This window comes from Mytilus trossulus, chromosome 5 (genome assembly GCF_036588685.1).
Source record: "Mytilus trossulus isolate FHL-02 chromosome 5, PNRI_Mtr1.1.1.hap1, whole genome shotgun sequence".
Taxonomy (NCBI): domain Eukaryota; kingdom Metazoa; phylum Mollusca; class Bivalvia; order Mytilida; family Mytilidae; genus Mytilus; species Mytilus trossulus.
In genome coordinates, this window is record NC_086377.1 from 23,933,831 (window position 1) to 24,005,919 (window position 72,089).

The following is a 72,089-nucleotide window of genomic DNA, read 5'->3' on the forward strand; positions in this document are numbered from 1 at the left end:
TTGTTACTGGTCTTTTGTATTTTGGAGTTTAAGGTGTATAATAAACTTATATAGTCGATTTTTTAAAGTTTTAATGGACTGTAGGCGATCTAAATGAACTGGGACATCCTGTCTAAATTGAGGTTTCACATCATTGTCAGCAACTGTAAAAAGGTTTGACAAAGGACCTCGGCAGTTGGTCGGAACAGACAGCTAGACAGTCAGACAGGGTAATTCATATCCTATAAATTTAAAACTTAGTTTGCAGGGATGAAGTGGGTTTACAAGTTACGAATGACATACACTTGTATTCTGTGCTTTAACCGCCTGTATGATATTGAATCGTTTATTAAATTACCAGTTCTACTTTCATAACGTATTGGTGTAGATTGTCATGATAAGTTCCTTTCACGAAGACTATTTCAACTGATTTGTGTTGAAAATAGTATTTTAGTAACAGTGGTCGAGATTATCGGACAATGGCGAAAGAAAACATTTCAGAAAAAGAAAACTACTATTAGGCTTGAAATTTCCGGAGACCCATATTTTAAAAGTTGTTAAGTTTTTATTTTCATTTTTTTAATTGTTATTGTTATTTTGTGATTATTTAACATCATTAATATGAGATCGAACCAGGATCATTCATCATTTACATCATTCATGGAAAAACTCAAAATTCATTACACCATCTTTTGATTGACTAGATTACTTCAGAGTATTTGATTAAAAATACGAAAAGTTAACAGACGAACGGACAACGAACAATCTAACAAACTGACGATCAGTGATGACGTTGTAATACATGTAGTGTAAACCCGCATTTTAAAAGACACTTGTATTGTAACACTGACGGACTTACCTGATTAATACTTGTTAAAGAAAAGTAGTTGTATGGGTACTACATTGCTATTTTTAAATGACAAAAACTTCAAGCTTTTTTTTTAAATTTTAGGATCTTTCGATGATGACTGATGTATCCATATTTTGACTATTTTATTTATTGTGGTTGTTTATTTAACGCATCAATGTAAATATAACGGCATTTGATGAGACTGTCATTAAAGTGAGAGGATTAGCGCTTTAGAACCAGGTTTAATCCACCATTTTCTACATTTGAAAATGTCTGTACCAAGTCAGGAATATGACAGTTCTTGTCCATTCGTTTTTTATGTGTTTTGTTATTTGATTTGGCCATGTGATTATGGATTTTCCGAATTGATTTTCCTCTAAGTTCTGTATTTTTGTGATTTTACTTTTTTCAATACTATCAGGATATTGTATATAAGCTATCATTGCCTTGTCTGACGTCTTATTCGTTGGTGATGTTAGAATGGTCCTTCTCTTGTCTGTCATTATAAGCAACAATGATACCATTGTGTCTGTGGTCATCCTCAGCAACAATGATAGCATTTGGTCAGTAGTCACCATCAATTTTAGGATCTTTCAATACTATCAAGCCTATCTTGCAATGTCTGACGCCTTTTTCTTTGGCGGTTGTTGGATGATTTGTACCTCGTATGTATGGTACTTGAAAATACTTTAATACGCCTTGGGAAATGTTCATTTAATTTAAGAAGGAGGGGAATTTTTCGGACGAATTATTCGTTTTCTAATGGTCGTTTTCGTAGATGCATATTGTTTAAATTTCCTTCTTATCTTATATTTTCTTGTTTCTACTAATGTTTGTTCTAACTTTGGTGTAAACTTGGTAATTACATAGATGAATCATTTTCACTAGTTATTATAAACGGACCCTTATTGATATTCGACAGAACTGCTTAATTTACAAGCATTCTTGACCAATTGTATTTTTACGACAGGATGCTGTTTTTTGTGATCATCTGAAGTCTTTAGTCTTAATTTCCTCTGTTAGGCCAACAGCTCCTAATTTTTTTCCTTCCTTTCAGTAATTTTACTTGGTCTGACATCCTTCTTTTTCAGTTTCTGGAATGATCCTTCTGTGTATAAGGTCGGTCTGTGCAGCCTCTGGGAGCATTTCGACCCCCTTTTTTACATTTTCTAACACCACTGGCCAGTTGCACCTGTTAGAATGCTGGTTTTTTTCGCGGGTTTAAAATTTCGCGATTTTCATTGAATAAGTTGTACGGAATATTTGGGCAGGTTTTTTTTTTATGAATTCGAAAATTACCCGCTACATGTGTACGGTATGTGGTTCCAGTTTAAGAATTTGTTCAGACAGGGATGATGCAACACTTAGTTGACAGATGAAAGTAAAAAACCCTTAGTGAACTTGTATCTAGATATAGGAAGATGTGGTGTGAGTGCCAATGAGACAACTCTCCATCCAAATAACAATTTAAAAATACCATTATAGGTTAAAGTCAGCCTTCAACACGGAGCCTTGGCTCACACCGAACAAAAAGCTATAAAGGGCCCCAAAATTACTAGTGTAAAACCATTCAAACGGGTAAACCAACGGTATAATCTATATAAACAAAACGAGAAACGGGAAACACGTATATATTATATAAACAAACGACAACTACTGTTCATCAGATTCCTGACTTAAAACAGGTGCAAACATTTGCAGCGGGATTAAACGTTTTAATGGATCCAAACCTTCTCCCTTTTTCTAAAACAACAGCATAACATCACAACATAGAAAAACATACGATAAAATATTAATTGGCAGACTCAACTCAATCAACAAACGTATGATTACACACTTTTTTTGGGGTGCGAGACAACCTATATTAAACTGAAAATTCATATACATTTGTGAACATGCAATTTCTGAACATTTTCAGGGGTTATTTTGAGTTACGGAGTGCAAGTGCAGCACTGCTTTTATAATGACATATATCTTTTTTGTAACTAATATTTGATATTGATATTGAAATTGAACTGATATATCCCATTCAAAACTGAAATAGAATGGACGGATCCAACCCAGTCATACAGTACGTTCTTCAATTTTTTGTTTATCCTCATATTTTAAAACTTAAATGTAATTCTACAGGTTTATAACAATTAAATCAGCGCCAAAGGTTATTTTTTGTAAATACAATATGGTTTATGTATTTGAAAATACAAACACCACCACCGTTACCACACTTGCTAGATGAACAATGTTTTGCATATTTACTTTACATGTAGATCATGCAGCCTGTTCAAAATGATTTTTACCGTAGAAAACTTCGTATGCCTCTTCCAAACTTTATATAACATCATTAGATCACGAACTCATGAAAATGAATGGTTATGATAGATGTTTATGGTAAAAAAATGTTCTTCCTTGGGATTTTCGGAGACTGTCCTTTAATTTAAAGAATTCTTTGTGTTCATTTTACCAAGAGTTGAAGGATTGCGACACGGTCAAAGAAATGTAACACTTCTTACACTTGTGTGGCTCAGACTCATTGAAAAACATCAGTTCGACCAATTGTTAATAAAATGGCTGCTTTTGTGGGAAGCATGTATCCCACTGATTTGAAGGTCTGATTTAAACTCTTGGTCGTCATAAAATAGGAAAATGGTCAAAAATGCCAAATGTATTAGCTAGTATTGATGGTACATTTCATTAATTCCAGGCAAAAAACCTAAAGAAGAACTTTATAGTGTTCATCGCAAATTCCTTTGTTTCCATACACTGGTAACTATTTTTTTTAAAAATGAAGAAAAACAAATATGTAACATAAACAATCGACAACCACTGAATTACAGGCTACTGACTTGGGACAGGCATATACATAAATAATGTTGCGGGGTTAAACATGTTAGCGGGATCCCAACCCTCCCCTAACCTGGGACAGTGGTATAACAGTCAAAATAAGAACGAACTATAAAAATCAGTAGAAAAAGGCTTAACTCATCAGATAGACAAACAATATAAGTGTCTTCTTGTCTGAAGAGTAATTCAGGGGAAGCTACTCCTGATACACAGGAATAACTAAAAGGGACTTTAAATTGAGCTTTTAGAGTTCAGCAGTTGTTATATTTAATTTTGATAACATGTATTTTTTTCTGAGATCAATATTTAAAAGTATTTGCAGACATTTAAAGCATTTTTGTCAATTTCAATATTATTTTTGTAACAATATGAAAAACAGTAATTTCGAAAAACCATGTTTTCAAAAAAATGAATTTAGCAAAATTTTCAAATATACCCCTCCCAATTTTTTGTATTTTGATTAAGCAATGGTTAAACTATTCAAAAATTATTTTAATCATATTGGGAAAATCTGGGTTGAAAATTTTCGAAGCTTTCAAAACAGGGTAAAATTGGATTTTCAATACACATGGAATTTGACCCTTTTTGGAGCTAGGTTCATGACATACATGCTTTTAAATATATTTTTTTAAATATATTTTTTTTAAGTCGTTACCATACTTATTCATAATAGCAAAGAAAAATTTTCTTTTTTATTCTCTTGAAGGATTGCGACACGGTCAAAGAAATGTAACACTTCTTACACTTGTGTAGGCCGTATTCATCTAACTAAAATAGCACATTTTTAGCCTTTTTTCCTTGCCAAAATTGACCAAAAAGAGTTCAAGCCGTTACCATAGCAACCACAATTTTTTTAACGAAACTGGTTGTATTTTTCAGTATATCTCAACTGTTAGATCATTTTTACAAATTTTGAACTAATTCTGTGACATGTCATTTCCACATGATTTTGATGCTTACAGAGAATGACTCTTAATTATTACATGTGTATACGGCCTTTTATTTTACTTCCGTAGATCTAACATGCGGACCTCTACGAAGACACCCAAGTGCAGAGAAAGAATCAAATAACATACCTTCTCTGTTTCTTTGTTAATTATATGTACAACTTGAAGACCAACCATAACGCAGAATCTTTAAAAAAAAAACAGGTTTAATCCACCATTTTCTACACTTGAAAGTGCCTGTACCAAGTCAGGAATATGACAGTTCTTGTCCATTCGTTTTTTATGTGTTCTCCGATTAGATTTTCCTCTGAGTTCAGTATTTTTGTGATTTTACTTTTTTTTAAACAGATGAAATCTGTGGGTGTTACCTGTAGAATTCCGAGGTGTTTTTTTCTGCTTCTCTTATTTGAAAGACAATAAAACATAAAACGACATATTCATTGATTTTTATTATTTTCAAGAATTACAACAAATACAACACATCACATATACATACAGTAATATTAACAATATATATTTATTTATGACAATATATATTGTTGTAAATTCATCTTTTATATTTATTTGAAATGAAGGGAACAAAAATATGTAAGAGAAGTTAATTAAAATTAAATGTTCATGTACCACAGTGGCACTGTGTGGCACATGAGACATTGTTAAGTATCTTATAAAAAAGGAATGGTTAAAAAAAATCCTGTAAGAGTGTCAGTACATAATAAATTGTGCTATTATATACAATAGTATATCATGTAGTTTGTATCTGTAAAAAATAAATAAATTTATTTTTTAAATGCATTCCACACGGTATCAAAGTGCTCCATCTCGTATTTTTGACAGCCTATATTTTTTTTCTAAATTGTACATGTATTTTAGTTTTTCTTTAATGGCACTGAGTGAATGATCTTTTTAAAAACATCTACTGTTGTATATATATTTTTTTTCATGTTTAGAAAAATCAAATTATATGGGTCGCCTTTTCGAACTTTTGATATATATCCAAAAATAAAATTCAACTTATTCAATGGCAGGCTTACCCAACCAGTTAGGAACCAATAATCAATATCTTTAAAATCTCCCAATTCCACAGAATATGTTGAACAGTTTCATCTTCTAATTTACAAAAAGTACAAAAAGTTTTATTTTACATAAAAATTAATTCGTGTCAAGAATTGTATGGTTGATTCTGTACTATAGCCATTGTAGTTAAGTATTGGCAGTGACGGTAAAAGGTAGTTTGAATATATGTTTCCAAATGCGATCTTCGCCTAATATATCATGCCATTTCAGTTCTCCTGTTGAAGTCACATTGTTACTAATGAGTATTTTTTACATATCTTTAGAACCTTTTCTACTTTTAAAAAAGACATAGTTTTAGCTATTAAACCAAGAGTTCCAAATGGTGAAGTTGAAATCATCCCTTCGTAAATTTTACGGACGATATCACGAGTTGTTTTGTTATCACATAAGCAACACGACGGGTGCCACATGTGGAGCAGGATCTTCTTATCCTTCCGGAGCACCTGAGATCACACCTAGTTGGTGGGGTTCGTGTTGTTTATTCTTCAGTTTTCTATGTTGTATCATGTGTAGTATTATTTGTCTGTTTGTCTTTTTCATTTTTAGCCATGGCGTTGTCCGTTTATTTTAGATTTATGAGTTTGACTGTCCATTTGGTGTCTTTCGTCCATCTTTTATTTACTTCATTTAAAGTAAAAACAGCACGCACTTATTTGTGCGTTTGGAAGATAGTTTTTTTGACTTCAGTTAAAATAAAAATAGCACGCACTTATTTGTGCGTTTGGAAGATCAGTTTGTAATGTTGCTAATATATCGAACTCACTTTCACGTAGGACTTTTCTTGACCACCACCTGCATGAGCTCTGTGATTTGTGAATTTTGACAATACAAGTAAGTGTCACCTCTGTTGAGATCAGTCATTAGACAGTTCACAAAACCCAACACCCTTTTTTAATAATTTCTAGTATTTTATAACAGCAAATTTTAATAACACAAAAAATCCGTATGTTCATGCCAGTACCGAAGTACTGGCTACTGGGCTAGTGATACCCTCGGAGACTAATAGTCCACCAGCAGAGGCATCGACCCAGTGGTAGTAATAAAATTAACGGTACCAATTTTCTTGCATCAGATGCGCATTTCGACAATACATGTCTCTTCAGTGATGCTCGCGGCCAAAATATTTGAAATCCAAAGCTTATATAAAAGATGAAGAGCTATAATCCAAAAGGTCCAAAAAGTATAGCCAAATCCATAAAAGGAATCAGAGCTTTGCATGAGGGAGATACATTCCTTTATTTATAATAATTTCTAGTATTTTATAACAGCAAATTTTAATAACACAAAAAATCCGTATGTTCATGCCAGTACCGAAGTACTGGCTACTGGGCTAGTGATACCCTCAGGGACTATTAGTCCACCAGCAGAGGCATCGACCCAGTGGTAGTAATAACATGACCAAAATTGTCAGTTGACCCTATTAGGAGTTATTGCCCTTTATAGTCAATTTTTAACCATTTTTCGTAAATATCCATGATCTTTTACAAAAATCTTCTCCTCTGAAACTACAGGGCCAAATTAATCCAAATTTGGCCACAATCATCATTGATGTATCTAGTTTAAAGTTTGTGGGGTTTTTTAACCGAGCTTACCATCCAAGATGGCCGCCACGGTTAAAAATAGAACATGGAGGTTAAATGCAGTTTTTGGTTATTACTCAAAAACCAAAGCATTTAGAGCAAATCTGACAAGGGATAAAATTGTTTATCTGGTCAAGATATATCTGCCCTGAAATTTTAAGATGAATGGGACAACTCGTTGTTAGGGTGCTGCCCCTAAATTGGTTATTTTAAGGAAATTTTGCTGTTTTGGGTTATTATCTTGAATATTATTATAGATAGAGCAGCAATAATGAACAACTCAAAAATAAGTCAAAATGACCAACATGGTCAATTGACCCCCTAAGAAGTTATTGTCCTTTATCATGTTTATAATCAATGTTTAACAATTTTCATAAACTTTGTAAATTTTTGCTAACATTTTCCACTGAAACTACACGGACAAGTTCATTATAGATATAGATAATTGTAAGCAGCAAGAATGTTCAGTAAAGTAAGATGTACAAACACATCACAATCACCAAAACACAATTTTGTCATGAACTGTCTGCTTCCTTTGCTTAATTCACATATACCAAGGTGAGCGACACAGGCTCTTTAGAGCCTCTAGTTTCATACAGATAAGACCGTTGGTTTTCCCGTTTTAATGGTTTTACACTTATGTCTAGTATTTTTTTGTGTCCTTTATGGCTTGCTGTTTGGTGTGAGCCAAGGCGCCGTATTAAAGACCGAACTTCGACCTATAATGGTTTTTGGAGCCTATGGGGACAAAAAACTATTGCATGTTTGCAGAACGTGCGTCCGTGAAGGAAAAATTCGAGTGATGCGTCTGTGTTACTTACATCCTTCGAAGGATTGTCCGCATCATCAATGATGTTCAACTTCAGTGCTACATTGTGAATCTACTAAAATGATCAATAATAGTATTATTCAAAAGAAATTATATTCCCCTGTAATTACAGGTGTGTTATTGTGTGGTAATTACGAAAATGATGTTGTGAAACCCCCTGCAGTTATGTCAGGTGCGATTGCTGCCCTTGACCATTCAGGTGTGTATGATGAGTTAACGAAATCTTATTCCCCTACAAATATAGGTGTGTTGTGTGATTATTCACAAGATTCACTAGGAATATCCTCTGCATATGAGGCAAATGTTTTGAGTAATATTTATGATGTTTCGTCATGTGAATATATAGGCTAGTCAAGCTCCGTAGGTTTTAATTTGACAGGCGTTGGTTATTGTGACAATGCTTGTAGTGAAAAAAAGGTCCACTGTGTTTACAGGTGTGTCTTTTTATGAAAATGATTCACATTTATTCCAATCTTTATTATGTAGCACTGATTTTGACACTGTTGTCAAAGATAACAATAACATGAATTACAATGTTGTTGATGAAACTAATAATGTACTTTTAGCTTCAAGTATTTGTCCTTGGTTTACGAAAACAGTATACACCTATTGACTGGGTGAGAGGGTAATAGCAAGTTTGTTGTCCCGGAGATACCAACTATTGCTCGAGGCAAAGCTATTACCCGTACAACCAGTCATTAGGTGTTTTATTATACTGAACAAAACAACCCTTAAGTGTTTTTATAAACCGAGTAACTAATTTTTTTAAAGTGTAAATATATCATCTGAAAGAAAAGAAGAATGTTACATAACTTTTATACATGCACATGATGAACTATACTGTTTTTATGATTCGTTTTGAATTTATAAATATTTCATTAATTTCAATCAAGACTAGAAATACTTGTGTTAAACTTTCCGTGCTTTTAATAACCTCTAGCTAAATTATGACAAACGCAAATTTAATTCACTTAAAGTATTTTAATATACGGAGAGCGAACCCATATTATTTTAGAGGTTAGGATTAGAAGTCAGAAAAGTGTTTGTCGCCGACAAAAGTTTTGATATTTCTCGGAAAGGAGTATAACTCAATTGACATGACAGTCCGAATTCCAGAGATTAAATTACAAGAGAGTTGTTACAAGGATTTGAAAAGAAAAAACAATGCACCAAACGTCAGTTACAACAAGTTATTGGCAAGTTGGCTTTAATTTCCGAATGTGTCCGAAGCGGAAGACTTTTTATTTCACGCATGTTACAGACATTACGAAAATACCATTTCAATCATTATCGTGTTCATATTACAGACAAGACAAGACATTCGGTGGTGGTTATTATTTTTACATGACTATAATTGAAAATAAGTATAATTCCCGATGTAGATTGGTCTTCACCAGACGCAATTATTTCATCTGACGCATGTCTCAAGGGTATTGGTGGTGTCAACTTCACGACAATATGTTCTTTCGGATATACTGGAGTCTTTGTGGAACATTCACATATCTGTGCTTGAAATGTATGCGATTTTCATAGCAATTCAATTCTGGACATCAAGTATCTCAAATGAACGGGTACAGCTGTTTTGCGACAATCAATTATGTGTTGAAATTTTAAACAGGGGAACAGGACGTGATCAGGAAATGTGGAATTTGGCACGTCAAATATTGTGCTTGTGTGCGTCAAGTAATGTTCAACTGCGTGTGAGTTATATAGCATCTGTTGAAAATAAGTTATCGAATTTACTATCCCGTTGGAATCTTTCGGAGAAGAACAGATCACAGTTTTTTATAGAATCTAAACTTTACAATTCAGATTTTATTGAGAAAGAAGTGTTTAGTTATATGTTTTATGATATTATAAACATTTAGGTTTTTATACATGATACATTGACATTATTTTTGCGCATATTTAGTGTCAGGTAAGACCAACTTTAATAATTAATATGACGTTGTTGTTTATCTAATTACTGTTGTTTATGACTTCCAGGTCTGAAGTCCAGAAGAACAGTTTTGCAGAAAGAGGTCTAGCTTGCTAAGGGTGCAGCCTTTCTATCTGGTACTTATTCTAATTTTAAAAGTCAACTCAATGCATACCATATTTTTTGTGTTTATTATAAATTTCGACCATTTCCTTGTATTAAGGATATATTGTGTGCTTATGCATGTTTTCTATTCAAGAGTTTAAGCAGTTTTTCATTAGTTAAGAATTATATTTCTGGAATAAAGACCTGGAGTCAACTTTTTGGTTTTACTGTGGAACCTTTTTTATCTACAGAATTCAAATTGACTTTAAGAGGATTGAGTCATAAGAATCAGCATGTGGCTGTGTCAAAATTACCATTGTTACCTACACATTTAATTGATATTGTTAGGTTGTTGAATATTTATGATTATTTAGATGCTTGTGTATGGTGTTTTCTAACGTTTGCTTTTTTGGTATGCTTAGGGCGTCAAACCTGGTCAGCATAAGCTCTACATTTTTTAATTCCCGTGAACAATTGATCAGAGATGATATTGTTGTTAGTGAAAAGGGTATCCTCCTTTTATTGAAATGGTCAAAGACTAGACAAAATCATGATTACACCCATCAGGTTTCTCTGTGTTGCTCAGTTGAGCCATCAATATGTCCTGCACGAGCTTATTAACATCTTGTGTCTATAATACCTGGTGATAAGAATGCACCTGTTTTTGCTTTACCTGTTCATGATAAATTATTGCCTTTATCTAGATCCGTTTTGTTGAACCGTTTAAGAGAGTTAATTGTTCTTGTTGGTTTAGACCCTTCCGTTTATTCTTTTCATTCGCTGAGACACGGAGGGGCTACATTAGCCACCAAGGCTGGCATTCCTGAGATTTTATTGAAACATCACGGAGACTGGAGATCTGATTGTTTTCAGACTTACATTAGACAAGCTAGTGTTGATATGTATCGGGTTATGTCAGCTATGAATTATTTGATTGGTAGTTAGTTTTAGGGTATTTTCGCCGGTGTATTATTATATTCTTGATTTAATGTTGTGGTTTTTTTTTGGTTTTTTTGTGTTTTGTGAATTCGTTTTGAGTTCAGGTGCTTCATATTGACATTTTGTTCATTGTAGCTTATTGATACCATGCTTGGTATAACTATATATGCATAACTATAATAAAGCACTTTTCGCCAAACACTATTAGTTGTCAATTGCGTACAATGGGAGGCAACTCTCATTGTACCTAATTGACAACACCTTGTAAGAGATTGCTCCCCTTTCATACTTCATCCGGGTTTATATTACCATTTGGTTTTAAGCAAAGGGCATGTTCCAGGCCACTTTTATTATGTACTTGTAATTGATATAAAACATTTTTTTTTCTTTTTCTTTTTATTGTTATTTTTATTTAATTACTTTTATTATTACCTACATTGGGGTTCAGGTGCTTCATATTGACATTTTGTTCATTGCAGCTTATTGATACCATGCTTAATATAACTATATATGCATTTCTATAATAAAGCACCTTTCGCCAAACACTATAAGTTGTCATTAGGGAATTCCATGTGCCGGGGTATTTGCTAGCAAATACCATGGTAGATGGGGAATAATACCATGTCTAAAAATGACCCAATGAAATATTTCTATTATAAACAAATTCATGGTCATTCTAAATATACGGTTCCAGATGAAATATTTAGGATAAAAAGCATCATTATTGAATTTAGAGCGAATGACGTAAACATTCCGCGAACCTGCACTTTTAATGACGTCATAAATGAAACTAAACGGAAACGCATTGTCAACCGGTCGTACCCCTAAAACAGGAATCCGCTTGTATTACGCTTCAGTCAAACTGATGAACAAAGTGTAGTTTTCAGCCGAGAACCAGCTTATCACAAACAGGGAGATATATATACGGTCAGTGACTGTACATAAAAAATGATCAGAAATGATTACACGACCAATGAAATTTGACTGCGCAAATAGCACAGCTGCAGTGTATACAAAACATATACATTCAAGTAGAAACTCCATATGATACCTACTTATAATAAACTTTTTGAGGTCGACCATTCGGTGGATTAATATCAGATTATTACATGGCATTTTTCATATCGCATGTATTATCAGCCCTAGGTTCAATATCAACCCAAGAGCCGCATGGCTCAAGGGCTGATATTGAACCGAGGGCTGATAATACATGCGATATGAAAAATGACATGTTATGATCTTTTTATCATATGCTTCAACAATGGAGAAAAATAAGTTTAATATATTGATCCTTTTAAGTAATTTAATCCAGTAGAACTTCTAAAAGTGAAAAGTTTACAGAAAACTGAATAAAAATAATACTTCTCTTATATGGCTAAACAGAGAAGAAAAACAAAAGATTAATGTATTTTAATATAATATCTTGAATTATGCTGAAAAGTTAATTGTTATGTTTCCTGTTATATTAGCCCCAGAAAACATCTGAATAGTCTTGTCTTTGTAGTTTTCATGGACTATTTCAGGTATTTCATTTGGTTTCTTGACATCATTTGACTCGTAGTTAGTAATATCTTTCAAAACAAGGCCTAATTCAGCTTCTTGTGATGCTGATAGCAATTGGTCATCATCATCAGATGGCATGTCATCAATATTATTGTTTTGATCAGTTCCTTTTTTCTGTTCAAGATGTTTTGAGATACCACCACCACCGACATTTGATAAGATATGAGACATTTCTTGTTGCTGATCCAAGGAAGCTCTACAATATTCATTAATTGATTGAACATTTTTGTGGCCGCTAATTTGCATAATTTGAGTAGGAGGGATTTTTTCATGTGCGAGAGCGGTGATGGTTGTTTTCCTAGCACTATGATTTGTTTTACGCCCTTGGACTCCAGCCTCTTCACACATAGTTTTCACAAAGTCAGAAAGTGTGTTTTTTCCCATGGCCTGCTTCCGATACCATACTCCATCTTTGACATCTCGGTTAATCCCTAAATAAAAAGGACCATCAGCTTCCATCATGTCTTCAGGTCTTCTCTTTGCATACTCTAGGTAAGTAGCAACAGGACATCTAGGATTTCCTAAAAATAAAAATAACATTAAGCTTACTTTATTTCAGTATTGAAAATTAAAGGTTTTATACACAATCATGATAATCATACATTTTTGTTATCTAGAATTTTTATTTCACCCCCTTGTTGATTTTTTCTCTCATAACAAAAAACACAAAAACATGATGTCAAATTTGTGTAACTTTTTGTGATTAAGATATTTTTTTATTTTGTTGTTGATTTATTGATCAAATGTGTTTGCATTTTGATAAGGTATTATTACATTATTAACATGATTAATTAGTTGATGTTGAAGGGGATATATGCGAACAAATTTATCAACTTTTTTCAGTAATCGTGATACATAAAATTGGGAATGGAAATGTGCATGTAATTATCAGACAAAATAAACATGATAAAAGTTAAAATGTGAACATACAATGTACCCAGTTTCATGGTTTTTGAATTAAGAAAATCAATAGCGCTATACATATATACCAGTACGTAAAAAAAACATCTTTACCAGTCTGAGTGAAAAAAATTGCAAATGCAAACTCTAATATATAAGCGTGAGTGTGTGAAAGTTACCCCATATTATAAGTACCTTTATCTTCAAACATTTTGGCCTGGAATGGTCTTGAATGAGTAGTGGCACCAGTCCGGGTCTTGGTTTGTCTTTCTGTGTGCTCCAAATACTTTTCACCCGTAGAGGTTGCCTTTCGTTCTATATCGCCCCAACGTAAGGTGGCGTGCTCCTCCCGGGAGCGTAGCCCAAAATGCAGTGAGTTGTTTAGCCACACACTGTGGATGAGTGCACCTGGATTACCTGAAATAAAGTCGTTATAATAAATATAAACATTGCGTTTACTTTATTTCTTTGGATACATATTTATTTTTATATTCATTGAGAAAATTATGTTTGTTTGCACCACTATAGCCTAGTACTTTCATAACTTGATTACCAGTACCATTTTGCTTGTTTATTCATTTTGAAAGTGCAAGGATTATCAATAATATGTTATTTAAAGTATTCACCTCTTCCAAGCTGGCCTTTCTCATACAATAAGTTTATTTCCTCAGTGGAGAATGGATCCGCTCTCTTTTTTTTTGCACCTAGTCCCATGGTCTTAAGTTCCTTCATCTTGGCCGACAGAACCTCTCTGGAATGATTAAATTCTTTATCTCTTATTATACTAATGTTTAACTTATCATTCATATATCTGGAGATACTACTTTGGAAGGCCTTAACTGTTCCTGGTTCATATGGAGTCCCATCTGATTTGGTGACTTTCATGAAGAAACGTGCGAGGAGCTTGTCAAGTTCATACACTGGGATTTCCTCCATTTTTCTATGCATATTATTTGCTGAAAGCCAATTAGTGAAAATATTGTCATCACTTGTAGTCTTCCGCTTAGTATTCTTGTTTTTCATTGCTTCAATGAATTCTGCTGTCTCGTCAACCTCATTTATGTTAGGCACAATATCGTCTGCGCTGTTTTGTTCTGCCATTTTGTAAACATATACCGGAAATCGCCGAGTGCTGACGGAAAGGTATGTGATAACATTGACGGAAAGGCATGTGATAACTTCCGAAGTATGTGATAAATATTTCATATCAGCCCGCTAAGCACCAATTCGAAAAAATATGGAATTACGTAATTTTAATGCTATTATCATACAGTAAAAATCATATGTTATTTGGCCTAAGTATATGATAAACAATTATATCATGCTTACAAGTGGTATTGTACAATTCATATTACGTCAGTTCTTTTAACTCGATAAATTGAATCTAGTATTGTTTTATTGAATGGCCTTAAATTTTGACCCAATAGATGACTTAATGTTATTTCAATATAATCCTTATTGTATCAAGGATCGCCCCGATAGTTAGTGTTGATTGTTTTATTGATTGATTAAATTATTGTCGGTTGTTCAACGTTCAGTGGCAAATAGTCCATGCATGTTCATGACGAGCACCAACTACTAAAGATAGGTCTGGTAATATAAGGATGAAGGTCAGAGAAAATTTAGACTGCCATAGTATATTGGATAAGGAGAGACATTTTGTCTTGCAAACGGCCACCCACAAACCCCTCTACGAGTTGTTGCATGGATTTTTAAACGTGCAGAAATTGTGGTACTCTCTTTACACGAGTCCTTGAATTAAATGTTCTCATTCTGACATGACGTTGCTGCATACTTTGAATTCCCGCAAAACAAACGCCCAACTTTTGCAAGGGTTTTACCGCTGGTCGGAATAGGACCTTTTATGGCCATATATTTCTTACCCTGTCGGTCTCGTAGGGAGATGATATTTAATAGAAGTGATATGGCGTATAAGGTCACGACACAAAATGCATGCACTCGACAAAAACGAAGGTAATACTATATATCTCATTATATATAGGCCTACATAAGAGAGCAAGGGTTCAACTTCCATTAAACGTCCAAGCAGATTTTTAAATTGGTAAGAGCACTGTTCTCAGATGGAGGTTCAACGTGATTCATATATATATTGAAGACCACGATATGTGGGAATATTCACAATTTACAAACAAGTATTAGCAAAGTTATATTTGAAAAGCTGTCATTGTTTGACCTACAATCTCATTATTAGAAGAATGAAACTAATAATCATTATACAAATCCTTTAATGTAGAATCCCAGTAAAACAAGCTAGGAAAGCGTATGTCAAGTATCTTAAATAGATCGGGATAGGTCAAAACCAAGGGTCACTGAAGCGTGACATTTAGTATGAAATAACTATATTTTTTCTGGTATTATCCTACTTCAGAGCAAAACATTTGTAGTTCATTGCTATCTCATATCCAGTGTATAAAAATGAAAATGTACAAATATCTAACAAGGAGGGGCGAAAGATACAAAAGGAACAGTCAAACGCATAGATCGAAAACAAACTGACAACGCCATTGCTAAAAACGAAGAAAAAAAATTTTAAAAAACCACATGTGGTTGGTACCCGTCATGTTGCTCATGTTATTACAAACCCGGTAAAAAGTCTAATTCGGTAGATACGGATGGTCTACGACGTGTCTCATTGTGATGTATAGCTATCTGGTAAAACAGTAGATTCAAAATGAAAACGAACATTGCAAAACTTCCTTTCTTAATACATACGTCGGAGTTAAAAGATTGCTAGCAGTACAAGGTCATATGTGTCTGGTTAAGAGCAAATGATAAAAAAAATGTTTTTACTGCATATGTTCCGGACCATACGGGTATACTATTATGGTACGACTAGCCTTTATCTTTGTTACATACTTTCTGAATCTTGATATATTGGTTGTCTTGTCTTTGCTATTTAGAGTTAATTTTAAGCACCTAAAGGTATCCGACCCATAATAAAGATTTACGGAAAATTTTCCGGAGTTTACCGAGGTGTCAACTTTTTCAACACCTCGGTATTTTCCGCCTAGTAAGCGAAAGTATAGTTATTTTTTTTAAATGACGATTAAAATACCAGAAAGGCTTAATTGAAGTATATTTTCATTAAATATAGAGTAAACGCTAATATTTTTCTATAAATTGTCCAATTTTGACAATCCGGAAACAGAAGTTATGGTAAACAAATATGGACGACTCGGTCGGCTGCCAAGACAGACGAAGGCTTTTTACCAAATAATGTACGCCGATTTAAGTCTCTTCGTCTTATCGTCATGCGTAAATAAGGTGTGCAGTTTGCATGCACCTGGTTGTCAAAAATGTTGTACCGACATAGGAAGATTAGTTGATAGAAGGAATGAAAACACATCACGCACTTGTCTTTTTCATCTGGCGATCTGCTCTGGGAGACTATTTGAATGGATCGTTTACTTTTATGTTTTTAAGTTCTGTATTTATATGTTAAGTGTATATCTGGATGGAATTGAACCCACTTCCTTATGGTCCCTAACAAGGAGAACGTAGTAAACCAAAGGCCAAGCTGATGCCAAGCTTCAGTGTAGAACTTTGAGCAGGTGCCAGGTAATTTGCATTTACAAATCCAAACATTTTAAAACTTGAGTTGGACCACATTGTCATGTTAATTATGTCCCACGACACCAGTTTGCCTGGTAAAACAGCTGTTATATGTCATAGTATTATTTACAAAATAATCATGGTCGGTCAGTTTAAATGCTTGTAATAATTTGGGAACAAACACCCAAGTCAAGGCAAAAAACAAATACAAACATATTGACAACAACTGCAAGAAAGCATTAAACAAAAGTGCTTTCAGATAATTAATGGATTCAAGCAAAGGCTACCCTTCAACATGTTCAAAAGTTGAATTGCCATGGTACACATACAATGTACATGTACATGTTTGATCATCATGTAGCATGAACCATCAATGGCTTTTTAACTTGTCACATTGACACAGACACTAATCAACACTAATTAATTGATACATGTTTATACTAGCATGACTATAGTAAAATATTTATTTTGATAATATCCATCTAAATATCATCTAATAATTTAATCAGCATTTCATGTATTTGATTAAAAAGTCAAACTCTCATGTACATGATGTAGGATACAAAGAAACATAACTTAATATAAGAGCAAACAAACAATTGGCCGTTCCTACATGTATATATATCTCATTATCTAGGAGTTTTTTCTGTTTAATTTCTATGAATGTAAGATGAAGTTGATACTTTACATGTACAAAACAATGTACATGTACTTCCCATTTAAAACTGATATCTATACTTATTTTTTTTTATACAATAACTAAAATTTAAATACAGACTAATCATGCAAATATTCAACGACTGAGCGAATAAGACACAAGTTCACCAAGGTGCATTGTCCCTGAGTAAATTTTCAGCGTTGTAAGGTCACAAGTTGTAAAGCTTTTCAATATTTGAATTCTTTGATTATTTATCTTTTTATTGATACATCATGTACATGTAAATTGTCAAATAGCATATTTACAACAAATATCATTTTATTATAAAATGTACAAATGTATGTGTTTTTTCAATATTTATCATATGTCCAGTTTTCACTTTATTATATTTGGTAAGAAACATTGTATAACAAACTAACAAATATAAAAAAGAAGATGTGGTATGTTTGCCAATGAGACAACTACCCACAAAAAAAACAAAATAACACAAACATTAACAACTACAGGTCACTGTACGGCCTTTAACAATGAGCAAAGCCCATACTGCATAGTCAGCTTGATCATTTGTACATGTACATGTACATTGTACTGCTACATTTATACATTCCTTATCTACATTGTACATGTACATTTGTATGTGCTATCAAAATGAAAAACATCTTTGTAACAGAAATTTATATTTTATTTTTTAGAGAAACCTTCCTTGTTAAAGATGTGACATTAATCCCCCCAAACCTACAAAACACAATTGATTAGGTAAGTTGCAGATTATCTGAGATATTTTTGATTATCATCACAAGAAATGTAGCATACATGTATTACTCTTCTTTCATTTATATGATCATGGAGATACATGTACATATGCATGCACCTTGTAATTTGTACAGTTGTATATATGTATTTCTGCCATCTGTCACTGTTAATTTAAATGTACATTATGGGTATGTAAATAATCAAAACATGATACATGTATCAAGACTAATCATGTGTATTTTCAATACACAGGGTTTTTTTTTGTGTTGAGATTGATAGCAATTTTGTTGTCAATTGTTGTAGTGTCATTGAAAAATGAATGAAATAAATGGTTGTACCTAAAATTATTTGAAACATGTCTGAACTTAACTTTAATTTATTTACATTTGTATATCTATATACATGTACATGATCATGATCAATGTATCAATGATGACAAGGAACTTTATAAATTTCAGAGATGCTAGTTAACCTTGTTAATGAAATAACAGTTGTTTTAGGGCATGGATAATTCTTTTCCGCGGCGTAGATATTAGATTTTCTTTAATTTCTTCTAATTTCCAATAACTTTCACTTAACTGATTTGTTCACACTCTTATAGCATGTATAGATATACGATCAAACAATAACAGTTGGTTCTTATAAGAATATTTGAGCAGTACGTTTCAGCATTAGCAACTGTAATTGTTAATCGTATAAAGAGAAGTAAGAAAACATTAAATAACTAAAAATAATTTAAAAATGTTAAAGAAATTTTTATTTACTAAATACAAATTGAAACACCGAAATAAAGAAAATTAGAGGGTTCTATGCTCCAATCGTTAGTGACAAAAACAGTTAAATTCTTGCTTAATAGTTCACTATAGTATGAGAAATTCGGAGTCGACATATTGTGTTTCGTAAAGATAAGTTAATAATACAAAAATGATCCAATACAATTTTAACTTGTGAATAAAAACCTTTTTATTTCATTTATCACGTAACAAAGGGTACCAAATTATTATCTAAGTCACAATTTCGTTTTTAGACGCTGTTTGATATATGACACCTTGAAAGGTTATGCTACGTGTATACGCAATTATAGTCAAACGTTCATCGTATCAATAACGCGTATGGCCCAAAAACCCATATGGTCTGGAACATATATATTGGTATCTAATCATAAAGTATAGCTATCAATTATGTAATTTTGCTCCAACTTTGATTTTCTGTTTCATTGATAAATTTGCAATATAAGCTACTTCAAATTGTTTCTTGGGGATATGTGATAAATGTTTATTGTTTAAAAAATCCGAAAATTTGAAAGAAAAAAAAAGAAATAGATAAGGTTGAACCAGTTAAGTCCACATAACCATCGAGATCATGCTACTGTCATACAAGTGAGAGGTTAGGTAGTTATACAACCGGGTTTATCCATCTTTTTCTACAAAAATGTCTATACCAAGTCAGGAATATGACAGTTGTTATCCTTTCGTTTGATGTGTTTGGGCTTTGGATTTTGCCATTTGATAGGGACTTTCCGTTTTAAATTTTCATTGGAGTTCAGTATTTTTGTGATTTTTCTTCTTTTATTTTTTAAAGAACTCGAGTTAACTCAGCTGCATTAAAACATTTATAAACTATGGAAACATAACCCACGCAAGGTAATTACATTACGCATTCGTAATTCAGATCTGGAAAGTACTAATAGTTTTACATTAATGGATGTAAAAAGAATACATGTAAAAAAAATGAAATTTTTAAATCTCCTAGCAACAATTGGGTGGTAAAATCGAAAATTCACGGACGTCAAAGAACCAGTACGAAGAAATACTAATACATGTCTTGTAGAAACATAAACTGACGATTTGGATTATATTGGTATTAAAATTGCATATTTTAATTTTTGTTTTATTTTAGAAATGCATATTTATATCCTGAAGATGTGAAGGCATATATACAATACACATATATATATATTACAAAAATGATAAAATCTTAGTATCAAATCATTATACACCATTAATAAAAAAAAAAGTAATAGTATGTATGCAGGTGTTGTGTTCACTCTTCTCAGTACACAATATCATTTAATGAACGCAAAATAGTAAGGTGCATAACAATACATACAGTTAAAAATGATTTATTAAAGATTTGTAAATTTTGATATCTCAAAAAAAAATTCATTGGTCGTGACTGTCTCACTTGATATTTAACAAAAATCATATTCCCCTTCGGAACATCGTACTCCACTGTCATACTTCTTTTATTAGATTTTTTCAAGTTGCAACTAGCTGTATCCTTCTCTGGACAAAGTATATAAATTAAAGTAAGGACAGGTCTAGAGAGCTTCAGAATAATAATTGTATGTAAGCAAAAATGGACAAACGTTGGACGACGATGAAATCGAAGAATTGCTGCAAAACAAAGACTTATTGAACACAAAACAAATAGTGCAGTTACTGTTGAAGTTGAATGTTTCTGATATTTTCTTGAGGAGAGAGGGAGGGAAATTACCAAGTTTGTGGAATATGAGCTGCTTCACTGAGAAGTTGCTCGTTAAACTCATGATAGTTTGTACAAGAAATCTGCAATTAGGTATATTAATAATTGTTTAAATAATATCTTCTTGTTAAAAGACACATTGATATCAACAAGGACAATGAATGCACTAAGAGGAATTTATTATTCAAAGCAGTAAAGGTTAATTTAAAACGCAAAAGCTATGTAAAAGTTGACCATGATCCTGATATGTACTAGGTGGATTTGCAGAAACTTTACGGTGATGATACTCCAGTTTGCGAAGTTTGCTCCATATGTTTTTCAGTCGAAAATTTGGTTCGAGTAACAATGGCCAAAGACACATTTCGTGTAAAACAAAATTGATGATATTGCCCAATTTAACCTCAATTTTACTAGCGGCAGTTCAAACTACCTAGACTACATGCCAGACTCTTAGCAGGATTTACCTACTATCTAACCCAGAATATACATATAATACTTGACACTGTACATTGAACAACCAACAATCAATCTATCTATTTCACTTAAAACGGCATTTCAGTAATAAAGTGTACACATGCCGTTTAAATTTTCTAATAATGCATATAATATTATGCCTCTTGATGTTTAGCATTCATCAACAACCTCAGTTATGTCAGTAATAAGTGTTTCATTTTCTTATATACAGATTTAAGAGAGGAATACACACTGGCAAATCGTTGTCTTGTTTATCAAAAAAATGGGATCAACGAGAGCAAATATTGATTTTCGAACAAGTGCATAGATAAACTCAGCATAGATACCAGGACTAAATTTTATATATACGCCCGTTTCGTCTACAAACGACTCATCAGTGACGCTCGAATCCAAAAAAGTTAAAAAGGCCAAATAAAGTACGAAGTTTCCATTGTCTCTCATTTAAACTATAATTCCAAGGCTTTTGACAAACGAATTCAAAGTAGCTCAATTGAAGTAAACCCCACTATAGCTAATAGACACAAGCGTTCAAAGAAATGTATTTTATTGTACATGATGAAAATTTTGACTAGCATTCATGTCAAATTATGTTGATATGCGAATAAGCGACAAGACATCCGACATAGATCTATAATTAAGCCAAACAGATTAAATAATCACTTAAACTAGCCACACTAAGGTTAACACTACTTTATTAATAAATTCATAAGATTGATGTTAATTAATATTATAATAGTTGTTAGTGGCGGTAGGGTTGTTGAATAACTAATGTTTTCAACAATAAAGTTCAAATGTGCCGCGAATCCAATAACAAACGTAGCTCAATATTATCACGACATAGTGTATTCTTGATATATTAAAAATAACATGCAAGCAAAAATATTTCATAGAACATGATAGAAAAAAATAATTAGCAGTCATACCAAAATTATGTAATCAGCAAATTCAGCAAACAAGCGACCAGCCATTAACAATAAGTATATAGTAAAATGTAAGCTAAACAGGGCATATACCGATTGAAACTAGCCGCCAAATGTACTAAACATAGACTTAACTATACAGATGAAAAGTATTAGGCAATATAACTTCAAATAAACCTGCAAGATGTAGTATCAAGCAAAAACTAAATAATCATTGCAAGCAAGGAAGAAACAACACCAATTTTGAACTCGAACAGTCAACCCGAATAATGTGAAGAATACCTACTGAAACGAGTCTCTAACCTGCAAAATAAAATCAAAATTATTAGGACAAGCCATAGTTAAGTTATCAAGAAAAAATAACAAAACTTGTACTTGAATTTCTACATTTGATTGACATTCAGTGAAAACCAAAAATATATTATAGATAAAAAGATCAGGTATATTTTCCTATTCAATTGCCAATAGATTGAATATAATTCTCATAGGCATATTGTTTCAATTTTTGCAATTCAGGAGTCGAAAAATGCACTATGAAATGATTTATGCAATTATACTCGATTCTAATTAGATCAATTAGTTAAACCTTTCAAAAGAACGTTTAATGTGTGACTACATGGAGGGTGCCATTTTTAATACTCTATGATTGAAGTGTTAAACACAAATAACAGATTTGTACATACGAAACGAATACTATAATAAAGTATAATTGTTACACCTACCAATTGATACAATTGTCTCCCTTCTAATCATCATTTTGGACGATTTTAATGAATAGTGGTGTCCTGTCCATGTAAACCATTCAATTCCATCTGCCAGAGAGATATGAGATCCGGATAAATATTTGCCATTTAAATTAGAATGATGACAGTTGTTATACCACCAGGCGCCAAGGTATACAACTGCACAGTCATTGGGAGAAGGATCATTGTCTCGATCTTTGGTACTGAATGGCATGCCGTTATGGAAGTCTAAACTATCACCTGAAAATAGATCCACAATTTTTGATGTTAGAATAAGTTGTTCAACTATGAATATTTAAATCATGATTCCAATCTGTTTTTTTTTGTGAGGAATTAAACAGAAACTATTGATGAGATTTTATTAATAGAGAGTAGAACATCTTAAATAAAATTGTTTTCACATGTAACTAGCTACCTTTAATGAAGATGTTGGTTATACCATCATACGCCAAGGAATTTAACTCCTCATATAGTATGAACAAGATCATTGCCCCATCTATGGCACTTAATAACATGCCATCACCAACAAATCTTTTTTTTTATGGTTATTCAATCAAGATTATTAAAATTATGGTTCAAATCTAGTTTTATTGTTAAATCAATAAAAGAGAGAGACTAGATTTTGTCAAATAGCAGGTGTGTTTGCATGATCCAATATACATTGTATTCATTTTGTTATCTATGAAGAGTTTATTTACAACCACTGGGTCGATGCCACTGCTGGTTGAGTTTTAATTCCCCGCGGGTATAACCAGCCCAGTAGTCAGCACTTCTGTGTTGACTTGAGCTATCATTGATATGTTCATAATTATAAACGAACTGTTAACAAAACTTTGAATTTTTAAAATACTAAGGCTTTTCTACCTCAGGAATAGATTACCTTAGATGTATTTGACAAAACATTTAGGAATTTTGGTCCTAAATGCTCTTCAACTTCGTACTTTATTTGGCCTTTTTAACATTCTTTGATTCGAGCGTCACTGATGAGTCTTTTGTAGACGAAACGCGTGTCTGGCGTAAATATAAAATTTCAATCCATGTATCTGTGATGAGCTTATGTTCATAGAACACGACTGTGTAGGCCATAGCTTATCATTTGTTTACGAATACGAAGAATCAATTGAATTATATTGCATGGTTAAAATTCTTAAGGAGAATCTACTGAGCAAATAGAAAGACTTAGGTTGTGCAGTTTCCGGCGTCGGCGTCATTAATTTGTTAAATATTGTGATATTTGGTAAGCAGATTTATAAGCATTTGTACATCTCATTTCGATACAGATTATTTGTCCTTACCACCTCGGTCATAATTCATCATGAAAATCTCCGAAAAGTAACTTCTCATGGTCTTAAGTTTAGGAAACCCCAACACATCAAACCATAACTTCAAAATAAGTATGGATTTAATTGAGGACTACCCCAGAGCCTGGGCTTAACAAAAAGAAGTTGAACTGACCATTTGTCAGAATTGGTCAAAACAAAAAAAGTCCGTTTTCCGGAACAAAGGCTGTTAAATGTCTATTATCTCTTCATGATACCGGTATGTATGTTGTTGTTCCTACGAACAAAGCTTCCAATAATATTGTCTTTGTGTGTAAATCACACTACTAAGAGTGTCCTGTAAAAGAATTACGAATAAATGAGCACTCAAGTAATTCCATATACAAAAAGATATCATTTGACAAGGATTAGATTTGGGCGAATCATAAGTCCTTCATGACTTCAATGAACATGGCATTGAACACACAATTCGGAGGACTTTCCTTGTTTTAATGGATACCTGAGCTTCACAGAATTCCTACAAACAACAATACATTGTCAGCTCATCTGCATGTTCGACATGAGAATTGTCCTTTAGATTGACATAAATTCTGTCCGCAGTGAAAGGGGGCGTTCAGAAATACTGTGAAACTGTTTACTCGCGTAGTTGTATTAACCCTATGTGGATTCTAAAAAAAAACCTCCACCACGATCTTTTTTGTAATAAGCCCATCAAAAATTTTGATTTGTCAACCCTGTATACCACCATTTCCCATGTCAAAATGAAAAATCGTCAAAAAAGAAATAATCCACAATGCCTTAAAACATCAAAAATAATTTGGGATACCATACGGCTTATTTTGTAAATAGTGCACAAAACGCTAAAACACAGAGGACCAATTGATCAGTATGCTGGATTTTTTATTGACAACAAATTTGTTTTAATTGGAGGTAGACTTTTTCAAAAAATTGTCGGCATTCCCATGGGAATGAACTGTGCGCCTCTCTTTGCCGATCTCTTCTAATTTTCATATGAATTGGAGTTCCTTCAGACACTTGTCAAAAACAAGAAGATCAAAGAAGCCAGGTCATTTAATTTCACATTCAGATATATTGATGATGTTCTTTTCATTAACAATCCAAACTTTTCTAATTGGGTGCCATTTATATATCCCCCAGAACTAGAAATTAAAGAAACAACAGACACGGCTTCCTCCGCCTCATTTAAAGACTTCCATGTATACCTCGAATTTGACATACACGGTCATCTCAGTACCACAATCTATGACAGACGAGACTATTTTAATTTTGAAATTATCAATTTCCCCCACCTTATTAGCAATATACCAACTTCACCTGCATATAGGATATACATTTCCCAACTTATTCGGTGTCTGAGCAGAAAGTTGATGAACCAGGGGTGTGTCAAAGAATGTCTCGTCCTTTTTCTAAAGAAGGTTCATCGGAAGGTACCAAGACCTAGTTAGTAAATATTCGTATCAACTTCATAATTAATACACGATGGTCTTGAAGTATAGATGGGTACTGATGTTGTTTCTCATCTAAACGTGTTATAGAATTCTATTATTTGTCTTTATGAATATTACTTTTACTGTTTAGTCTACTTTTGGTGATATCCAGATGATGGAAAAAACCTGGTTTAAACCTCTCAGTAGCATGACAGTCGCATTAAATTCCATTAAACAAGACAAACAGTCATATCTGGTAAAAATGTCAAACATTTGGGTACAGCGGTCAAAATTTTGTTATCCTAATCATTATAAAAACAACGAACTATGTCAACAAAGAAAAACAAAATTACATATAGACACTATATAGACAAAGTAAAAAAACCACGACATTAGGGTATTACCAAAACGGTTAAGGTTAAAATAGAGATATTGATATTTGCATATATAGATTGTTTATCACGTGAATAATTCAGTTCTAAGAATCAGAGTTTTTTATCTACACATTTAACAAACCGTTTATCAAAATTCATTCTTAAAATTCATCATATTGTAATCAAACAAAATGTATTCGTATCAGTAACATTGTTACTTATGAGAACTTGAAAGACGGTCATCTTTTGTACAAATAATTAATGAATTATTAAATCAAAACAGAAAAATCGTACCATCTTGTTAAATAGCAATTCTAATGAAAACTTTAAATACGAACCTGCATTGCCGCTGTAACCTTCGACTGACAATTGATAATTAGACAGCTCTTCCAATATTTGGAACGAATCGTATTCTGCGTATCTCATTTCATTCGAAAAGTTTTCCAATTCGATTCTCAAGGTGTAATCATTTTTTGAAGTCAGCATGTGAATGTACTCATTACCTTAAATAAAAAGTATATAAAATCACAGGCGGTAAAGGAGAGACTACAACAAGTTCATAAACTGTACATGCCGTCTGTCGTTGTCTGTAGATAACACCAATAATGCATGGCAACTAGCAGAAAAGAAATCCGTTAATCATTAAAGTGAACCTTCATAATTTAGTTACATATACATAGCTAGTATACGCTTGGACCGTCTGTGTCGGGTCAAGCAAAATGTTACAATTTTCAGGTGAAGCTTTGCATGGAACAATGAAGAAGTGACACGACGGGTGGATGTTTGTCGGAGAAGTTGATAAACCTTATTATCAACTGGTAGCTTGTTAGCTTTGTATAACTTTGAAAAGTCAACCTAAAGGGCATATTAAAGATATATAAATATATAGTCACGTAGGTTCTCTTCCATCCGGCAGTTAAACCTTTGTCAGGGGGACGTTTGGTTGTGCGGAATGTACTAATAAGCAGCCACATCAGGTCAAAATCTGCACGTGAAATCCTACACTTCGAGGAAAGAGAGTGACAAGCTCTTCGCATGTCAAGATGTATTGCAACAACTCATTAAAAAGGGGCGAAAGATATCAGAGGGACATTCAAAAAGTAAAATCTCAAAAATTTTGAACTCCGAGGAAAATACAAAACGCAAAGCCCCTAATCATAAATCGTAAATAAACACCATGGCAAAAAAGAAAAAGACACAGACATACAATAATGAACAAAACACAACAAAGTAAACTACAGACTAAGCAACATGGACTCCACCAAAAACTATGTCTTGTGAGTTACCTATGGCAAGCCAAAATGTATGATTCATCTCACTGTCCCCATTTTCGAGAATTTCCCCTTCTATAACAGGACTTACCTATTTTGTTTATTATTTATTTATGCTCATCCTAACCATGGTGATCTATTTGACACTGCAGGTTAAACAACTAACAATCAATCAATCACCTTTGAAACGGCATTTTAGTCAAATATATATACTAATGACGTTTGCGTGTCTTAAGTAATCTTATGATATTATTCATCGTGATGTAACCCATTAATGCAACAACCACTTCAGCAGTTAAGTCATTACTGGGTAATTTCTTTTATTATATTATACAGAGTTCATATTATATATAACTCAAGAAAGGTATATACATAAGATTTGTTTAAAATAAAAACATTAATTAGGAGGGCAAATGTAGCCTTGAAAACAAGGTCACGTCTTTCCGTTATCTCTTACTTTAAATTTTAAATACCAGGCTTCTCACAAACGAATTAAGAGTTACTAAATTTAATTGCTGCATTATATATTGTAACAGGATATACACATATATTTCGATAAACAGTAAAATAATGTATACAGCAGTCACGCCTTAATATGTTAATTATCAAATAAGTGACAAACAATCAGAATTAATATATAACTAAGCCAATCAGAACACATCAAGTACACATTTGAGCCACACTTAAGTAAGCACTAATTTATTCATCAATACATTAAGACAATAATGTGTTAACATTGTTATACACGGCGGTTGAGCGGGTAATTTCTACAATAAACTTCATATGTGCTGCGAGTTCTGAAACAGAGTAATACATGATTAGATCTTAGCAATGTAAACAGTGGTCTTAGTTTTTGTTATAGTAATCAAACATAAAACAGTATCAGGCTTCTTACAACACGAATTAAAAGTTACTCAATTTTATTGCAACAAATTATATAGAAGCAAAACATACATAAAAATATCTTTCACAGAACAGGATAAAGAATTTAAATAGTAGTCACGCCACCATATATACATTATTTGTAAGTAAGCAAATAAGCGACAAGCAAACAGAAATAAATTAAAAATTAAGGCACACAGATAAAAATAGCTGTCAAGCCAAAGTGTCACCAAATAATGAAAAACTGTCCAGAGCAATGACTTTATACTCCACAGATAAGAATAGTTAACAATATGACTTGTAAATTTTGCAGGCAAGAAGTTATTTCAAGCGCAAAAAAACCTGGCAAAGCAGCAATGAGGCGCAATTTCTACCATGAACGTAAATTCATTTTAACACACAAAAAACAATATCTCATATGATGGGAAATACACAAATGTAGCACCGAACATCGTCAACATTACTCACCAAGGAAAGAGACTCTTACCTGCAAAATAAAATTAAACTACATGTATCAATTGTTGATCAAAATAATAATTAGTACTGAACAAAATACTAAGCAAACGGATTAAAAAAAAACTTGAAATTCAACTATTTCTAATCCTTCAACCCCACCTGAGCATGGTATCTAAAATGAGATGATACAACAATGATCACCCTTCTTTTAAAATATATACTCAACAGCTTTCTACTTCCATACATTGGTGTAATAACCATGTAAACCAACATCCTCATATGCAAATTATCCTCCTTTTGACCTTCCTCATTTAAGAATTTAATTCTACTTTATAAATCGAAGACACATTTAACAAGGCAATGTTAATTTCCATTATTTATCTTTTTAAATGTAAAGGTCGAAGAAGAACACCAGACAATGCACTGACCATAGAAAGAAATAACGATCTAGCAGTAAAAATCAAATTACAATAGGCGACTTAATTTGATCAATAGAAAGAAATGAGTAAACAACTGTATTGTTGACAAATACTCCCCTTGTACTTGTTAAATTAATAAGTGATATTCCGATTGAGTCCACCGGAAAGCACCAGCATACTTAGCATTAAATCACTAATGTATCACTTATGTTCTTGTTTCTGCATAGAAACAATAATAAAAAGGTAACTTATAAAAAAAAATTATAGACATCGTCTAAGAAACTTGTAATTTCGTTTTAAATGAGAATTTTGTCAACTTTTTCTTTTCAGTTGAATCACATTCTAAGTCGCTACCTCATCAAACGCCGACGAAACCTCATCCCTTTCTCTTCTTAATTCTTGTGAAGAGTAAGACGAATTTTAACCGGCTTTTGTATACAGTTACTAAGCTTATTGTTTACTCTTTTATCTACTCGGTAAGGTAATTAACGTTCGTATTTACCCTATAAAATGAAAGATTTTTTCTTGTGCGCTGGAAAATATTCTATCAAATTTCTTGTTGCAGTTACCGGAATACTAGAAATAGGACCAAAACAAAATTTCCCAAACTTTATAGGTCTTAGACCATTTCAAAATACCAATTAAAGTAAAACAAAGAAAAGTAAAGAAAAGTAACATATAAAAATGTCTGCTGTTTTGTTTATCAATTGCAGGAAACTCCAAGGAAAACAAACAGCTTTAGTTTCAAAATTATACTTAGCAGCATCATATATTATTTCTCGATTGCATATCAGCATCTACAGTACAACGTTAAATCCATCACTGTTGACTGGTTATCACATTTCAGTAATATTTTTCTAATTACAAACTGTAGTCCTACATGTATTTAACACAAATCACCACTGCAATTCAAATTGATTTATATACAAGTTCAAATCCATTGAAAAAGAAAGAAATTCAACATGATAAACTCCTCTTTTTCCAGGAAACCAACCATTTGACCGACTAAAGGTAGTATCAGTCTCAAATATTTCATCACGCCGATACCAAGCTCTAACGCCATAATAGAGACCATGATCGTAAAAAGCGATACCACTGGGATAATTATTTTCCCATATACAAAAGGCATTTTTGCTCACAATTATCATATGGTAAACCAAGAAGCAAGGAAAGCAATCTAGAAACACAAGTCACAAAAATAATTTACCTAACAATATCAACACAATAAGTTACACAATATAATTTACATAACAATGAATGTAAATGTTTACTGTAGCAATGTGTTTTCTGTTATTAACTATTAAAATGTAACACATTCTAGATGAGCTAGTGTTTTACCGAAGACTACAACTATCTAACAATCTATCCAACAAATCAAACAGCATCAATTGGAATTGAGTAATTTGATATAGGAAGATGTGGTGTGTGTGCCAATGAGACAACTCTCCATCCAAATAACAATTTAAAAATTAAACCATTATAGGTTAAAGTACGGCCTTCAACACGGAGCCTTGGCTCACACCGAACAACAAGCTATAAAGGGCCCCAAAATTACTAGTGTAAAACCATTCAAACGGGAAAACCAACGGTCTAATCTATATAAACAAAACGAGAAACGAGAAACACGTATATATTACATAAACAAACGACAACTACTGTACATCAGATTCCTGACTTAGGACAGGTGCAAACATTTGCAGCGTGATTAAACGTTTTAATGGGCCCAAATTTGTCCACTTCAAATCCCTTTTAAAACCATTCAAATTTCTATCTTTTAAATGAATAAGATTATTCACTGATGGATAAGTCAAATTATTTGATTAACTCAACTAAAAATCTGTGTCAATACCTGCAGTAATACAGTTTTGAAAAATGAAACTTAAATTATCTAAAATTGTTCGCTCATCACCTTATGTACTCTTTGGAACCGAATTCAAACTGTTCAATTCAAAGTGGACATATAACAATTGAAGAATATACAAAAGGGTCACTTTTAATGAACCATTTACAACTTTATATTCCAAGTTTGTGTTCAAGTATTTCATGATAAAGTCTGTAAAATATCGAGCTCCAACTATCGTTTATGGTTTTTTTTTAATATATGAAATATCAACTGCTGTATACCCAATGCGAAAACAAAATTCCATATAATTAATTAGTTTGCTCAAATATCAAAGATCTAAGCCAAAAAAAGTTTTTTAAATTTGAAAAAAAACCTAATATTCTGCATCCCTGATGTTTTGTATACCAGAGACTGCAATTTCTCTCTGAATATCCACAAAACACTATAAATCAAAATCATTTACATTAAAGTCACAAATCATACATTCCTTGTGTGTATGATAACAGTAATTATTCAAAGCTCATCTAACTAAACATGATATATAAAAAAAAATATTCTAGAAATAGCAGTTCTATTATCATTAGCATATTTACAAGTGTTGATTTTTTAACCATCGGTTAGAAACTTATTTTACCAACACAACTTTTAGTTTAATTTAATTCTACCTTAAGCAATTTATGACAAAAACTATCTATAACCCTTAATTTAATTAACCGAATGCTATTAACAGCTGTTTCTAACTATAGTCGAGACATGTGCGGAATAGAGTTTCACTCTGGATTTTTTAGTTTAACTTTATCGTCCCTAAACATGTGACACAAGGGTTCTATACAAATCTATTTTGCAATATTTAAACTATGTTCATCTTTTGTAATGTTACATTTATTTGTTGCGACTGACATACAAGTGAGAGTTTTAGCTAGCTATAAACCAGGTTTAATCCACCATTTTCTACATAAGAAAATATCTGTACCAAGTCAGGAATTTGACAGTTGTTATCCATTCGTTTGTTGTGTTTGAGCTTTTGATTTTGCCATTTGATTACGGACTTCCGTTTTGATTTTTCTTCGGAGTTCAGTATTTTTTGTGATTTTATTTTTTTCTTTGATACAAGGAAAAAAAACTTTTCTATCGAATATGTGTGGAAACATTTGTCTGAAAAAATAATTATCTGTCCCATTGAACACTCTCTTTTATAATATCCCAACTCTTAAAACAGACGAGTCATCTGACCATCAATTCTAATCTTTGCCAATCAACTTTACCAAGGCTGCATAAAAAATGCAATACACATTATTCATACTCACAAGCATATTTGTGTTTAAAAATAAAAATCTACCCTCTTTTACTCCCTTATTTTTTTTAAGCATTGCCTTAAAATTTCGAAATCTAAAAAACAATATGACTCCTTGCAAGGCGTATAAATTTCGCAACTTTCGTGTTAGTAAACTCATGCTTTAGGTCAATTTTTTACTTGATCATGTGCCCACCCTTTATCCCTGATCTTACTTTCTTTTTCTTATGCCTGCGTTTACTTTTATGTTTCGTGTCACTATTTGACCATCACTCTGACTAACTCAATACTATCAAAGCTTACAATACTAATTGTAGAAGAATCAGAACTTATTAAATGTTCTCCTAAATGTTTAATATATCAAAAAGAAAGTTCATTACCTAAACTGTCTGTTACTGCATCTTTTATCTTTGTCTTTGCCTGTATATTTGCCTTTACCTGTATCTTTGTCTTTACCTGTATCTTTCTTTGCCTTTACCCTGTTTATTTGCCTTTACTTGTATCTTTGCCTTTACCTGTACTTCTAACTTTATCCTCGCTTTCTTCAAATATGTTCTCTCGTTTTTTGTTCTTTGATTTTTCTCTCTGTGTTATTCGCTTTCTCCACATCCGCTTAGTAACACATTTCATCTCAAGCTTCTTCTATTCCGTTACTTATTTTATGTTATTATTTATTCTATGACGAACGGGGTTTTCTTCTCTTAGTCAGCTTCATCTTTTCCTTCTTATATCTCTCAGTTTACCAATACTTAATTATTTCGGTTCCTTGTCAGCGTCAGATTCATCGTCATGACACTTATCAATCGTTCTTTGGAGTTTTCATAAACTGACTTTGACATATAAAATGCTCTCCTCTTCTGTTCACCCGCCGCCCCATGCAGACTTGCACTAACCGCTGATGTAACTCAATTTGATTGTCTATCCTAAATACTTCGTTGATTGAGAATTGTATAGTTGAAATTCTTCTCTTAGCACTTCCAGGATAATTCGTCCGAAGTTCCTAATTCGATTTGACTTGTTTAAAACAATTTTTTCAAAAGATTTTAAATGTGCAGCGAATCCCGAAACAGGGAAATATATTAGAGCCTCCGGTAACGAGGTAGCATTTCATCAAATCAAAATAAATTAAAAAAATAATTCATTTCTTCCGAAACAGTGATCCACGTGATAAAGATCATTTTTTGTTAATATTGACAGTTTTTTATTTTTACTTTCTTAATCAGGTAATATACAAACACGTAATTTAATTAAATGTTGCAATAAACAATAGTTTATCAGAAGTATATATAGTATAAAGTATATAGTATATATGACCCATATATATGTATATAGTATATATGAACCATATATATGTATATAGTATATATACGAGTCTAAATTGAAAACTAAGTTCAAACCTATGACTGCGTTGGATAAAAACCGCATTTTTTATACGTGTGCATGTCAAACAAATTTCGTTGTAGAAGGGTCTAAAAACAGTATATATATATATATGGGTCATATAATTTTAGGTGACATGCACAAACATGACAATGTCAACAATATTTCATATGAGAGAATCAATTGTCGGGTTTATGACAGTAATGCATGAATACCAATATAAATAAACTCATCATAGATAACCAGGATTTAAATTTTGTATTTACGCCAGTCTACAAAAGACTCATCAGTGACGCTTGATTCCCAAAAAGTAAAAAGAAGGGGCCAAATAAAGTACGAAGTTGAAGAGCATTGAAGACCAAAATTCCTAAAGTTTTGCCAAATACAGCTAAGGTTATCTATTCCTAAGGTAGACACACAACAGACAGCAACTAACGACCACCTATCACTTAATGGCATATTGTCATGAAATGAATATAATTCCCCTATGACATAAGGTACCAAGTACTTATTTATATACGAACATACTTCATTTTTAAAAGTTAGATACATTTGTCAAATTTCGTATTATAATTTCATTATACCTAACCAAAACTCATCTGCTAAGTCGCCAAAACCCATTTTGTACGTTTGCCATGTCTCGTAAAAATTTGTTTGTCCATTCACACGCCTTTGAATAACCTGTAAAATAAACATTTTTTTTAGTATTATATCTTGACTTTGAAAAAAACCAATGAATAATCAGTCCATGAATAATAATAAAATTAGTCCTGGACTCTGGTCCCCATTCTTCGACTTTTAACCGAGGTCTAGAATTTCTTTTCAAATTTTAGCTATTACCTTTCCTTTGCTAGAAGTATTCACATACAGACGAAAAATGTGAGAAACATAACTAAGATTTTTATTATAATACCCTTATAGCATTGAATAATGGAAACGAGTTTTTGTATTAACGGACATTATCGACCAATCAAATGTATTGTTCCAATTCAATCATATAAGAAAAGGCTTAATTGTTTTATAAACATTTAACAAAAATCATTATTTGTTAGTTTTATTCAATAGAACCAAATGAATTGTGATATTTATAGATTATTACATGGCATTTTCCATATGGCCCTGGTATTAGCCCTAGATTCCCATATCAAGCCAGAGGGCTTTAGCCCGAGGGCTTGATATGGGTCTTGGGCTGATACCAAGGACCATATGGAAAATGACATGTCATAATCTATTTATCACAGATTTTCAAGCAGGAGAAATCAATGCAAATAGCTTATATCAAATCATGTTTGATATTTCATCAAAAATAAAAATAAATATTTAACAAACAAAAAAAATAAATGTATCACTGTGAGTTAAAAAAAAAATTTAAGTATCACATTAGGTTTTGTGTAAAGTGTAACAATAAATATATTAATTCTAAGAATTGAAAATATTAAACGACTTTAAAGTGTTGCATTACAAATTTTTAAAAAAATGCTTAGGAAGAATCCTATATCGCTACTTATTACAGTGTGGCGTCATATATTTTCTAAATTCTTCATCATGACGTCAAAATTTCACGGGAACTTTTGTGATTTTCACTGTTCATGATTTCTACTTTTCAACATCTACAGCACATTTGTAACTTTCTAAATTTCTTTTCATTGTGTTCAACTTGTTTACAAATAGCCTTTGATTGACAGGTAACCGGAAGTTAAACTCGGGGGCTTGATATGGATTTCGAGGGCTGATAACCAACATTGACTTCCGGCTATTATTGGCCATGCAAAAACGTACATATCAGTACAAAATATGTGATAATACATTTTAAAGATCATATCGTTTCCGGTTTCACTAACATACATAGTGTTAAAAATCCGATACTGAATCATTTCTGTCAATTTTATGTCAAATTTGATTGCTAATCAATAGGCAGAGTTGGCTATTTACATCACTGGGTCGATGCCACTGCTGGTGAACGTTTCGTCCCCGAGGGTATCACCAGCCCAGTAGTCAGCACTTCGGTGTTAACATGAATATCAATTATATGTACATGTATATGGTGTGTTTTTTTTATAAATTAACTGTTTTCAAGTATGAATTATTGAAATACTAAGGATTTTCTTATCTCAGGCATAGATTACCTTAGTCGTATTTGGCAAAACCTTTTGGAATTGTGGGTCCTCAATGCTCTTCAACTTTATACTTGTTTGCCTTTCTAAAATTTTTGATCGGAGCGTCATTGATGAGTCTTATGTAGACAAAAAACGAATCTGGCGTATCAAATTATAAGCCTGGTACCTTTGATAACTATTTGGCTAATCCAGAAAATCGCCTCGGATGCATGAAATCTATAACGTGTTGTTTTTATTTTATTTTTTTTATTTAACTATAATGCACATGATGTACTAGTAGTCATTTCTTTGGATTTATACTTTTTCGAATATATTTTTTAATTTTATGATTAATTTTGCATTTGCTTGATGAATACCAGCAAAACAATTATAACAACGTTTCGTCTATTGAGGTTTCCTAAATACCTGTTTCGTGCAGTTATGAGCCTCCTCATGGGTTTTAGGTTTATATGACTACTTGGTCGTTTTTATATTGATTATTCGATTACCAGACCAAATATTCCATGATTATTTGATAATATAGGACTGCATTTTTAATTATTTGATTATTCTGTGTAAACAAAAATAATGATTATGTGAGTATGTTTGCAAACAATTTAGACAGAGAGAGCGAGATTTTGTATTTTCACCGTTAAATGAGACTATGTAATAGTGTGGGCACTTTAATTGCTTTACTGGACAATTAAGCGTTTATGCAGCAGGCGATTATAATAAAATATGCCTAAAATGAAAAAAACGGAACATTATAAAACTCTTTACCTGAGCAAATATTAATAAACATTTGGTGTTGTACCCCTTTAAATTGCATTTAACAATAAAGTTATATGTAACTTTCTATAGAGAAAGTGTATTTTTTTCCAATATGAAACCCCATAATAATACAAATAATGACGGGAGAAAATGTATATGTAGTACAATCAGTTTGATTGGATGTAAAATATCAAACTTACAGTCCAGTATTGATTATCTGATCCAAGTTCACAATACACATAGAAGTCATTTCCGGTACTTGGATATATCGTGTATATACCATTTCCACCAGAGGCATCTTCGCAGTCTGTTGGTAGAACTGTATTATTTCCGCCAGGAACAGTTCCACCGACAGTGGGTAGAACTGGATCATTTCCGTCAGGGACAGCTGGATTGTAATGAAAAAAAGATGAATTAATCATCATAAATTAGTCTAAACATTTACTTAATTTTATCATCGGTACAAGGACATCATACGTAAATATAAATCAACATGCAGACATCTAGTATGTTCAGGTATTTCACATCCAATCTTTTATGGTAATAATCTTTACAAAGCACAAAAATGTCAACTTCACCTCAAACGCTTACCAAACCTTTAAACAGACTTATTCGGAATGGATATACAAATATCAAGGATTGTATATTTTGGTATAAATATTGATTCACTTATAGGGTCTTTGCATCGGAGATAAACACATTTATTCTGAAACCAGTTGTTGGCATGATACGGGTTATGTTCTTCTCATATATTCTATGATGGTATGATACTAAACCCCTCGCGGGGGGATTGTACTTGATTTTCATATGAAGAAGACATAATCTTTCAATCAGTTTAATTGAGGTCTGGAGCTGGCATATCAGTAACTGCTAGTAGACCTTTGTTGGTTAATGCATCATTGTCATTTTGCTTAGTTTCTTTTGTTAACTATTCTGACATTGGACTCGGATTTCTTTTTAACTGAGTTTTACTGTGCGTATTGCTATGGGTTTCTTTATTCTACATGGGCTAAAGGTATAAGGAGAGGGTTGAGATCTCACAAAAAAAGTTTAACCCCGCCGCATGTTTGCGTCTGTCCCAAGTCAGGAGCCTCTTGCCTTTGTTAGTCTTGTTTGTATTTTAATTTAAGTTTATTTATATGTTTTGGGGTTTGGTGTGACGTACATTTTCACTGAACTAGCACACAATTTTATTTAGGGACCAGCTGATGACCACCTCCCTGTGCGGAATTTTCACGCTGCGTTCAAGACCCATTGGTTGCCTTCGGCTGTTATCTGCTCTTTTGTCGGGTTGTTACGGTGCTCACATCACTTATTGATATATATATATATATCACCTAATTCGTACTCACACGACGAATGTATCAAGCGGAGCAGAATCTGCTAACTATTCTAGAGCACATGAGAGCTGCCAGCTATATTTTATTTTGTGGGATAAGAGTTGATAAATTGTTAAGCAACCAATAGTCAATCGACCAATCAATTTATCACTTAAAAGGTCAAATCACAAAAATACTGAACTCCGAGCAAAATTAAAAACGGAAAGTCCCTTATAAGATTGTAAAATCAAAAGCTCAAACACATCAAATGAATAGACAACAACTGTCATAGTCCAGACTTGGTACAGGCATTTTCTTATCTTATCCACATGACAAAAATGAAAGACAAGAATACAAAAATTATCATAGAACAATAACACAATGACGAGATGCAGAAGTAGAGCGCCACGTCAAATGGATACCACCAAAACAGATTAAACCGTAAAAGTAATATTCATTAAGGGCATCCGATACAGTTTCAAGGGCGCTAACTACTAGCGCGACGTGAAAGCGTTCGAATTTCTGCAAAACGTCACTTTCGGCGGGACGTCTTAACGTCACGTACGCTGTTCCTGACAACCCCTATGATTTAAAACAGAATCTTCGAAATTTCCTCCCCAAAACAAAATGTAAACAAACAGTAGCCACTATAAAAACTAATTCAGTATATGTTTGCCTTTGTGTTCTTATAGCTCTTGGTCATATGCTTAGTAATATCAAGTATATTTGAGGATTAAAACAACAAAACTATGTAAAAAAACGGATGTCCAACGTTACATTTTTTAACAACTGTTTTATCTCTTATGTATAGTGATCATGTTTCTCATTCTCTGATCTTCCCGAAACTTGACAGAAGCAACGAAGTGTGTCAGTTCTTGGTTAAATTGAAGCCGTTATTTTGTCGAATTTCATTTGACTCGGTGGCTGCAAATTAAGCTTGAATAAGAAAAATGTCCAATGACGTTTTTGGTTGAATTAACGGCTGAAACGTGGTTTTATAAGTAGACATAGCTAAAAAGGTATATTTATGTGAATGATTATAACATCTACTGAAAGAACAACCATTTGCCTCATTGTTCGTGAGTTCAAAAAATGAAGATTCTATAAAACCATCTCTACACAGTCGTTTTTCAAGCGGTAGCCATTTTGTCCAAGTTGATATTTCATTTGTCCAAGCGAATAATGCGGGTTTTTCACCTGATATATCAATAAGTAATTTATAATTTACCAAAACAAAGTTTAGATACACGAAAAGAACATAAAGTCTAGATTCTTATTTTATTAACTGCATGTTTGGTTCTTCTAGGAATAAAATGCTGCGAAACATAACAAAACGGTGACCATTTTGTCCAAACGTCGAAAAACGTCGTAAAATCCAAATAAACGTTTTTTTTCGATGTTACATGTGCAAAATGTGCTCCTTTTTATAGTCCTGATACTTAAAACGAATCGCGTGGTGAAATTTAAAAAAAATGCTGGTTGTCGAAAAAAAACCATGTTGGTGCGTGTTGTGCATGAAACGGAGGTAACTGAAAGACTTATCTGAAACAGCGACAAAAACAGTTTCATTTAATTAATGCAACCTCGTATTATATGGACAATTCGGGGGAAGATAAGTACATTTTAAAAGAAAGCAACTTCAAATGACAGAGAAAATAATTATCAAGATCGGGTTATAGTAATTTTATGAAATGGTTGTATTTCGACACGTTATGTGTCTAGCAAATTTTTAATAAAATTCAATTCAAATTAATCAAGGGTAAATATATTTTTATTTACTTGCAGAGTGTCGGATATATTTGTATTAGGGTTGAACCAAGATATGAAAAATTTACAATGACAGATGATATGCACCATACAATTTTAGAAGCCTGCGATTAAAGTTTTGTTATAATTCAGTTATTAAAAAAACGGATACTTCTGTCCCATTTTTCTTTCCTTCAAGTTCATTTCTTACGACAATTCAACATTTTAAGGTGAATTAAGGGTAATAATTATTTAATCGATTTCCACAACTTGGCTAAATAAATTCATGGTAAATAGCACAGGCACTTGTCTCAGAATTTTTTTTTCCTATATACCTTATTATAACACAAGGTACTTAACTTGCATTTTAGAAAAATGTTAGGTGGTGACGAAGTTCCGTTATATGCCGCTGTATAGGCTGTCAACCCCACTAAAGCTTGTTATATCGTAAATCTAAATTGATTTATCTATACAATGGTGTATAACATGCCTACATTTGTTGTCGGAATCATCCGTAGCAATCCTCCCAAAGTATGTCAAAAAATCGTTTTAAAAAAACTTGTTAGTTTTCGTATGAATAGAACTTATCATACAGTTAGTAAAATTGTATGATATACCGTGAAAAAATCTAACAAGTGTTGTTTGTGGTATGTCTAATAAGTTACAAATTTTCCCATGACGTCAATGTCTTTCACACTCTCTCTTGACTTTACGTATGAAATGAAACAAGATCAGATAACTCCGAGAATCATTTAGGTTTTCCCATAGAATTGACCAATCGGAAACCGAGATATACAAGGAGCATGACGCGATTATTGCCAATTCTTCAGCGGTTTGCAAAATTATAACGATTGACATACTTTGGTAGGATTGCTACGGATGATTCCGACAATAAATGTAAGCATGTTATACACCATTGTAAAGATAAATCAATTTAGATTTACGATAAAACAAGCTTTAGTGGGATTAACAGCCTATAAGGCGGCATATAACGGAACTTTGTCACCACCCAACATTTTTCTAAAATGCAAGTTAAGTACCTTGTGTTATAATAAGGTATATAGGGGGAAAAAAATCTGAGACAAGTGCCTGTGGTAAATAGACATCGCAAAATCAATAGAGATGGATTTGGAATCAACCACCTACATACTTTGACAAAAAGCAAATGAAACTTGCTAATTGAATAAATGTACATCAAAAATTTCAGAAAACCCTCTTTGACGTCATGTTGGTGTAACGTCGTGTTGTAGGAACATCGTGCGCAACGTTCTTCCGTGCGATTAATCATAATAAAAAAGAAACGCTTGAACGGTATTTAATATGAACGATCAGTTGTAGATTACACGGAATGATATAATAAAAAAAGTTTTTCTAGTAAATATCTAAAACGAACCGTTGCTTGTAGAAATTAAATAAAGATGAGATAGCATGTGATAAAAGATTTCAATTGTATTGCCTCTTATATGGAACAATTAAATCATATAAAAACATACTAAATATTCAAATAAACTCATCATAGATACCAGGATTAAAATTTTATATTTACACCAGACGCGCGTTTCGTCTACAAAAGACTCATCAGTGACGCTCAAATCATAAAATATTTAAAAGGCCAAAAAGCGTTCAAAGATGAAGAGCATTGAGGACCAAAAAATCCTAAAAGTTTTGCCAAAAACAGCTAACTAAAAGGTAATCTATTCCTGGGGTAGAAAAGCCTTATCTTTTTTCAAATTTTTGTGTAATTTTTAAATAACATCTATGATGAATTTATCTTTATATAGGTTTACAAATATACCTACCATACATATGTCTTATCATGACCATTGATCCTACATACGGGACCTTTTGTGAACTACTCGAACCCGAAGTATCCAGATAGCATTCCCTGGTATTACTGATATAGGAAACAGCACAACAGTCAGATGTGGTCAAACAAACTGAGCCACATGCTTGTGCAGATCTCACTTCATTTAACAGAATGGAATCATTGGTTGTTATTTTGTAATCGGTGAAAAATATAAAAGTTTCCTGTTTGAAATCTATGGCTTCTATTGGTTGAACAACTACACCTATTGAAAATATTATAAAGTAATGTTTGATTAGTTCGTCGTTGAAAATCATATCAAAAACACTTTGAGCAGCAGTAAAAAACAAATATGAGAACATCCGTATTTTTTTTCTCTTTATCATTCGAATTATAACAACTAGTTCATTGAAAACTTTAATACATCGTTAAAAAAAAAGCCAATACAAATCATGACGTGTGAAGCTGTAAATATCAATTTTAGAATAAAGGTATTAACAAGCCTTTTCGTGTTTATACAGCTAATCAACTGCATTATGTGAATATTTGCCAACTACTTTAAATTAACAACAATCTGTATTAATTGATAATGATGCCCTTTTTGTCAAGTGCTATGAATAATATGAATACCTGTGAGAAATTGAAAGATAAATACTGATTTAAATGTTACCATCAAATCGATGTCGAATTAATTATGATGTCACAATATTTATCAAAAATGTTAAAGAAGAATAACAATAATAGTTTCACGATCTATACTTTTTCCTTTGATCTATGCGGGGGTTTAATACTGCGATTTTATGAGGTTTTATTACACCCCACGCAACAAAGTTGTGAAGGTTATAATGATTTTGACCGTCTGACCGTCCGTCAGACTCACTCCTGTTCTTGTGATAACAAATCCTCTGTAACCACAGAACACAATATCATGACACTTTGTAAATAATTATGGCATTCTATGTAGAAATTAGAATTTAGGGATTTTTTTCTAGGAGCTACGCCTCTTAGAACTTATTTACCTCAATACAATAATGCAACATTTTGTTATCGACAGAATATTATTTCTTGGGGTGGTTTATTTATTTCCCCAGTGAAAATGTGAATGCACTCACTAAGCTTCATTAGTTTAACATAATTCTTTTTCTATTATTGCACATTCATTTGCCTCTTGTTTGTTTGCTTTCCATAGAAAAATATAAGAAATGAAGGAACTAAATCAATTAAATCAACTTCATACTTTATTCGGTCTATTCAACCTTTTTGGATTCGAGCTTCACTGATGAGTCTTTTGAAGACGAAACGTGAGTCTGGCGTTTTAATTGCCCTATAGTATTCTTGTATTTGTCTTTCTTAATATTACTGTTACTGTTTTGTTTGGGTTTTTTCTGGTATCCATTTGACAAGGCTCTGTACTTATACATCCCGTTTTGTGTTATTATTTATGATAGTTTGAGTATTCTTCAATTTCATTTTAGCTAATATGCATTGCCTATAAGCCTTTTCGTGTTTCTGTGTTACATTTGACGTGGTTTCTCGTTCTTGTGCCATGAAAACGTTTGTATTCTTGTCTTTAATTTTTACTAACATGATTTGTCTAATTGACGTGGCTCTGTACTTATTCATCCCATCATTGTGTTACTTAAATATTGGTTTATTTTTTTAAGTGTATACGATAATAACACAATGTTGACTGCTGTGTCCCTTTTTATGACCAAAAACATTAAGTTTGGGGTAGGTTAACAATACTCTGTTTCACAAGTGACTTTAGCCAATCTGAAAGGCGATATATCAAAATAACGAAATTAACAACTTTCATGCGTATCTGGGAAAAAAATTAGGAATTGTGATGACTAGGTTTATAGTGAAAGAGTGAAATCTTAAGTAAAAAATGCCATAACCCTTATATAAATCACTGGACATGTACATCGTACATGCATTTTCAACTTAACTTGAGGATCTAACTATCGTTAAACTTAAAACTGTATTAAACAAACCATTTATATACGTACACGAAGGAAGTTTGTTGTGGTCAATAAATATGTCCATAGTAACTGGTCTTTTGAATTTTGGAGTTTAAGGTGTCTAATATAATTAAATAGTAGATGTTTTTTTAAGGTCAAAGGGAGATCTAAATGAACTGGAACATCCTATCTAAATTCAGGTTTCACATCATTGTCAGAAACAGTAAATAAAAATTGACAAAGGACCCCAGCATTTGGTCGGAACAGACAGCTAGACAAGCAGACAGGATAATTCCTATCCTATTAATTTAAAACTTCGTTTGCAGGGAAGAAGTGGGTTTACAAGTTACGAATGACATACACTTGTATTCTGTGTTTCAAACGCCTGTATGATATTTAATCGTTTATTAAATTACCAGTTCTACTTTGATAACGTATCGGTGTCCATGATCTGATCATAACAAGTTCCTTCCACAAAGACTATTTCAACTGATTTGTGTTGAAAGTAGTATTTTAGTAACAGTGGTCGAGATTATCGGACAATGGCGAAGAAAACATTTCAGCAAAAAAAAACTACTATTAGGCTTGAAATTTCCGGAGACCCATATTTTAAAAGTTGTTAGTTTTTATTTTCATTTTTTTTTATTGTTATTGTTATTTTGTGATTATTTAACATCATTAATATGAGATCGAACCAGGATCATTCAACATTTACATAATTCATGGGAAAACTCAAGAAGCATTCCACCATCGTTTAATTTTGATTGACTAGATTACTTCAGAGTATTTGATTAAAAATACGAAAAGTTAACAGACTAACGGACAACGACCGAACTAACATACGACTGACGATCAGTGATGACGCTCGGTACGTACATGTAGTGTAAACACGCACACATTTTAAAAGACACTTGTATTGCAGCACTGATGGACTAACTTGATTAATACTTGTTAAAGAAAAGCAGTTGTATGAGCACTATATTGCTGTTTTTAATGACAAAAACTTCTCCCTTCAGCGATCAAGCTTTTTTTTTAATTTTCGGATCTTTCATTACTATCAGGATATTGTATATAAGCCTCCCTTGCCTGGTCTGCCGTCTTATTCGTTGGTAGTGTTCGCATGATCCTCCTCTTCTCCTTCATAATAGGCAACACTGATACCATATGGCCTATGGTCATTCTCAGCAACAATGATACCCTTTGGCCCGTGGTCATCCTCAGCAACAATGATATCATTTGGCCTATGGTCATCTTCAGCAACAATGATACCATTTGGCCTGTGGTCATCCTCAGCAACACTGATAGCATTCGGTTAGTAGTCACCCTCAGTTTTCGGATCTTGCAATACTATCAAGCCTATCTTGCCATGTCTGACGTCTTTTCATAAGCCGGTTGTTGGATGATTTTTTCCTCTTTGTCTTCGTCATGATCAACAACGAAAATACCATTTGGTCTGTGGTCTTCCTTAATGTGTTGTACAGCACCTTTCTGTGGTTCATCAGCATCGACATCGGCCTGTGTTTCTAAATCGTGGTTTTGTTACATTTTGATCATTGCGAAGATTGACTTTTCCAAACAAAAAACAAATTGTATGTATAGTACTTGAAAATACTTCAATACGCCTTGGGAAACGTTCATTTAATTTAAGAAGGTGGGTAAGAGGAATTATTTTTCGGACGAATTATTCGTTTTCTTATGGTCATTTCCGTAAATGCATATTGTTTAAATTTTCTTCTTATCTTATATTTTCTAATTTCTACTAATGTTTGTTCTAACTTTGGTGTAAACTTGGTAAATACATAGATAAATCATTTTCACTAGTTATAGATTAATTATTATAAACGGACCTGTATTGATATTCGACAGAACTGCTTAATTTACAAACCTTCTTGAATAATTGTATTTTTTCGACAGGTTGGTATTTTTTTTTTTTGTGATTATCTAAAGTCTTTAATCTTAATTTCATCTGTTAGGCCAACAGCACCTAATTTTTTCACAAGTTTCTTCTTTTGTCAGTAATTTCACTTGATCTGACATCCTTCTTTCTCAGTTTCTGAAATGCTCCTTTTTTGTATAAGGTCGGCCTGTGTAGCCTCTGGGAGCATGTCGACCCCCTTTTTAGCATCTTCTAACACCACTGGTCAGTTGCACCTGTTTGAATGCGGGTTTTTTTGTTCGCGAGTGTCAAATTTCGCGATTTTCATTAAATAAGTTTAACGGAATATTTTGGAAGTTTTTATTTTGATGAATTAAAAACTTTTATCGATACATTTAGCTCTTTTTAATTGGCGGAATTTATTTTGGCTATTTTTTTCTATCCGCGAAAATAAATTACCCGCTATACTGTATATGATTGCAGTATAAGAATTTGTTCAGACAGGGAAATTCAACATGACTTTTCACTGCCATCTTTACACACTTGGTTGATAGATGAGAGTGAGAAGCCCGTGGTATAATTGTATCTGTATACTAATTTTTGGGGTGCGAGACAACCTATATTAAACTGAAAATTCATATACATTTGTGAACATGCAATTTGTGAACATTTTCAGGGGTTATTTTGAGTTTGGGAGTGCAAGTGTAACACTACTTTTATAATGACATATATCTTTTTTGTAACTAATATTTGATATAGATATTGAAATTGAACTGATATATCCCATTCAAAACTGAAATAGAATGGACGGATCCAACCCAGTCATACAGTACGTTCTTCAATTTGTTTGTTATCCTCATATTTTAAAACTTAAATGTAATTCTACAGGTTTATAACAATAAAATCAGCACCAACGGTTATTTTTTGTAAATACAATATGGTTTATGTATTTGAACATGCAAACACCACCACCGTTACCACACTTGCTAGATAAACAATATTTTGCATATTTACTTTAGATCATGCAGCCTGTTCAAAATGATTTTTACCGTAGACAACTTCGTATGCCTCTTCCAAACTTTATATGACATCATTAGATCATGAATTCATGAAAATGAAATACAAGATCTAATGGTTATGATGGATGTTTATGGTACACAATTTTTTCTTCCATAGTATTTTTGGAGGCTGTCCTTTCATTTGAAGAAATCTTTGTGTTCATTTCACCAAGAGTTGATTGCGACACGTTCAAGAAAAGTTTAACTTCCGAAAAAGGTTACTTCTTACACTTTTGTGGCTCTATGTTGGTCCCCTCCGTAAAACATTCAGTATGCCTTCAGAACATACAAATATTAATGAAAAAAAAATCAATAACGGCTGGGAAACAGAGTGTTGTGGCTCAGACTCATTTAATTTTTTCTCTTATCTTTAGAATTCGAAATACATCAGTTCGGTCGTAAATTTTACGGACGCTATCACGAGTTGGTTGACCGTTATGGAATAATCGTTTCACAAATGATATCGGATATGTTCCTTACGTCGCAACTACAATCCCTTTCCCTTTCATGAATATGACCTACCGAATTATACTATTTACCGGCTTTTTTATCACATAAGCAACGCGACGGATGCCACATGTGGAGCAAGATCTGCCTACCCTTCTGGAGCACCTGAGATCACCCCTAGTTGATGGGGTTCGTGCTGTTTATTCTTAAGTTTTCTATTTTGTGTCATATGTACTATTGTTTGTCTTTTTTTTTTATCTTTAGCCATGTCGTTGTCAGTTTATTTTAGATTTATGAGTTTAACTTTCCCTTTGGTATCTTTGGTCCCTCTTTCATTTACTTCATTTAAAGTAAAAACAGTACGCACTTAATTGTGCGTTTCGAAGATAGTTTTATTTACTTCATTAAAAGTAAAAATAGCACGCACTTATTTGTGCGTTTGGAAGATCAGTTTGTAATGTTGCTAATATATCGAACTCACTGTCAAGTAGGACTTTTCTTGACTACCATCTGCATGAACAATCAACCCAGTGGTGTTAATAGTTATCAAAGGTACCCGGATTATAATTAACTGAGTATAAGAAGGGTCCCAAACTTTAAGGGCTACACAGGTTTGACTCCTGAATGCTGGTAATCTTTTTCACAGATTGACAAAAAAGTACCGTATAGCGGGTTATTTTCGCGATTTTCATTGAACAAGGTAAACGAAATATTTTGGCGGTTATTATTTTGGCGGATTAAAAACTTTTATTAGTACCTTTATATTTACACCTTTCATTTGGCGGAATTTATTTTGGCGATTTATTCATGTCCGCGAAAATTTGCACCCCGCGAAAATAACCCGCTATACGGTATCATCAGTGGAAGATTTGACGTGTCCCAAGTCAGGAACCTGGTGTTCAGATCTTTCACTGTTGTCGTTTGTTAATGTGGTTCAAAACTTGGAAAAACCTAAAGAACTGTTGGTCCTCAATGCTCTTCAACTTCGTACTTTTTTTTTATTCGAGCGTCACTGTCTTTTGTAGACGAAACGCGCGTCTGCCGTAAATATAAACTTTTCAATCCTGGTATCTATGATGAGTTTATTTATAACCACTGGGTAGATGCCACTGATGGTGGACTTTACATTCCCCGAGGGTATCAACAGTTCAGTATTCAACACTTGTGTTGACCTAAGTAATCATTTATTTGTTCATAATTATAACTTAACTGTTCACAAAACTTTGAATTGTTGAAATACTAAGACTTTTCTACCTCATGAATAAATTATCTGAGTAGATTACCTTAGCCATATTTGGCACAACTTTTTGGAATTTTGGGTCCTCAATCTTCTTCAACTTTGTACTTGTTTGGCGTTTCAACTGTTTTGATATGAGCGTCACTGATGAGTCTATGTAGACGAAACGCGCGTCTGGCGTATTAAATTATAATCCTGGTACCTTTGATAACTATTTTACACCACTGGGTCGATGCCACTGCTGGTGGACGTTTCGTCCCCGAGGGTATCACCAGCCCAGTAATTAGCACTTCGGTGTTGACATGAATATCAATTACAGTTAACTCTCGTTGTCTCGAACTCGGTTGACTCGAAATTTCGGATAAGTCGAAGTTTTCACGTGGTCCCGAACTTTGTTCCATATAAATGTATGTAATTCGACTCCTGATGAGTCGAAATTGGATGTGTCGAAATTTCGGTTGAGTCGAATTAAATTTACGATCCCAAGGTTAACAAAAGCATTCAAAATTCATTATTTATCTCGAACTAATACACATATGTCAAAACATGACCTCCGGCATTTAAATGGATTGAAGAGTTAATTTGACAATACACGTGTAATTAAATTTCCAGTCACTGACCACTGTATTAATTTATGACATGCTGTTTCCACGAGTGTTTACCTAAGATTATCTTTTATAGAATTTTTATAAATAATTAGTGATACATTGTTTATGTTCATGAAAAAGTATTTAAAATGTTTACAAAACAATTAATTGTGATTTACACTAACGAGCTTGGGTGTGTATAAAGTAAGGATTATGACTTCCGTTGATGATCACCTAAAAATTACTCAATCGGCGTCTTTAATCTTGTATTTTCTTTTATTAAAAGAAAGAGTGAGATAAGACAAAATGAAGAGGAATTTAAATTTTTTAAAGTCTTTTGTATCCGAGAATAAACAATTTTGTCAACTTTAAACGACCTGAATAACGAAACTATCGATTGGAAATTACTCTCTCGGATAAAAGCCATAGGAAACAATTGTAACTGAAACAATTGAATAAGTAAAACAATATTATTATAATAACGAAAGACCATGACATACAAATATATCGATCTGATACCAGAATATCGATCCCCTTCCCATATTCACCCTGATTTATTTTAGCTTTACCATGCTAAGCAAGAGTTGTGTCCCTTGTTCAGTCAAACTTCCGGTTTTCGTTTGAGTCGAACTATGTGTATCTCGAAATATTTCTCCGGTCCGGCTGACTTCGAGATAACGAGAGTCGACTGTATATGGTCATTTTTATAAATTTCCTGTTTACAAAACTTTGAATTTTTCGAAAAACTAAGGATTTTCTTACCCCAGGAGTAGATTACCTTAGCCGTATTTGGCACAACTTTTTGGAATTTTGGGTCCTCAATGCTCTTCAACTTTGCACTTGTTTGGCTTTTCAACTGTTTTGATATGAGCGTCACTGATGAGTCTTATGTAGACGAAACGCGCGTCTGGCGTATTAAATTATAATCCTGGTACCTTTGATAACTATTTTACACCACTGGGTCGATGCCACTGCTGGTGGACGTTTCGTCCCCGAGGGTATCACCAGCCCAGTAGTCAGCACTTCGGTGTTGACATGAATATCAATTATATGGTCATTTTTAATAAAATTTCCTGTTTACAAAACTTTGAATTTTTCGAAAAACTAAGGATTTTCTTACTCAGGAGTAGATTACCTTAGCCGTATTTTGGCACAACTTTTTGGAATTTTGGGTCCTTAATGCTCTTCAACTTTGTACTTGTTTGGCTTTTCAACTGTTTTGATATGAGCGTCACTGATGAGTCTTATGTAGACGAAACGCGCGTCTGGCGTATCAAATTATAATCTTGGTACCTTTGATAACTATTTTACACCACTGGGTCGATGCCACTGCTGGTGGACGTTTCGTCCCCGAAGGTATCACCAGCCCAGTAGTCAGCACTTCGGTGTTGACATGAATATCAATTATATGGTCATTTTTATAAATTTCCTGTTTACAAAACTTTGAATTTTTCGAAAAACTAAGGATTTTCTTACCCCAGGAGTAGATTACCTTAGCCGTATTTGGCACAACATTTTGGAATTTTGGGTCCTCAATGCTCTTCAACTTTGTACTTGTTTGGCTTTTCAACTGTTTTGATATGAGCGTCACTGATGAGTCTTATGTAGACGAAACGCGCGTCTGGCGTATTAAATTATAATCCTGGTACCGTTGATAACTATTTTACACCACTGGGTCGATGCCACTGCTGGTGGATGTTTCGTCCCCGAGGGTATCACCAGCCCAGTAGTCAGCACTTCGGTGTTGACATGAATATCAATTATATGGTCATTTTTATAAATTTCCTGTTTACAAAACTTTAAATTTTTCGAAAAACTAAGGATTTTCCTACCCCAGGAGTAGATTACCCTAGCCGTATTTGGCACAACTTTTTGGACTTTTGGGTCCTCAATGCTCTTCAACTTTGCACTTGTTTGGCTTTCAACTGTTTTGATATGAGCGTCACTGATGAGTCTTATGTAGACGAAACGCGCGTCTGGCGTATTAAATTATAATCCTGGTACCTTTGATAACTATTGTATTTTAGCTGTATTTGGCAAAACGTTTAGAAGTTTTTAGTCCTCAATGCTCTCCAACCTCGTACTTTATCTGGCTTAACATTTTTTGATACGAGCGTCACTGGTGAGTTTTTTGTAGATGAAAAGTGCGTCTGGCGTAAATATAAATTTTCAATTCTGGTATCTATGATGAGTTTCTCCATAATTGTTTCTCATTTCTGTTTTGTTATGCATATAAGACCGTTTGTTCCCGTTTTAATGGTTTTAAACTTATGTCTAGTATATTTTTGTGTCCTTTATGAATTTCTGTTTTGTGCGAGCCAAGGCTCCGTATAAAAGACCTATAATGGTTATTTGTACAAATTGTGACTTGGAAAGACAGTTGTCTCAATGGCACTTATTCCACATCATCTTATGTCTTTTGTGTACAAATTGTTCACTTTGTACAAGTTATTATTGTCTATGAAACATTATTTCAAATGAATAATAGAAGCACATAGTCTTTTGTTTAGAATATTTCTGTCATATTTCATGATACATGTACGGTCAAATACTGAGGCTTGACACTAAATAAAATGTCCAGAGAACCCATAAACTTTTTATGAATATGATTTTGGTATAAGAATAAAAATAAAAATAAAATTCAAACCATTCAGGTGTCCTTATTTCTAGTTTAAGGGCAAGGAGATTTGCATGAAATATTAGGTTGAAGTATATAAATTTGACTAGAAGATATTTTGTTGATACATTTTTGGAGAAAATCTTGTACGTATTATAATTATATTTAAGGTGGTACCTAACACTACAGGGAGATAACTCTGTAAAATCAGCTAAACGTTTTAATTACGTTGTGTTGTTAAGGGAATATTAAGCTTCTCAATGATCAAAATAAGTGTTTGTCAAACTGCTATGTAACCAGTGTAATTTTTCTGATAAAACAGTTGGTTCAAGTATTTATTTTTTTTTTATGTTTTTGTCAAAGGGTCAAAGTAAATACTTTGTCAAAATTTCATGAAAATTAAACGAGCCAAATTAATTTTAGTTAAAGTGTTGGGTACCACCTTAACTAAAGATTTTTTTTGTATACATTGTAGTACTTTCATAACTTATGGTGATGGTTAAATTACAAATCAAATCAAGTAAAAAGCTTTATTGAAAGTCGGCATGTTACAAAACAATAACATAAGTTCTTTACATACACATTTACACAATATAAAATACTAAAATATATAAGAGACAATACACATATATTTAATGCAAGGAGAGGCAAGGTTGAACAAATTTAAATACTACATAGTATATACATGCATGGCAACGATACGCAAAGCAACAGTAAAGCATCAACACAAAACACCAAAGCACAGCAATCACAAGTTATACAAAGCTAAGCAAATAAAACACACGAAACGTTGAAGAACTTCCAGGTTTCAAGCTTTATAAAAGTTTTAAGAATGAACATTTGGTCACGTGGTCTATATCCTTCTTTTAATTAATCTTAATTGACCTCTAAAACAACCATGATTGACACACAGTAAATGGTTTGACTCAATGAATATGGTCCGCCTGTTTGACAGGAGAGAAATGAATAATTTACCTAAGCAACATGAAAACCATATACCTCTGTTGTTGTTAAAATACTTTAAAAAACATAGAATCCTTTAAAAAACATAGAATCATATGAGATTCTATATTTTAGAAAATTTCCAACTTTAAAATATTCTATTTAATAGCTTTACAACAAAAAGAACTATAGAAGAGGCACAATATTTAATACATTCATTACTAAATCAGAACAAGAATTACTAGATTTAAGTTAAGTGATATTTTTTTTAACTTATTTACAAGTATCTGAGTAATACAGATCTAGAGAACAATGTGTGTTCTTCGTTTTTTCAAGTTCCTTAGAAAATCTAAGTTCTTGCTAAACTGAAATAACAAAGGTTGTAATATTCCACATGTCTCTGCTTTGATATGGAGCTGGTACCTAGATTGTTATTTTGTAAGACTATTTATTGATTTTCAACAGCATCTCCTGTCTTTTCAGCCTAGACTATTAATTTGACTTATAACAGTCCTATCAAACTCCTATAAAACATTTTTCGGAATATGGTGTAATTGAATATGATAAATACAATGTTATCATTGGGCGAAATAAAGAGCATTCAATCATAAGCTTATTGTGTCAAAAGAAGTTAATTATTACGTACATGTCACAAAATCAAATAGCTTACTAGGTCAAGAGAAGCTAATATTACGTACGTGTCACAAAATCAAATAGCTTACTAGGTCAAGAGAAGCTAATATTACGTACGTGTCACAAAATCAAATAGCTTTCTAGGTCAAGAGAAGCTAATATTACGTACGTGTCACAAAATCAAATAGCTTACTGCGTCAAGAGAAGCTAAAATTACGTTCGTGTCACAAAAACAAATAGCTTACTAGGTCAAGAGAAGCTAATATTACGTACGTGTCACAAAAACAAATAGCTTACTGCGTCAAGAGAAGCTAAAATTACGTTCGTGTCACAAAATCAAATAGCTTACTAGGTCAAGAGAAGCTAATATCACGTACGTGTCACAAAAACAAATAGCTTACTGCGTCAACAGAAGCTAAAATTACGTTCGTGTCACAAAAACAAATAGCTTACTGCGTCAAGAGAAGCTAAAATTACGTACGTGTCACAAAAACAAATAGCTTATTGTGCCAAGAGAAGCTAATTATTACGTAAATGTCACAAAATCAAATAGCCTACTAAGTCAAGAGAAGCTAATATTACGCACGTGTCACAAAATCAAATAGCTTACTAGGTCAAGAGAAGCTAATATTACGTACGTGTCACAAAATCAAATAGCTTTCTAGGTCAAGAGAAGCTAATATTACGTACGTGTCACAAAATCAAATAGCTTACTGCGTCAAGAGAAGCTAAAATTACGTTCGTGTCACAAAAACAAATAGCTTACTAGGTCAAGAGAAGCTAATATTACGTACGTGTCACAAAATCAAATAGCTTACTAGGTCAAGAGAAGCTAATATTACGTACGTGTCACAAAATCAAATAGCTTTCTAGGTCAAGAGAAGCTAATATTACGTACGTGTCACAAAATCAAATAGCTTACTGCGTCAAGAGAAGCTAAAATTACGTTCGTGTCACAAAAACAAATAGCTTACTAGGTCAAGAGAAGCTAATATTACGTACCTGTCACAAAAACAAATAGCTTACTGCGTCAAGAGAAGCTAAAATTACGTTCGTGTCACAAAATCAAATAGCTTACTAGGTCAAGAGAAGCTAATATTACGTACGTGTCACAAAAACAAATAGCTTACTGCGTCAACAGAAGCTAAAATTACGTTCGTGTCACAAAAACAAATAGCTTACTGCGTCAAGAGAAGCTAAAATTACGTACGTGTCACAAAAACAAATAGCTTATTGTGCCAAGAGAAGCTAATTATTACGTAAATGTCACAAAATCAAATAGCCTACTAAGTCAAGAGACGCTAATATTACGCACGTGTCACAAAATCAAATAGCTTTCTAGGTCAAGAGAAGCTAATATTACGCACGTGTCACAAAATCAAATAGCTTTCTAGGTCAAGAGAAGCTAATATTACGCACGTGTCACAAAATCAAATAGCTTACTGCGTCAAGAGAAGCTAATATTACGTACGTGTCACAAACACAAATAATAATATTTGATAAGAAAAAACGATTGATAGCCATTCAATAATCATAATATAACAAGTGGTGAACTCGACCGCTCAACATGCTCAAAGTTGTTTTTTTTTCTTGCTCTATAAAAATATACAGATTTGATCATGAATATGTATGTGTCCATTCTCTATGTATATTTTGGAGAAGTTTTACTTGTAGCTGTTATACATTGTCCTTGAGAGTTTGATGAATTTCCACGTAATTTGCGCCAGTTAACTAGCAACATGATGTTGAAAACATTAATCACTTGTATGAGAATGGTAGTCACAATAAACAACGCCATCAAAGTGTCTTGATGCGCATGTCCACATTCCGTGTTGTGTCCCCCACAACTGACAGCGCTCCTGATATTTTCAATTGTAGGGTACGTCAGAATACCAAACGAAGCACAAGTCAGGCCAAAAAATACTTTCCACTGTCAAAAAATAAAATACATAGCTTTAATTGACGAATATATGACATGTTACACTTTTGGTTCAGGAAAGGGTGGCGGAAGTCACTTATTGAATTTAAATTGTTTTACACCGCTGTACTTGTTTGTACATGTCCTAAGTCAGGACCCTGGTTGTCGTTTATGAGTGTGGTTTATAAGTGATTCTCGTTTTTTATATAGATTACACCGGGTTTTTTTATTTGTATTGGAACATACCATGCATTATTTTTGGTACACCAATCAAAATTTAAAGTCCAGAAAGACGGAAACTTCAGGAAAATATATCTTTTTGCAACATTTAAGTGCATGTATCTGGGTTGCAATCTTCTGAATGATTTTGTAATTTATTTTCTAGCCATTTAAACTGATATGTTATAGTGTGTCGTTTGTGTTGTAATTTTTATTTTCCGGTCTCAAGTTATAGTGAAGGTTGTCGCCTGTTAAAACGTTCAAACCAGCTGCGTTTTATGCACCTGTATTAATTAGTTAGTAGTCTGTTGTTCGGTGGTTGCCGTTTGTTAGTGTGATTTATAGGTCTTTATAGTTTCTCGTTTTTATATATAGATTGGCCGTTGGTTTACCATTTCAGATGTTTACCACTGTCGTTTTAAGGACCTTTTATATTTTGGCCACGAGCATAACTGAAGAGACATGTATTGTCGAAATGCGCCACTGGTGCAAGACAATTGGTACCGTTAATTTCATTATAGCTTGTTGTTCGGTGTGAGCCAAGGTGTCGTGGTGAAGGTCGTGCTTCGTTAATTTATTGTGTTAATGTTATCAAAGACCCTGATGGTACTGCAGAGAAATATTTTTGATTATAGATGAATAATTTAATTTTGGATGTACTGCGTCTTCATATTTGCTGACAATGTTTTGTCAATCAGCTCATTTAAAATTTCATAATTTTGTTACGTGACCGTGACATCATCACCGATGTTTCATGATTTATTCCAGTATACAACTTAATGTATAATTAAAATGATTAGGAATGACTGTAGTAATTTATTCGAAAAATGTGGTGCGCACTTAAAAGATAAGTTCGAAATTGAATCGAAGTGCATTGAGGACCAAAACTCCAAAAAATGCCCAAGACAGCTTAGTTAATATAATCCTAAGGTGATGTTATTTCTTTACAGACAGAGAAAGCATTACAGTTATCCCTAAATTGTGTATGTCTTAAATGGTTGACGACTTATTTAGAAAAGCCACATACCAGTGTTCTTTGTTTATCTGACTCTTCTTGTGTTGTTAAAGATTCTGTTGCCATGGAATTGGCTATAATTCCCATGCATCCTATAACGATTCCCTAAAATATGCAATGGGTTCATAATATAGTACAAGGTATATGTATATCAAGATGAAATGTATTATTGATAATGAAAGAGAAATTCACCATTTCAGAATCTAATGCATCCTGGGTAATATTTTTAAAAGTGTACACCAAAACGTCGTGATTGGTTAACATGTCATAAACAAAGAAAATTCATCTAACATGTCCAATGACGTGACGTTAATTTTGGTGTATGAACAATGAAATTACCCATGATTCTTTATATTCTGGAAAGGCGAATTATCATATACGTTTATTGACCTTTAAATACTACCGGTTGTATAAAACAGTTAGGCCGTGTTCACACCAAACGCCGTGTACAGTAAACATGTTTACATTTGGTTTAATGAACTGTACACTAGTTTCACATAAGATTTGTCCACATCTATACACCTTGTTTAGTTACCTGTACATAAGATTTGTTCACACTTGTAAACTGTATGTCATTTAAATGTTCATTACGTAGAAACCGAATTCAAACTTTTAAACAACTTTCTAGCGGTAAGGGAACGACCATTTGACTTTAAAAAAAGGGGGATGGATTTTTCCACAATTTGATTAAAAAAAAATTGGGTCATACAGATGATTAGAATAAAAAAATATTCTGAATCCAAAGTTTCCACATACATTATAGTGTTAAATATTGAATTGCTATCATCGAAATAAATATTAACTTTCGCGCGAGAAAAAAATCAGACTCTGACCCCCCCCCCCTTTTGTTTTTAAAGTAAAGTGGTTGCTCCTTTAAGAAAGTAATTCTGGATGATTTGCAGTAGTTTAAAGATGTCTCGACTACGCATTAAAAAAGGCTGCATCAGCTTGCTTATAGACAGAGAAAAAGAATTGCGATTTAAAGGATCAGTACATTTCTATCTTTTCTGTTTGTTTCAAATGATATTTTTTCTACAAGTTTTTCTTTGGCAAAAGAAGAGGGTGATATTTTTTTTTTATTTCTAATTGTATTTTAACGGATCTGAGATTCTACACAAACAAACAAGTAACCTCACCCTTTTTCAGTAATACATTAATGAGTGAATCGTTGTTTGAAAAAATACCAGTGGCAAATATTTCTGTCAAGTGTGTACGTCCAGTCGATATGGGAAGACCTTTTCTAATAAATTATGTGTTCGGCAAAGATGATGGATGAGTCTTGATAAGGGGCTAATAAGGCTACGTAAAGTGTTTTATAACAAATAAATATATCAAGTTTAGACAAATATTTCTGTAAAGAACTTTATTAATAAGTGTTATAAGTATCAATTTTATATAAACATCGTTTCTTTTTTTACGTATAAATGGAAAAATTACAGTTCGGAATGCCTAGTTTTGTGTACACTGAACCTACACAAGGCCTACATCGACTATCGACTGCATGTAGGCAAAACATGATTTAAACTACATGTAAACATTGAATTTTATCAATGGGAACGTAATTATGTTTAGTTTATGTGTGAGTTACACTAACATAACACCGAGTTTAGGTCAATGTGAACACGGCCCTAGTTTGAACAGGGATTACAAGTTTTTAAAATATTGTATGAATGTTTTTTCTCTAGAGAATAATATGTTTTTAATTGTTTATTTTATTAAAGCTTTCAGTATTCATGTTTTTTTCTTTTAAAACGAAAGATTTAGGTGTAAATGTCAAATCTTTTATTATTAAACTTTCAGGTATAAATGTTCCTGTATTTACTATTGAAGATTAATGTATACACGTCCTATGATCGTTTACTATTGAAGATTCAGATAGGTGCAGCACCAATGATAGGGTAGCCTGGAACCTTTTGTGTCACTAGAATGACTTAAGGTAATAAGTACTTACATTGACCCCGATATAGATAGGTGATGCACCAATGACAGGGTAACCTGCACCATCTTGTGGGGCTAGAATGACTTAAGATAACACGTACTTACATAGACCCCGATATAGATAGGTGAGGCACCAATGCCAGGGTAACCTGCACCATCTTGTGGGGCTATAATGACTTAAGATAACACGTACTTACATAGACCCCGATATAGATAGGTGAGGCACTAATGACAGGGTAGCCTGCACCATCTTGTGGGGCTAGAATGACTTAAGATAACAAGTACTTACATAGACCCCGATATAGATAGGTAAGGCACCAATGACAAGGTAGCCTGCACCATCTTGTGTCGCTAGAATGACTTAAGGTAACAAGTACTTACATAGACCAAGATATAGATAGGTGCAGCACCAATGATAGGGTAGCCTGCAACCTCTTGTGTCGCTAGAATGATTAAAGGTAACAAGTACTTACATAGACCCCGATACAGATAGGTGAGGCACCAATGATATTGTAGCCTGTACCATCCTGTGTCGCTAGAATGACTTAAGGTAACAAGTACTTACATAGACACCGATATAGATAGGTGAGGCACTAATGACAGGGTAGCCTGCACCATCTTGTGCGGCTAGAATGACTTAAGATAACAAGTACTTACATAGACCCCGATATAGATAGGTAAGGCACCAATGACAAGGTAGCCTGCACCATCTTGTGTCGCTAGAATGACTTAAGGTAACAAGTACTTACATAGACCAAGATATAGATAGGTGCAGCACCAATGATAGGGTAGCCTGCAACCTCTTGTGTCGCTAGAATGATTAAAGGTAACAAGTACTTACATAGACCCCGATACAGATAGGTGAGGCACCAATGATATTGTAGCCTGTACCATCCTGTGTCGCTAGAATGACTTAAGGTAACAAGTACTTACATAGACACCGATATAGATAGGTGAAGCACCAATAATAGGGTAGCCTGCATTATCTTGTGTCGCTAGAATAACTAAAGGTTACAAGAACTTACATAGACCCCGATAAAGATAGGTGAGGCTCCAATGACAGGGTAGTTTGCACCATCCTGTGTCGCTAGAATTACGTAAGGTAACTAACAATTACTTACATAGACCCCGATATAGATAGGTGAGGCACCAATGACAGGGTAGTTTGCACCATCCTGTGTCGCTAGAATAACTATTCCTAGAATGATCAGGATCGGCCCCACGCCACACTGAATAAGCGAACATATTTTTTGGAACTGTAATCCTTGTCTTTTGCGTGCGACTGAAATTTTTAAGAAATCAAATGATAATAAAATATGTATAAAACATGGAAACTCTATACCGTTTAATTCTATTATAGAATGATATTACCTGGAATTGGTTTTATAATTGACACAATGATATCAAGTTTGACACAAATGTATGATGACCAACTAAGACCTATTTGCGATGTCTGACTGCTTATTTGTTGTCACTAAATCAGGACATAAAAAGCCAGTATTTTTATTGTATCAAATTAAATGTTGTCAATGGTAGTGAAGTATAAAGAATGATCAATTATAGTTTATCCCAAAATATTCACAATATATGTTCTTGTCGGAAAATATGAAATATCTTTGTACGAGCTTCAGAAACAGGACGGAAAGCGAGACTCGCAGAGCGTTAGTTGTTTAAATCCAAACATTTGCCTCTGATTTCTCTTTTAAACGCGGACCGCGAAGAGGACCACAGAATGAACTGGTACGACTAAAGTCTTTAAGAAATATCTTGTTCAACATGGAAACGGGTAACAGGAGATGTTATTTGTACATTTAAAAATAAATTAAAAAAATGTGTTTACTCGTTTTTTGTACAACAATGAAAGAAAGAAAGTGTGTATCTATCAAAAAATAAAATATATTGTTCACTTCAGTCAAAAATAAATAAGGTTACTGTATAAATTAGGGTCTTGATAGTTTTTACAGAAAATAGAATAATGTGCAAAATAAGTAGGAAAAAGGGCAAAAAGATGTAAATAATAGAGAAAATAGGACTAAATAATACAGAAATGACCAAAATTGAAGTACTAAAATATCACAAAAATGGTCAAAATAAAAAAACGATATAATGTATCGTGAAGAAGGGCCAAAATAAAGAAAGAAAAACGAGATACGACCGACAAAAATCGCAGTTAATTTCAGTTTGAAAAATACAACGATCCAATTATCTTGCTTGAAATTTTCCAAAACACTTCATAGTATCCATCATATTGTCCACATGTAATAATTGTGTATGCTTAAAACCTAACTAAACATACGTTTAAACATTTCTTTACGTTATAAGGAATATAAGCAACTGGTAAATGTCCCCTCTAAACAGTTACAAAATAAATGTTTTGTCGTTTTGAAAAAAATTAGAGGACAAATAATGTAACTGCATTTTCTCATTGCTTTAATTTTGTCTATCTATACTTGCAAAGTATTGACATTTTGCGGACTCTGAAAGTGAAATATATCTCTTTTAACATTATAAGGACACTTTAAGAAAAAAAACAATTATTCATTGCTAAAAAAATCAAGTTTATGTTACATATATATTTACTCAATATGCACTAAATATAGATAGAAAAAGATAAACGACCATGAAATAACCGACAGAAGTAGTACAATTTATTAAATACACACACAATAAAATGCATATGAATATCTCCAAATAGCACATATATTCTTTAGTTGTATAAATGTTTTGATTTTTAAGTTGCTTAATCTGTTAATTTACCTGACCGTTTTATACATAGATAATAAAGTTTATTATATACAATACCGTATTACGATCTAGTAACGCATTGAGGACAAATGTGATAAACTATGACGGAGATTGTACGGTTAACGTCCTGCTCAATAAAGATATAAATGTGCGTGTTTGCGTCTGTTCGTCTAGTGATGACATTGTTTACATATTAAAGAAAGTTTTACATTTCAAATTGAATAAATGAGGTTGCTGAATGAAAACTTATCAAAATAAATACCCTTATACATCATATCTGTTCTGACGTAAAGTAGTCAAAAGACACACACTATTAATTTGATTTTATGGACTCGGGGACTGCCGAAAAATTTGTAGCTTGAAGCTCGTTTGTTTCCAACTGTTATACATGTTATATTCTCCGCTTTATTAGCCTATATGTATTGTTAAAATTTAAGGACATTTGGAAAAAACACTTGCTTTCTACTGAAATGTATTGCATGTAGAACATGACCATACATAAATAAAACTGGTGAGGACGAGAACTTACAGGATAGAGAATAATAAACAAAACATATATAGAATAGAGAAAGATGGATCAAAAATATAAAGAATAAAGAATCATGAGCAAAAGTATAAAGAATAGAGAAAGATGGATAAAAATATAAAGAATAGTGACAGATGGTCACAAAATATATAAAAAAAAAAGAATAATGGGCAATAGTTTAAAGAATAGAGAAAAATGGTCTTAAAAATAAAAGGATACAGAAAGGACCTTCGTATTTATAGAAAATTAATTAAATTTTGAACGGCTGTAAATAGTAATATTAATTATTTTGAGGTGTCGATCGTTACAAAAATGACACAAAAAAAATCAAACAAACACGCTATAAATAAATACTGCACATATATATTGGAAATTTACATAAACAAATGAAAGATAAAAATAGCTCACCGATCTCCTTAATAATTTACAAAATAAATAGTTTAACCTTACCTGCTTGATCCTCATCAAATCCCATGGTTTTTTTTATATTTTATATGTTTAATAATCCGGCTACACCTGCGCTTGTGTACGATTAAATGTCCAGATGTCTAGCATCCTTTTTAAATACCCAGTTCGTTTCAAAATAAATCAGAATAAATAGTTGTTTTTTATAAATATACATATATGTCAGGGGTCGTCTCAAAGCGTATACGTTTGGAATATATTACAGTAATCCCATATGAAATCGATTGGGTGTCTTCCTCCTATTCCCACTTTTTAAAAATACCATTCCTTCTATTCCCACATGCAAATAACAATAGATGTTTTGATAAATAATTTGTTTTTATAACAATTAAGGTTAATTAGAATTTCACCTAAGATTAACCTGTATTTTTTTAAAAAGCATAACATAATTGGTACAATACCTTGTTTATTAGTAATAATTTTCTTTTTCATCAAAGAAATACTTAGAAATAAAGAAAAAAATATGATGAAAAGATTGGAGTCAGATTTATTAAAAAAAAAGTCTGTTGTACAAATAAATCATGATATGAATAATAGTATAGCAAAGTATAATCTTAAGATGTAGAATAGAATTACTCTAAAAATATAATTACTTAGACCAATAATCAAAGATATAAAATAAAAGGTGAACACAATATTCATCAACTAGTACGCCGTGCCGCTGTACTTGCACGAATATCCTTTGCTGAGGTTGAAAATTTGTGGTTTAATGCCCTAACAGACATACATGTAGATCAGATTGATACCAACATCACCTACAAAGACTTTAGACTGTGTAACAACATACTGGGTTGAATAGAACAGTCACCTTTGGGACCTCTACTTAACGCATGGACCAAGGACAACAAATCCTCTAGAAGATGGCACAACAACCTGAAGAAACACGCATCCACATCCGAACTTCTTTCAACTTATTAAACTTATGAACCATGAGGAAGCCTTCAACGCCCTGACCATGATTCAGTATGCAGCCGGTGGGAAGAGAGTGACCACCAAAAAGAAGTATGTAGAAATCAACAACAGATAAGACGAACTTAAGGTTAGACACCGCAACAAGGAAGTCACAACAGAAGAATTTGTTGATGCAGACTCCCACTTACTTCACGTGGAAAAGATTGACATACTTTAATAGACTTGTAAACAGTGATTGTCTAATGTTTGTGCTACAATGTGTGATTTGATTTAGTGCTGTTGAATAATTTGTGTTATATTATGCTTGCTTAAATTTACAGTTGAATTTGTGTTATAAAAGTAATAAAATAATTTACCTATATTTATTTTAATTTCTTTCATATTTATTTTGTTTAAAAAACCCAGAATTCATACAGATGCACAAATAACTTTTTACCTGTTCTAATAAAAAAACACAGTTCAATTAACAGTTGATTAAAAAATGTTTGTACAGTATAATCCCTTGTTTGCACAAGTTTTCCTCCTATTCCCACATGAAATTTTACCTTTTCTTACCAGATTTTTAAAAAGTGGGAATAGAGGGAATGAACCCAATTATTTTCCAAAGAACACGATTTGTATAAACATGTGAATTTCAAATTAAATTTTTCGCGGAAAAAATATTGATATCAATGTTTAACAAAATACACCATTGAAGCAAGTTAAAGTTCAACTCTAATGAAACGAACATCTTCATAAATTACATTAAAATGATTGGCATTGAACATCTCAAAAGCAACCAAAAGAGTCCTAGGCGTGAACTAATTTACTCTGGATATTATTTGCATGTAATTTTTAATATGTAACAGTTTTGCTTGCCTATGTAGTTTTATTGCATCTAAACTTGCACTAAAGGTGTAAATGGTTTTAGTACTGATGGATTAATGACATTTGTATTGGTTAGGACAAATAAATCGTTGCAAAAAAGAAAGGAATATAGATTTGAAATAGGAATGCATGGTCAAGGCAAAAAATAATTGTATTATCGTCAGATATACCAGTTTATTTAAAAGGAAGTACATTACATTAGATTTAACTTACATAAAATATACTGCACTACTGTGAAAGTATGTAAATGAGGCCAAATTCATTTAATTTAATGTGAAAGCTGAACTTACGAAATTTCTCGTCAAATATTTTATTTAAAAGCATAAAAATAGGATAATTTCACGTTAATCTATTGTGAAGTATTTCACATGAATTTGACGTATATTAAAGCTGGAGAAATATGTACATATTTTGCCTGATTACCGTATAGTCGGCTATAATTGGCTCCGACTCGATCTGTCGTCTATTGTGTCATTTATGTCTCGGGATTGTTTTAATACATTTACATACCTGCCAACTGTCACTATTTGTGGGGGATTTCCCCCTGGAGACTTCCATATGGAAATTTTGGCAGAGCAATTTTGTCGAAATGTTTAGACCAAACATGAAATTTATAATGACTATGGGCTTGTAAACGGATGAAGAAACCAAAAAACAACATTTAAATGAATTTGAAGGCTCCCTTGAAGGTTTTGTATGCCTATAAGAGCCATCATGCTCATACAACTTCCATGGGCATTTTGAAAAGTTGGCAGGTATGGGTTTAAAATCAATCACACCCTCCAATATTACCCGTAAGATATCTTTAATTATCAAGGTGTTCAAGAATATAGCTATATTTTTGAGGAATGTAGAAAAAATATTGTAAGTAGCTGTATTGCTCATAATTAATTTAATGATACGCATTTGTATATTGTAGCTGCCATTTTCAATTGAATATATGTAGATCTACTAAATTCCTCTTGTGACATACATGGGTCTTAGAGGCTACAATAAAGAATTTGAACTTAAACTTGAACCTTTCGGTAATCCTCGGTAGAATCCGCCACTCTCGTTAGATAAAGATACAGAATCGGCGAGTTGAGACGAATGTAACTTGAACTTGAATGTTGTAAGTTGACAAATAAGAACGATACAATGGTTACACGTATTTTGAGACGATCCCTGTATTCGATAAATAAACAAGTTGAAAAAATGTGACGGTTACCTTTACAAGGAAATGACCATTGTACATATCTATGAATCAATACTTGACTAAAATACTATTCTGTTGCTATTAACCATAGGAATATGTTTGTTAATATATATTTTTTATTTTTAACGATTTAATATTAAGATGTGTCAGAAGAGGGTTTAATTTCTGTTCTAGTATATCAAGCAAAATGCATTCTTTAAAAAAAAGAAAAGCAATCGTTATTTAAACGCCTGTTTCGTATGAAAGATTAGATAATTGTTAAATAAAGATAATTAATTTAACCTCATCTTTTGCTGTGGATAGCATGTATAAGATGTAAAAAAACTGAGTATGATTCTTAATAAAACTGCTGTTCAATGTTGGGTATACAATTCTTGCAAAAGAAATAATTTCTCTCTCTCTCTCTCTCTCTCTCTCTCGCTCTCTTTCGATAGATTTATACATTACAAAAACCATTGTGAAGCAATGCTTAATAGGAGACAAACACGATTCTCATGTGTTTTTTAGAAATTAGAGCTAGCTGCTTAGATAAAGCCGACGTGTAAATGTGAAAACACTCTTTGTACTGAAGAAATCTAATGAATTGCTTATCAAAACTAAGCTAAACTTATTCTGAACTTAAACCGTTTTGGAAAACCAATTTCACTGGTTTGTCAGGTTTGATTATTTGCTATCATATTCAAGATAATGCTTGGTGTCAATTTATTTATACCCAAGGAAACATACATAAATCAGGCTTTTAGATCAGACTGAAACTGTTACAGTTTGAAACCTTAACTTTATACTGAAATAAGTTTGTTCGTACAAATCACTTTTAACATTTCAAAACTTGTCCTTTAGTAGATTACCTAAAATATAATGAAGTGCGTATGGTGGTTGGTTCGATGATTGGCGAGGGTTGTCACATACCACAATGATATCAATCAATGTGCCTTAGAATCGTTTCATATATATAGAATTATCTTAAGGACTCGAACGAATACTCATTTCCGAACTGTTTTGATCAGCCATATAAATGTCCTGATTTTTCTACATTAAACACTCAAAATATGCCTTAAAATTTGTCGAATTCGAAGTTTCAAGGATTAACTTTCACATATGTTTGAATAAAATTAAGTACTAGTATTGCTGCTTTATGTAAAAAAAGGAAGATACAGCATGATTGCCAATGAAGCAACTCTCCACCAGAGACCAAACGACATAGAAGTTAATAACTATAAGACATGGTACAGCCTTCAAAAATTAGCAAAACGCATACCGCATAGTCAGCTATCAAGGCCCCTAAATGACAAATATAAAACAACTCATAGGAAAAGTGCTAACTGCATGTTGTTCAGTGGTTGTCGTTTCTTGGTGTGGTTCATATGTGTTTTCGTTTTTATATAGACAAGACGAACGGCTTTCCTGTTCAAATTGTTTTATACTGGTAATTTTGGAGCCACACTTGCTGTTCGGTGTGAGCCTATGCTCCTTGTTGAAGGCCGTTCTTTCACCTATAATTGTTTGCTTTTTATACTTTATGACTTAGATGGAGAGTTGTATCATGGGCACCAATTACACATCTTCTTATATATATTTGCACAGACAAAAAAGTACATTTGCGATTTTTTTTTCAACAGGATACAGAACATTTGAGCTTATACACATAAGATTTGAGAAAGCATGTTGAAAGTTTAAAATTATTCAATGTCCGAAACTCAATTTTAAGGTTTTTTTTCTTTCTTCAGTTGTTGTGTTACTTTTCCACTGATCAATATCCCAACATAGTTTTTAAATTAATTTCAATAAGTCAATGAAAAGTTTGATAATTACATATTATTCAGAAAGTGACAAGAAAAGAGTAACATCCTTTATTTAAAAAAAAAATCAAACAAGAAAACTAACGGCATAATTGATAATAAAATAATGAACGAAAAACAAATATGTAACACAGCAACAAAAATCAACCAATAGTTTATTTTGTGAGGTAAACCGAATATACGTTTTAAAAAATCGTAATGCAACTGCTTATAAAAAAGGGATGATTAAAATTAACTTTGAGTATTCACAAAAAATAAATAATTATTTAATTTTATTATAGACATAAATGGTTATTTAAATTCACACCCAACACATAGAAAGTCTGAATTACTAAACATGTTGCAATAATTCTTTTGTCAAATGGAATAGATTTAAATTCCTTGGTAAGCTTTTTGTCTTTACTGTCATGATAACTAATATATGATGTGTTTTTTTATAAAGCCGAGAAGGATCATTCATAATTCAAAAATCAAAAAACAAAATTCAGAACTCGCAAACCAAGAAAGATAGTGTTTAATGCAGTTGAAATCTAATCACTACAAACATTATCTTACTCTGATCACCTTATATATACCGTAGATTAGTGGTAATTGTGTACAAGCAAACATTCGAACTCTTTGAAAGAATTATATTTGCCTATATTATGATCTACAAGTGAATATTTCTTGTTCCATTTCTTATGTCCAACATTACTGTTGTTCTGTGAATAAGTGTGTCCTTGGAATAAATACCTATTTGCTTTTTCATAGCAAAATGTTTCGTTTTGACATGAACTGCAGAACAACATGCTAAAAAAATTACTTACTATTGGTACAAATTTCCAAATCATGATGCCACAAGGTATACAATTGAACCAAACCTAAATGTTTGCTGAACCGTTCGTTTTTATTTTATAAAAAACAATATGCACATCGAAATTGATCAAAAATGAATAGCTGATATAGTCATTATTTGAAAAAAGGTGTTCAGCCATATTTAGAATTTATTAGAAACAATCTCCAATAAAAAAAAATCTAATCTTTAGAAAAAAATAAAATAAGAAAACTTTGACCATAATAATTAAATGATTCTATATGTTATTGTAAGTCCGAATGACACATTAACAATAATACTATCATCAGCATTCTAAAGTTTGTTTTTTTGTATACGATTTGTAGCTTAGTCGGATTTTTTATGTCTAGCAATTTATCAATTTGGTTTATAAGGTTACCGACCGCCCCAATTTTGCTTTTCGTCTTTTTGTCATCGTACATTTTATTTAAAAACATACAATTTTTTAAAACAATTTTGCGCATTCGTGGTGGAGTGTTTTGAGTTTTGTTTTTGGGTCCTTCAAAACAATACTTTAGCGAGTTTCTGTATCCCAACGACTACTCATTTCGAATGTTAACATACGTAGAAATATCTGGTACCAACATTACATTACTTTTTTTTTGTAGTATTTTTTAAATGTCGACAAATAACTGTTTTTCTTTTACATGCAGTATAGACAATGTTATTATAAGCACCGACAAGCCTTAGAAGTATGTCATATGAATAAAATGCGAATTATAATTAGTGAGTCAAACAGATTTGTTCACACAAGCAAAGTCGTATTTTCTTTTGCAACTAAAGTAACTTAAAATGTTAGTCAATTTTTAACGATAAAAGTCAATTTTACATACTGTGTTTAACTTTTAGAAAGCTATTGTGACCGACCGTTACTTGATAAACACTGTAAGTGAAACATTCACAGAATAATTACCACATCATAAGAATTTCAAAAACAGACCCTGACATCCACAGTTTTCATCAAGATTTGTTTATCTTTATCTGGGTATTCATATAGTTTCCCTGTGGTTGAAATAGCTAGTTGAGGTTTTTTTTTTTTTTATTCGTTTAATTGTTAATAATTGTATTTTTCGATATCTCTAGGAATTTACTGATTTGATCTTCTTAAAGTTGAAAACGGCATAGAAATTCATTAAATGTATCCTTGGTTGCTTTAAGACGCTTTGCCTGTGCAGTTGTTGTTAAGTGTTCTCTTCGAGGTCCGGGTTCCAAGTATAAATACGATGTGAAAGTTTTGACCGAAGACAGATAACATAGCTGTTCAGAAAGGTAGGAAAGTAAATAGTTTAACGAGCAACAGGATTAGTTGAACACTTTGAAGAGTTTAATACCTGTTGATATGATATAGAAAGGCTGAGACCGTTTGTTGGGTACACATTGCTGGTGCTAAGATTATGCGTTTCACATCTGATCCTTTTTTTCTGAAAGTTATAGACATACATTTCAATAAGGTTTCATATGAAAGTATACCTCAGTTCAAATTTGTTTTCTAATAGGTTCCGTAAATCATGTGCATTTAGGGTTCAGTCTAATTCCAAACATTTGGTGATTAACAAGTTTCAGACTAAAAGGGTTTTAAACAGTTTAATTAAGGTTCGATTTGGATTGTAAGGTCATATACATGGTGTTGAAATTCTTTTTGTGTAATATTCGTTTTATATTTGTTAGTATAGCGTAAAATGTTTGACTTTTGAAAGTTTGCATTGCTCTTCAAATCACATGAAACTGGTAGTAACCTAGGAATAAAGATATTAAAATGCCACCGCCCGGTTTCTGACTCTCGAAACGTTTAAAACCTTTCTATAGACATTTAAAGAATCTGGATATCGCAGTTGCAAGGTAATCTTTCAGTCCCTATCCATAGTCTCTTATTATTCTCGAACTAGCCTGTCTGGTCCATAATTATAACTATTTTGCCTCGAATTGCAACCAAAGGCAGTCTTAATTATTTTATTGCAGCAATCTACATGTTTGCTTGCTATAAATATATAAATGCACCTGGAGCTTTGTCCCTGGTCAGAATTAAGTTATTAAATATAAGAAGTATGCATCGGGTGTATGAAAATTGATAATACATTCATAGCCCAGGTAGTCGAATTATTTACTGCTTCATTTATTTAAATTTCTTTTCTAAGTAAGTTGCAAAGGTCTAATATAACATGAATTGTTTATAGACGGCTTTAATTTTTAGTTGGTTTTTCGTTTGGTAAATCAATAGTAGGTTTCCTTCAAAAACAAATAATGCTTCAAAATATACTAGATGAAAAAGTAGGCTTTAGATGAAAATTTTCGGTGATATTTTCATCAACTAAAATGCCAAACTCTGTGTAGTATTTGTATTTGTATATATCTGATGAGTTTTAAAACCTTTTTCAACTGAATAGTTCGTTCTTATGTTGTCCTGTCACACCACTGTCCCAGGTTAGGGGGAGGGTTGGGGTCCAGCTAACATGTTTAACCCCGCCACTTTCTGTATGTATGTGCCTGTCCCAAGTCAGGAGCCTGTAACTCGGTGGTTGTCGTTTGTTTATATGTTAAATATTTGTTTTGTCGTTCATTGTTTTGCACATAAATCAGGCCGTTAGTTTTCTCATCTGAATTGTTTTACATTGTCATTTCGGGGCCTTTTATTGCTGACTATACGGTATGTGCTTTGCTCATTGTTGAAGGCCGTACGGTGACTTATAGTTGTTAAGTTCTGTGTCATTCGGTCTCTTGTGAGTTGTGAGAGTTGTCTCATTGGCAATCATACCATATCTTCTTTTTATACTTATTTAACTTTTTGCCAAACAGATTCGTATTCACTCTTTCCAATTATCACTTCGTTATATTGATTCCAGTCAGAGAATAAGTATTAACTTTTATAATTTTTTGTAGAGTTATTTATTTTTTTCTTCTAATTTTGTACACTTGCATCTAGTCAGAGAATTTCTATAAGCATGTTTAAGCATTGAAAAGGACTGCTTTTCCGTCTTTCTTATCTGCCAAAAGCAAACACTTGTTGGTTTTGTCATAATAAATTCCATGTGGTTGTGGTAGACCATATGATGCGGTCAACAGTGTTTTTTCGTGTTTTCCGTCAGGTGTTATCATAACAACGTTGTTATGACCTACGCCAGTCATGTACACGTTTCCTTGTTCATCAGTTGTAACACCAAATACTTTAAATTTATCATTTGCAAACTTCCAAATAACCTTTCCTTCGTTTATGTCGCAACAATATACAAATAACCCGTGTAAATCAACACAGAACAACCTTTCCTTGTTTATTGTAATGCGGTAAATACAATCTGCAGGAGAGGGTATAGCTCGTAATACGTTTCCACTCAGATCAAACACTTGTATACCTTTCAGAGCAACAGAGATGTATAGCTCATTACATTTATATGATATCCCACGACACCCGCTGATACCAAGAGTACATGTCACTGTTCCTGTGGAAAGGCTTATTATTTGTATTTTATTAGGAATTGGATAAGATACTGCTACTGTGTCACTGTTTATGTTCGTTATATACCAGGGTGACCAAGATAATGGTATATTCCGAATGCAACAACCATTACTAGAACAAGTGATTAATTGTTTGTTTTTGCGATCGGTAAACACTAACTGATTTTCAATGACAATACAATCACTAATGTGTAGAATTTCATTAGATGATGTTTTTAGATTGATTTCACTGCGTAGTGAAACCGTGCCATTTATCTCTTCTGTTGTCTCTGAAATAGAAAAAAATGTAGATTAAACATTAAAGACCCATTGGTGGCCTTCGGCTGTGGTCTGCTCTATTGTCGGGTTGTTGTCTCTTTGACATTTTTTCCCATTTCCATTCTCAATTTTATTTTTATTAATATTATTTTTAAAAGTGAGTTTGTTATAAATGAAAATGAAAAACTCATCATAGAAACCAGGATTCAAATTATGTATGTTTGCCAGACGCGCGTTATGTCTTCAAAAGACTCATCAGTGACGCACGAATAAAAAAACAAAAAAAGTCAAATAAAGTACGAAGTTGAAAAGCATTGAGGACAACGAGAAGACAATTTTATATACGTTATTTTCTATCAACTACAATTTTATTTTTTTTGGTGTCTTTGTCAAATTTACTATCAACTACGGCCACTTTTAGGATGCATATCTGTAAATATTTACAATGCGATTTCCTGTAGGAACTCATTTTTCGACTAAAACTGTACCACTTTTACTATGACGTTTTGAATAAATTCTTATCCTAGATTTGAAAGTTTATATGCATTACATTTTTTTTCAAAGGCTGTGCGGCATATTTTCAACTTTTTTATTCCCAAAACTTCTCACAGTTTAAACTAACACTTATGCTCTTAACTACCCCTACCTCGAATCAAAGGTTACCATAGATTTTCAATATAAACAATATGAACATGCAGATTTACTGGTAACATTCCCAAGTTATGTCTCTATGAGATGGAACACATAAATCACAACTGGGAACTAGTATGTAAACTAAATAATTTTCTATGAATATTCTTATTCTACCTAAAAGAGGCGTGGTTTGAGAAACAGCTGTATTTACAAGGTGAAACCTATTTGTTGGCGATTTTTTTAAATATGCTTGTATGTTTATTTTAATTTGTAAAAAAAGTGTTGTATGTTTCCCATATCGTTTTAACATTAACTTACAATAACGGTTTGGGTTGCTTACCAAATCTTATTTATATTAAGGATTTGTTTACAACTGTCACTAAATGTCATACAAGTTGGAGATTTAGTTATTTATAAAACCAGGTTTAACCCACCATACAGTT

The 72,089-nt window shown here is 32.7% G+C and overlaps 2 protein-coding genes and 1 long non-coding RNA gene across 3 annotated transcripts; 1 reads left to right on the forward strand and 2 right to left on the reverse strand.

Moving 5' to 3' along the window:
* Positions 1-16,524: 16,524 nt before the first annotated feature.
* Positions 16,525-18,995, forward strand: LOC134719528 (uncharacterized). Its single transcript, XR_010107610.1, has 3 exons — positions 16,525-17,107; positions 18,452-18,515; positions 18,971-18,995. It is a non-coding gene; the product is annotated as an uncharacterized LOC134719528 (long non-coding RNA).
* A 3,111-nt stretch (positions 18,996-22,106) lies between these two features.
* LOC134719529 (techylectin-5B-like) lies at positions 22,107-41,904 on the reverse strand. The gene is made up of 6 exons (XM_063582522.1): positions 41,512-41,904; positions 36,848-37,035; positions 34,365-34,461; positions 26,574-26,738; positions 23,113-23,373; positions 22,107-22,693 (listed from the first exon to the last, which is right to left on the reverse strand). Exons 1-6 carry the CDS (start codon positions 41,900-41,902, stop codon positions 22,689-22,691), a joined length of 1,107 nt encoding a protein of 368 aa, XP_063438592.1. The 5' UTR covers positions 41,903-41,904; the 3' UTR covers positions 22,107-22,688.
* Positions 41,905-54,259: 12,355 nt separating this feature from the next.
* On the reverse strand, positions 54,260-61,818 carry LOC134719530 (uncharacterized). Its single transcript, XM_063582523.1, has 4 exons — positions 61,686-61,818; positions 59,086-59,246; positions 56,039-56,131; positions 54,260-54,804 (listed from the first exon to the last, which is right to left on the reverse strand). The coding sequence occupies exons 1-4, from the start codon at positions 61,708-61,710 to the stop codon at positions 54,517-54,519; spliced, it is 567 nt and encodes a 188-aa protein (XP_063438593.1). The 5' UTR covers positions 61,711-61,818; the 3' UTR covers positions 54,260-54,516.
* Positions 61,819-72,089: the final 10,271 nt, after the last annotated feature.

What these genes read in the sequence shown, in the direction of transcription:
- LOC134719529 (XM_063582522.1), bottom strand. Translation starts at nt 41,902, where the DNA reads ATGATAAAGAGAAAAAAAATACGGATGTTCTCATATTTGTTTTTTACT. An exon ending in CATGATAAGACATATGTATG is followed by an intron (nt 37,036 to 41,511) that starts GTAGGTATATTT and finishes ATTACAATCCAG; the next exon opens with CTGTCCCTGACGGAAATGAT. An exon ending in AGCAGATGAGTTTTGGTTAG is followed by an intron (nt 26,739 to 34,364) that starts GTATAATGAAAT and finishes TTTTTATTTAAG; the next exon opens with GTAATGAGTACATTCACATG.
- LOC134719530 (XM_063582523.1), bottom strand. Translation starts at nt 61,710, where the DNA reads ATGGGATTTGATGAGGATCAAGCAG. An exon ending in CTATCTATATCGGGGTCTAT is followed by an intron (nt 56,132 to 59,085) that starts GTAAGTAATTGT and finishes TGCATATTTTAG; the next exon opens with GGAATCGTTATAGGATGCAT. An exon ending in CAGATAAACAAAGAACACTG is followed by an intron (nt 54,805 to 56,038) that starts GTATGTGGCTTT and finishes ATTTTTTGACAG; the next exon opens with TGGAAAGTATTTTTTGGCCT.